This window comes from Equus asinus, chromosome 24 (genome assembly GCF_041296235.1).
Source record: "Equus asinus isolate D_3611 breed Donkey chromosome 24, EquAss-T2T_v2, whole genome shotgun sequence".
Lineage (NCBI taxonomy): Eukaryota > Metazoa > Chordata > Mammalia > Perissodactyla > Equidae > Equus > Equus asinus.
This window is the reverse complement of record NC_091813.1, coordinates 20,609,974-20,682,062: the sequence shown is the minus strand read 5'-3', so window position 1 is coordinate 20,682,062 and position 72,089 is coordinate 20,609,974. Positions and strand designations below refer to the sequence as shown.

The 72,089-nt window shown below is 37.8% G+C and overlaps 1 long non-coding RNA gene across 1 annotated transcript; it reads right to left on the bottom strand.

Annotated features, from left to right (window-relative positions):
• Positions 1 to 37,900: 37,900 nt before the first annotated feature.
• Positions 37,901 to 56,632, bottom strand: LOC123280448 (uncharacterized). The gene is made up of 2 exons (XR_006519356.2): positions 56,417 to 56,632; positions 37,901 to 37,989 (listed from the first exon to the last, which is right to left on the bottom strand). It is a non-coding gene; the product is annotated as an uncharacterized lncRNA (long non-coding RNA).
• Between the last annotated feature and the right edge of the window lie 15,457 nt (positions 56,633 to 72,089).

Sequence of the window (72,089 nt, the reverse complement as noted above, 5' to 3'; positions counted from 1 at the left end):
GTGAGATGCTAGGGCTATTTGTTAGCATAAAGCTCTGGTGTAAAAACCATTATTATCTTTTTTAAAAGAAAGATGGCTTGTTTGAAAATATTGGCTTCTATAAGCATTGAAATTACAATTCCAATTTCAAGGAAGAAATGCATCTTGATTGTAGGTATTTATAATGTGCTAATAATGTTGACATCTAGCTCAAAATGTTGAGGCTTCTCAGAGGTTGGTGAGTAGCCACCAGGCTCAGTGAAGAATCAGTACAGGACCCACTTCCTAGGGAGACAGTTCATTGGATTTGAGTAGGTAGAGTTGCTGATTATAACCAAAGAACTCCAAGACTATTGCTTGCGGGTAATTTCCATGACTGTGCCCACAGAAATCTGGATATGCCAATAAGGTCATATATCTCGGATACTCTCTATGCACGTTACCACAGGTAGCCCATCCGTCTGTGCTCTGACTGGATTGTTCATACTCCAGTGATCATACTCCCCATAATCATCCTCATTATCAGATAATTATTTCCATGGACTGATTGGTCAATTAGTTTAAATGATCAGTATGATAACCCCAACTAGATGTTAGGAGAAACTACTGTGGAGAATTCTTATCATAATGCTGGAGGATATAATCTGGTCACTTCATTTTACTGACCAGGAAACCGAGAGCCCGAGATGAGGAATGACGAGTTCTAGGTCATCCAGCCAGTAAATGGCACAGCTGGGATGATATCTTGGCTTCCTGGTTTCTAGTCTCAGAGGAGTATTCTCCTCACCTGCCACCACTTCCTCTACATTTCAAATAAAATATATCTATTTTACTTATTAAGTAAAATATATGCTATTTTAGTAAACCATATTCATTTATTACAAAACTGCAATTGCGCAAAAGAAAAAGCTGCAACTGCTTAATAGTGAGAGTTAAAGTTTTCTCAGCTTTATTGAGGTATAATTGACAAATAAATTGTAAGATATTTAAAGTGTACATTGTGATGATTTGATATACACATTCATTGTGAAAGGATTCCTTCTGTCTAGTTAATTTCTGCCATTCGCCCGCCCCCGGCAACCATTTTTCTAGTCTCCGTTTCTATGAGTTTGACTTTTTTTTTTTTTAGATTCCACATTGAGGTGATAGCATGCAGTATTTGTCTTTCTCTGTCTGGCTTATTTCACTTAGCTCAATGCCCTCAAGGTCCATCCGTGTTGTCACAAATGTAAGGATTTCCTTCTTTTTTATGGTGAATAATATTCCATTGTGTATATATATATATATATATATATATATATATATATATATATACCACATCTTCTTTATCCATTTATCTGTAGATAGAAACTTAAGCTGTTTCCACATCTTGACTATTGTGAATAATAGTCATGAACATGGGAGTGTAGATATCTCTTTGACATCCTGTTTTCATTTCCTTTGGAAGTGAGATTGCTGGATCATATGATAGTTCTATTTTTAATTTTTTGAGGAACCTCCATACTGTTTTCCATAGTGGCTACATCAATTTATATTCCCACCAACAATGTGCAAAGGTTTCTTTTCTCCACGTCCTCATCTACACTTGCTATTTCTTGTCTTTTTGAGGTAGCCATTCTAAAAGGTGTGAGGTGGTATCTCATTGTGGTTTTGATTTGCATTTCCCTGATGATTAGTGATATTGGGCACCTTTTCTTGTACCTGCTCACCCATTGTGTATCTTCTTCAGAAAAATGTCTATTCTGGTCTTCTGCACATTTTCAAATTGGATTGTTTGGTGTTTTTTGCTATTGAGTTGTGTTAAAGTTTTTAAATAATTGTATCTGTGCCATTTGTTCAGAACAAATTAAGATTATTTTAAAGACTTTATTATTCCAGTGAATGTCTTTCTCTTTGCCTTTCCTCCCAAATGGGGAACAGAAACAGAGAGAAGAGGACTCTACTTAGACTGTGTAATAAAGAGTCTGACTCCATTTTTGATGTTTGACTTCTGACACTTGTCCAGCGCCACCATTCCTCCTTCCCTTCTGCCCCACAATTAGCAAGCTGATAGGAAAACCCACGTGCTTCCTCCTTTTGTACCAGGTGGAAGTTCAAACCAAGTAAGCGCCTGTCCTCAAGAGTACCTTCATTTCAGCTCCACTCCTTAACCACAATAAAACCCCAAGCCAGCCTCCTTTCCCTGCTCTTACATCACTTTTGGACATGTTGGGGAGCTTCCCTGCTCTCCATATAAAGCTTTATCACATGAGTAAATAGCCTTTCATACCCTCTTGGTGCATGTGTGGTATCATTAGTGTGGCCATCCAAACCAAATTCTGGGTCGTGGTCCATTTTGTCTCTGCAGAGTGTCCCAATAGATTGCCTTCAGGCATACAAGCAGCCAACAGCAAAGAGGAGGAAAATGACGGAATTTGAAATTGGGCTTTGAACTGTAATGAATGGATTCCTCAGAATCAAAAAAAATAAAATTTATGAAATCTAATTATTTTATTAAAGAATTAGAAGCAAATAACCTACCAGAGCAGTAACTAGAGAAACAAATTATTTTACACCCTCTCTAAATTGTGGATCCTCAGTTAAAAAGTTATGTTTATATTAGGAAGAAAAGTAATTCCAATTCAGGTGATGTGATGTCTTTTAGCACGTCAAGTTTTGTTCCATCTAAGTAACCCCTCTATGGGAATTAATAAGCAGTGTTACAGAAGTCTCTCATAGAAGATCTACATTTTCAGTAATACCAGAGTCATCATGTGATTTAGGAAAAAGGTCAGTTATTCTTTTGGAATGATCTATCACAACTGTGCAACCTAAAGTATCCACTAATCAAGTTTTCTTAGAATTTCTAGTTTCTATGTATAAACCCATCCTAGTCATCCATTTATCCCTCCTAACATATGTAAAATCCAAGAAGGAGTTTGTTGTCTTATCCTTATCCCTACCTTATCCCCAGAACCTAATACAATGTTTGGAAAATAAAACTTGTTCAGTAAATATTTGTTGAATGAAATTTATCCAACCAGATTTATCGAATGTTTAAATGTCAGATGCTCTTCCAATTACGGATGCTAAATATTTTGGATTCTTTAGATATATAACATTTTTAATAAAAATTAACTGGATGCATTAGTTTATAATAATTTTCCTTTTACTAAGAAAGTTCCAGAAGCACAGAGAGTTGGATAACCAGAAGTCATGACTTATTTCATGACCTCAAATCCCTGGCCAAAATGTTGAAAGGGTGAGGTATAGACAGCTGGCCAAGTCATCCAATCAGAATCATTCTGCAGAGATTTTCCAACAAGAACAAAAGGAAGGTGGCTGTGGCAGCCCAATTCTGCTGCAGACGAAAAAGGATGTAAAGCTGAAGAGCTAGAGACAGCCATGTTCCTCATCCTGTGGAGAAAGCCAGTCTGCAGTGGGACAGGGTGAATTGGCTACAGAGAGAAGAGGAATTTGATAGATTGCATCAGTTGCGCCATTCCTTACCCATCCCTTTACCTTGTGACTTTTCAGTTTTCACTAAAGAGGCCAGAGTTTATTTACCCATCCCTTGAATTTGAGCTTGATTATATGGTCAATAGTCAATAGTCCACAGAATGAAGAAGTTACGGTGTGCTAGTTCCCAAGCCTCATGTGTTTCTGTTTTCGCTTTTGTGCCTCTGCCACTGCTGTAAAAACAGTTATGAGCTAGTAAGCTGTAGAACAAAGTCAAGTGTCCTGGTAGCCTCAGCTGACAGTCAGAAACCCTCAGACACAGGAGTAAGCCCAGACAAGATGAGCAGAGCTGCCTAACCCTCCTGTAGCTGATCCCAGACACAAAACCAATAAATACTTATTGTTATGTATCACTGAGCTGATATAAAACAGAATTATTGCACAGCATTCTGTGGGCATAACCAATATAACTCCCTGTCCATTTGTTTATTGGCCATTGGGATATCCCTTTTCTTTTTTTTTGCTGGGAAAGACTTGCCCTGAGCTCACATCTGTTGCCCATCTTCCTCTCTTTTTTTTCCTCCCCAAAGCCCCAGTACATAGTTGTATATTCTAGTTGTAGGTCCTTCCAGTTCTTCTATATGAGCCACCACCACAGCATGGCTACCAACAGACAAGTGGTGTGGTTCCACACCCAGGAACTGAACCCAGGCCACAAAAGCAGAGTGGGCCAAACTTTAACCACTAGGCAATCAGGTCTGGCTCAGAGATATCCTCTTTTATGAAGTGTCTGTCTATTCAAGCTCTCTGATGTGTTCAAGAAAAGTTATAAACTTATGATTTATTGTGTTTTTGCTATTGCAAGGGTGGGAGATAATCTCTTTCCAGCTCCCTACATTCCTGAGTCAACCACAAGTGTACATCTCCTGACTTTTTATAAACTCCTAAATCCAATATTTAGACAATTTGTGAGTCTGTTTATATTATCTGTGTTTTTTTCTTGGTTGTCAGTCATATATTCTTACTTTGTCATATGTCTAGTAATCGTTTATTACATGGCGGACATGGTGTAAATAAAAGAACTGCCCCAGATGATATTATCTACCACCAGACAGAATTCCCCCATTCCTGTTAGGTAGACAGGGTAAAGTGCTGATGAGCTCAACGCAAATGGAACATTCAGCTGTGTCGAGGTTGAGTTTTAGTTTTAGTAGTTGTCTGTTTATATCTAGCCTTCCCTGTTTCTAAGATGTGACTTTCCTAGAATTTTGATTGTGTAGTAGGGATCCTTCTCCTCAGCCCGGAGACTCTGAGGAAGATCCAGCTCTCTCCTTCAGGGTCACACAACTTGACCCTGTCCTCCCACCTCCAACTACCTTCAAAACTGGTAAATGTCTTGAAAAGGAGTTTGGCTATGTCCTAATTCTAGACACCAGCTGCAATAAGTCTTGCTTCCTAAAAGGCACTGTGAGACTGCAGAAATTTCATTGTATCTTGTAATAGTTTCAGCCTAGCTTCTCACAGTGCTAGAAATTAGCAAATATCCCATGGGAAAAGCTAACTGTGCTTCCTCAGCTGCTCTTGTTTCCAGTTTTTCACACAAGCCCCACATGATTAGTGAAAACTTTGCTGGTTTCTCTTTCTCTCGCAAGTTCTAGGAGTAAAACCATTGGACATCCTCAGCTCAACTCAGAAAATTCTTTGACCTCAGTCCTTGTGGTTTATCCAGTCCTTGTTTTCATAGTTCTCTAATGTCTCTAAAAATATGATTTATAATTTCCCTGGCCTTTTCTACATGCTTCCATGGAAGAATTGGCCTGCCATAAACTACTATATGCCATTCATAAGTAAATATCTCCCGCAACAATCTTTAACAAAGATTTTGAGAAAAGAAAAAATAGCTAAGCTTGAGCCTCTTATTTCACAGAAATAAATTGGGAATATATTCAGATGAAAGTTTAAAAACCATTGATTAATCAAAATATATTTTCCGTTTATAGTTTGGAAATATCTTAAATGTAACAATTTTCCTAAAAGCTTGAAAAATACTGTGAAATACAGGCCCAGATTAAAATATGAGACTTTGATTTGCAACAACATCTTTTGGCCTTAGCTGTAACACCTCCAAGATCTAATTTTTTACCTTCTTTCCTTATTCCTCCACTGACTATTCAGACCAACTAATTTCTTCTATTTTTAATCCCCTCAAGCACTGAAATAAATAAAAAGCAGCCTAATAAATTGACCTCTCCAAGTTAACACTCTTAAAATATCTGCGTTATCTTAAAATATAAGTGTTTCCAGGGATAAACATTGTTATTAATTAAAGCAGTATATCTCTTTTCTGGAAACTGATAATCTATACATCAGCTGAACTTTGATTCTCTTCTTTGATCTTCCCCAAAACAACACTCCACTTATCCAAGGTTACTGATTAAATGAAAATTCTGTTGAGGAGATGGAAGAGGCCATTTACATTGTAGAACATACAGTATTTTATGAGAAAGCTTGTGAGTAGATGTGTCCCTTAGCCTCTTACCTCCATATAAAAAAATACACATAAAAGATATCAAAGACTTTTATACCAAAAATTTTATGATACAGAGAAGATTATGTATGGAATTGATACAAGGATGACACGCATACATCTAAAGTGTGTTTGGAGACAATTCTCCATGGTCCGCTCACACATCTGCACATTTTATGAGAGAAGCTTGGACTACTACCCTTCATTCCAAGCTTTAACTTCAAGGATGTTTGTATAGTGAACAGCCTTGGAAGATAGTAATAATGTCTCCCTTTAGAGCAAAGGTTCTCAATAGAGGGTGATTTTTCCCTCAGGGAACATTCGGCAAAATCCAGAGACATTTTTGATTGTCATGATTGAGCATGCTACTGGCATATAGTGGGCAAAGGCCAAAGAGTTGCTAAATATTCTACAATTCACAGGACAGCCCCCCACAACAAATAATCTGACCCAAAATGTCAATAGTGCTGAGGTTGAGAAACCATGTGCTAGAGTGAAGAGTGAACAAGCTTGCTGCCGGTTATAAAATATTCAGGTTTGCTAAGCTCAGGATTCCTCTCCTGTGATACATCCTACTCTCTGTGCAGGCATCATCTGGTCATTTTGTATCACTTGTGAGAATTGAGGCTCAGGAAAATCATGCAAAAGTGTGGATATTTTTGCTATTGCTTTTCCTGTGAGTAATATACTGTCTCTCATCTCTGACCCAGGAGACACATGTCTCTACTAGCATTTATCAAACTATGGCAGTTAGATTAAAAGTAGGGTAAAATTGCTGACCATTCACATTTCTTGACAAATTGTCCTGTATATTTGTGTGTGTGTGAGGAAGATCAGCCCATGAGCTAACATCTGTTGCCATTCTTCCTCTTTTTGCTTGAGGAAGATTGTCCCTGCGCTAACAACTGTACCAATCTTCCTCTATTTTGTATATGGGACACCACCACAGCATGGCTTAATGAGCGGTGCATAGGTCTGCACCTGGGATCCAAACCCATGAACCCCAGGCCACCAAAGCAGAGCATGCAATCTTAACCACTATGCCAACTGGGCCAGTCCCTGTCCTATATTTTAGATCATAAAAGATAAATGCAAAAGTAAGTGACTTTTGAAAGTGTTTTCAATCTAGATGGCACAAAAAAGAATTAGTTGATTAATTTTCTAAGTACTTTCATAAAACTATATTAAAAGATAAGCAACCCAGTAGATAAACAAACATATGATCATGTAATTTACATTTTTATTTTTGTCTATTTTTTGTAATAATCGTATTCTATTTATTTAGAAAACTGTCCTTATCTTCAGGCTGTACATAGTTTTTATGGCTGAAGTATCATGATGACTTCACTTTATTTTCAAATGATTCAGAAAAAATGTATATATATGTGTGTATGTGGAAAGAGAGCGAGAATGAGAACATGGCAGAATGTTAAAATGTAGTAAATCTAGGTAAAAGATAGGGATGTTCCTTGTACTACTCATTTAAGTTTTCTGTAAGTTTAAACTGTTTCAAAATGAAAAGATGGGGAAAGTAAAAGAAACAGGTGACAAAGATCTGTGCTCAGTAATTTAGGACTGCACATGAAAACTCGGATTTACATTTTTTAAAAGACATGGTAGGCTTATAAACAATAAAAAAGATCTGCCTTATTCATAATTTTAAAAATGCAAATAAAATTATTTCTCTGATTGGCAGAAATTTTTAAGCTTGATCATATTCAATACTGACGAAGTTTGGGGAAAAGTCACTCTTATCCACTCTAGGCGGCAATATGATTGAGAGTAAACATTTTGGAGGAAAGATTTGAACAATTAATAAAAACTTTTTAAACGCACATAGTCTATAATCCAATATTCATATTTCTAAGATTTTACTCTATAGACATACTCTTAATGTTCATCAAGACCAAGTACAAGGATATTCATTGTATGGTTTCTTGTCCTAGAAAAAAGTAACAACAATCTAAGTTCATATCACTAAAGCAATGGTTAAATGTTTGGTGCATCCATTTATCATATGCAGCCACTGAAAAGAATGGTCCAGGAATGTATGTGCTATTGGAAAAAGAACTCCAAGGTTTGTTGGTAAGTGAAAAAAAAAAAAGCCAAACATAATATAATGTATTTTGTAGATTCCCTTTTCTGGGAATAAAATAGATACAGACAGATGTGGATAGATAGACAGAGGAAGACAGATAAGATTGGCATGTGGGATGGTGAAAGGGCAGGTGGCACAGGTAGGCTCTGAACATACAGAGTTTAGAATCAAAAGCAAAAACTTCTGTCGTCATGCACACATGTAAGAATAAGAATAATGGCACTGAACAAAAGGGGGAAAATTGTGAGATGCAATGGTGTCTGTGAACCCCCTGCATCAGATAAACTTGGGGGAAGTCTCAGCATTATATTTCTGCTGCCCTTTCCCTGCCCCCTCACCACTGTCCCTGCCCTCCCTAATCTTCTGGTTCCGAATCTCTGGGTCCCAGAACTCAGAAATCAGCACTTTCAACAAGCTTCCCTGCTACCCTTGGCCTCACGATGTCTGAAAACCAACAGAGTAGCTCTCCGTTTTATGAGCATGCTGAAACCGGCTAGCCGGAATGTCTTGATCATGTTTCCTCCTGGCTGCACCATCCATCCGTTCTTGCCTGAGGTCCACTCTCCCATCTCTCCTGTGTAAAGGAAGAGGTATCCTCCTTCTCTGCCAAGGTGTTCTCAACACCTGCCTGTTCATGATCCCCACCTGCCTTTCTCCTTCCCTAGTCCACACCTTTAGACAACATAAACAACCTCTGGATCATATTTTTGCGGGCCTGATGGTATGGTTGAATCCATCTTTCAGGTTGTTTTAAGCTATGGGCTGCAGTGGCAAGACAAAAATTGAACGTAGGGCAAAATAAGAAAAAAATACTAATGTTTAAACATCAACATTTATATGAACAGCTGGGTCTTTGATGAGTTTCAGTCTATAATGGTCCTTATACAAAATGGAAAAAGAGAAGGAACTAGCAGAGATAAAGATAAAGGCTGCCTTACAAACAGGTAGCCCCTTTCAGTTTAAGAGGAGAAGTGCGGTAAGAACGAAAAGTGTTCTGTGAGGAGAGCTGTGGTTCGGGGTCATTTTACTTTGATTCTTCTGATCGCCCAAGGTTACAACTGCCAGGAAGGTGTCAGAATAATAAAAGACCTGCTTCTAAGGTCTACCCATCTTTGCAGTATTAAGTAATTTCTACTACTACCCAATTTAGATTGACATGCCAATTTACAACCATAAAAGCACAAGGTTCCTTTCTGTTAATTTTGCTTTTCGTTTAGATTTACAGCCATTTGGTTTGGTTTGGTTTGGTTTTCTTGGTAGGCATTTTTAAGGACAACTTTTGGCACTTTTAGTACTAAAATGTTAGTCATTACATTTTTAAAGGTAATGTCCTTCAATAAAGTAATTAAAGGTGTTGTCCGTGAGACCCAAATACTTATTACTCAGTGTCCCTCCCAACTTGAAAATGTTTACTGACCTTTCCAGTCAAATTTTTCTGACTCCTGGGTGTAGCAGAGCAGTGCTTTGCCTGAGCAACTAGTTTGTTTTCATCCTATTGACATGGAATCAATAATTCATCATATTGTGCTTTCTCCCTTGATTTCCTAAAAGCTCAAGGCCAATTTATGGCCCACTTCCAGCGCACATGAAGGAAGCCTCACTCACGCAAACTCTGAACTCACCTCACCCCATGTTTGTTCTTTCTTTGTCTTCGTTTTCTCTTTTGCTCTATTTGCTCACTTGGTTGTATCATGTATTCTTTCACAGAGTGATTAAATAATTTTTGGAACCAAGCAGAATATAAACAAAAAAGTTAGACTCGGGCATTGCAAGAGTTCCCACTGAAACAAGGTTTTGCCTCATTATGCTCACCTCTTCCTTCCTGGTTGACAAAAATCATTCATTTTTTTTTAACAGTGTTTTGTTTTTTTCTTTTGCAGAGAAGATTCACCCACAGGTAACATCCGTTGCCAATCTTCCTCTTTTTTTCCTCCTCCAAAGTCCCAGTGCATGGTTGTAAATCCTAGTTGTAAGTCCTTCTAGTTCTTCTATGTGAGCTGTCACCACAGCATGGCAACTGACAGATGGCTGGTGTGGTTCTGCAACTGGGAGGTGAACCCAGGCCACCAAAGTCGTGAGAGCACTGAACTTTAACCACTAGGCCATCAGGGCTGGCTCCAAAAATCATTCTTAAAAGTAAAAATGTCCCTTAGTGAGTTCTTAGCTACCTGTCAAGGCATCAGCATCATTTGTTCAGTAACAGAAACTTGGAATTACCATTTGTTCCCATTAGTATCCCATGTACACAAAGTGTGTCACTGCCTTCCCAGAGGCTGATCAGAAATCTTTCTTCCATCTGCTGTTTGTTGACTGTTCAGTGCTGTGAAGGATTCCTAGGAAAGCTCTGGAGCCACAAACCTCCTTTCTCTCAATTGCAGCCTCAGTGATTAGGAAGGCACAAAATAAAAAGAAACAAACAAAATCCCACTGCAGAACGGTCCTATGGGGCAGCATTCACTCTTTCCCTACTTTCAGTGTTTAGCGGTTCTTGGCATTACCTGCCTCTTAGTAGCATGTTTCTTTATATTTGTACAGAAAAATCAGGCTTTCTCGCAATTCTGTTTATTTGGCTTTCTGTTCTTGATCAAGCAATACATTTTAAAAAGGTCTGTGTTCTTAGCTTAATATTATTCATTTAAGAGCATTTCAACCTGGATGTGAACTCCAAACATGGGGATATATGTGCACAAATGTTTTCAAGAGTACAAATGAGTGCATCCTTTTAAGGGAGCTCCTTCAGATCAGCGGTTCTCCCAGCAACGTACAACTGTGGGACTGTGACTTTTCCCCAGGCTAGGCAGGAACAAGTGTCTTTGCAGTGACGCAGGAGGCCGGGCAGGAAGTGTCAGCTAAGTGTATTTGGTGACTCATATCCATCTGCTCTCCGGCTCGCTTGCAGTTTGCTCATTAGCATCAGTGCTGGGGGCTAATGGATGCTCAGTAGGAAGTAATTTTTCTTTGTAAATGTCTGGTGAAAAATGGAAATGAAAACCCAATGAGGGCTCTGCTCCTAACAAAGCTTTCCAAGGCTGACAGAGATCGTTTGGGGAGGTCTGGTTACAAGGTTCAGTGATGAATTTCATGTCTTAGGACTGATTACCTTCCTCCTGAAGATAGGCTTTCAATCACAAAAAGATAGTATGAAAAATAAGTAAAGAGAAGTTAAAGAGGTTATATTTATCTCTATTGTCTATCTGTGTGTTTCTTTTTTAAATTATTAGAGGGAAATTGAAAAATACCATGCATTCATTATGTATCCAAGCACCAAGTGTTTTGTTGGTAAATGTTTGACGACTGTCTCTGGGGAAAAAAGAAGAGGCCCTGGTTTCCACTGTTTCCTGATCCCCCTGGTGTAAATACCCTCCCCATGGCCAATTTCAAGCTGCAACATGTCACTCAATATAGAGGGGGAAAAATTTCAAACATTCAATGCTCTTGTGAGCTGGTAAGCACCCAGCTCAACACCACCAGCCCTCTCAACACAAATGGGGCTTATCTTTATGTAGAATGAAAAATCATCATCCTCTTTCACAGAGGCCCCCCCAAAAATCAAAGAGTGATTCTGTTTGGCTAAAGTCCACATATATATGTATTTGTATACTTTTTTCAAGTTCGTACTTTATCTGCTCTCATTCCTGACTCACTCAGATCTCTTGGGGGTCCTCTAGTTGCCTAGGAGGAATATTTGAAAGGCTATAGAAATGGCCAATTCACTGAAGATAAAAACTGGGGTATCCTCTCATATTAGGAAGGTTATTTATTTATTATCACAAGACTCTCCCACCGTGGCACAAAACCATTGATACACTAACCATATGGAGTAGCTTATTGCCCATTATTGCAAGCTTTTTTAGATTTTTGTTTTTGTATCTAAATTTTTAATGCTTTTGGTGCTAATTATTTTTATGGAAGTTATAAGAGGAGATGATAGAATTCTGGGAATATGTAGAGACTATATGTCTTTACCTTTAGAAAGTGATGTGTAAATATTGCTACTTAAATGAATAAAATCTAACACCTGATCAATTTAATGTCACAGTTGTAGATCTATTATGTAGAAAACAAAATGGACTGTAGGTAAAGCACAACCAAACGATTCCACATTAAAACTCCAGAATGCATAGGACTTTAAGATAAAAGAGAAGGAAGAAGCAAGATTGTGAATCAGCCTGGCTGCATGGTCCTCAAGGCCTAGAACAGTGGGTCAGAGCTTGGGCCCTGGAGCCGGACTGCTTGGTCCTAATGGCAGCTCTCCCACCTGCTAGCTGTATGATCTTGGGAAGCTGCTCATTCTTTCTGTGCCACCCTTTCCTCCACTGGTAAGTGATGATCATAATAATAATACCTAACTCACTGGGCTATAAACAGTATTAAATCTGTCAATATTTAATATGCCTACAGTGGATTGCTCTCAAGATGGTGGCGTAAGCAGACTCTGGACTCATCTCCTCCCATGAACACAACCAGATTACAACAATTTTTGGAAAAATTACCCTGGAGAGAAAACTGAAAACTGTATAAAAAGAACCCCCACAGCAAGGGACAGTCCTGACTAAGGCGGAAGAGGCAGAAATTCCTGCTGGAGAGGAAAAAAGCCACCTTTGGGAGCAGTGGAGCTTCTCAGCTGGCCAGACAGGAACCACCCTAAGGTACGCAGCCCTCCCTGGAGGAGTGAGGTCCAGAGCAGGGGCAATACTGCTATAAGCATCCTTTAGACTCAGCCCAACTGAGACGAGGGTCTTACTGTCTGGCTTTGCTGGCTATTAACTTCAGCAAGGATACCCCTAGAAAAGCTATCAGCAGAAAGCCGAAAACACCTGGGTCTTAAAGGGCCCATGCACAAACTCACTCATTGCAGCAACCTAAAATCACCAGAGAGAAGGCTGACAGTCCTCTGGTGAAACAAGACTAACCTGGTGGGCTCTGGGGTCATCTTGGTGAGAGGAGTGACCTCTCTGGAGACTGAGACCTTGGTGGGGGTCATTGTTCTGAGCTGGTCCAGGCGTGCTGACACGGACCCTGGTGGGGGCCATTGAGGTTCATCCTTTGGCCTGTTAGCCCATGGGTCTGCCACACCCACTAGAGAACAGATTTAATCCAGTTCTTCCTGGGCAGACAACCAGCCCTAGCCACTGGCCCTACCTAACAGCAAGCCCTCAGGCTACTTTTCAGCCTGCATTGACTGGGTGCCTTGATCCTCTACAAGCAGGCAAGTGTGTCTGCCTCTGTGGGGCAGGGCCTTTGTGAGGACCAGGTGAACTGTGGGGGGCATTGGTGGAGAGGTGGGGGCCTCTGCAGTGCAGCATCGGGGTATGCTCCAGGGGGTTCAGAAGTGTGCATGGATGGACCAGGACTGTGTTGACTGTGGTCCTGGTGGGGAGAGTGCCCCCCCACCATGAGGCTTATCAGCTGCAGAAGACCTATTCTTCACAAATAGCCCTAAAAAGGATCAGCCCCACCTTCCAAAGCCTGAAACAATTGAGTGCTCCCATGCCTAGGGCCAGCCCCACTCAGCTGCACTCCTAAGAGAACTGACAACAGCCTTGTAGGCCTGAGGCCTATGACAACTGTACACCCCTGAGCCTAGCATCCAGCTACACTGGGTACCAACCCAATTAAGAGGAAAACTACAATAGAAGTGTGCTGATAGACTTTGTAGCCAATGGTGCTGAGGCTCCCCAACCTGGATTTACAAACAGCTGGCCAGGGAAGGAAAGACTAGACTCCCTGGGTACCTGCAATAGGAGCAACCCTGCCACAGCAGAAGGACACAAGTAGCCCACAAAGAGGTCACTCCTGGATCTTCTGGACTGGTGACAAGAGGGAAGCAAACTGCTGGGCCTCATAAGGCATCTCATACATAAGGCCACTTCTCCAAGATCAGGAGAAATAGCTGACTCACCTAATACATAGAAATAAGCACAGAGAAAGAGGCAAAATGAACAGACAAAGGAATATTTTGCAAGCAAGGGAACAGGACAAAACCCCAGAAAAAGGACTAAATGAAACAGAAATAAGTGACCTTCTCAAAAAAGAGTTCAAACAAAATATCATGAGGATGCTCACAGATATGGGGAGAAGAATGGATGAACACAGGGAGCACATCGGCAAGGAACTAGAAGATATAAAAAGAAACCAATCAGAAATGAAGAATACAATACTGGAAATGAGAAATTCACTAGAGGGACTCAATAGCAGAGTAGAGGATGCAGAAGAATGGATCAGCGAGCTAGATGAAAGACTAGAGGAAATCACCCAAGCTGAACAGAAGAAAGAAAAAAGAATTAGACAGAATGAGAACAGTGTAAGGGAACACTGGGACAATATCAAGTGTGCTAACATTCAGATTATAGGGGTGCCAGAAGGAGAAGAGAGAGACAAAGGGGTAGAAAATCTATCTGAAGAAATAATAGATGAAAATTTTCCTAACCTGAGGAAGGAAACAGACATCCAAGTTCAGGAAGCACAGAGAGCACCAAATAAGATAAGCCCAAAGAGGCCCACACCAAGACAGATTATAATTAAAATGTCCAAAACTAAAGATAAAGAGAGAATCCTAAAAGCAGCGAGAGAAGGGCCACAAGTGACCTATAAAGGGAAGCCCATCAGGCTATCAGCGAACTTCTCAGCCGAGACCCTACAGGTGAGAAGAGAATGGCATGACGCATTTAAAGTGCTAAAAGGAAAAAAGCTACAGCCAAGAATACTCTATCCATCAAGGTTGTCATTCAGATTGGAAGGAGAGATAAAGAGCTTCCCAGACAAGCAAAAATTAAAGGAGTTTATCACCAAGAAATCAGTTCTGCAAGAAATGCTGAAGGGACTTATTTGAGTGGGAAAGCAACGACCACAAATAGACATAAAAAAATATATATCAAAAAATCAAAACAACAACAACAGAAACCAGGCAATAAAACCACTTATAAAGGTAAAAATATACTAAAGGTAGTAGATCAACTACCTGTGAAGATAACGTGAAGGTTAAAAGACAAATGTACTAAAATCACCTATCTCAATGATAAGAGGGTAATGGATAGACACACACTAAACAAGAGACTATATATGATTTGAAAAACATAAAATGTGGGAAGAAGGGAGTGAAAAAGTAGAGCTTTTAGAAAGAGGTCAAGCTAAGGAGTCTAGCAACTCGATATAGACTGTTATGTACATAGAATATTAAATAGGATCCTCATGGTAATCACAAATCAGAAACCTATAATAAGCAAGCAAGAAAATAAGATAAAAGAAATCAAACATATTACTAAAGATAGCCATCAAACCACAAACATTGTTAAAATGTCCATACTTCCTAAAGCAATCTATAGATTCAACACAACCCCTATCAAAGTTCCAACAACATTTTTCACAGAAATAGAACAAAGAATCCTAAAATTTATATGGAACAATAAAAGACCCTGAATAGCCAAACAATTCCTGAGAAAAAAGAACAAAGCTGTAGGTATCACACTCCCTGATTTCAAAATATACTACAAAGCCATAGTAACCAAAACAGTGGTACTGGCACAAAAACAGACACAAAGTTCAATGGAACAGAATCGAGAGCCCAGAAATAAGCCCACACATTTATGGACAGCTAGTATTTGACAAAGGAGCCAAGAGCATACAATGGAGAAAGGAGAGTCTCTTCAACAAATGGTGGGACAACTGGACAGCCACATGCAAAAGAATGAAAGTAGACCATTCCCTTACACCATGCACAAAAATCAACTCAAAATGGATTAAAGACTTGAATGTAAGACCCGAAACCATAGAACTTTTAGAAGAAAACATAGGCAGTATGCTTTTCGACATCGGTTTTAGCAGCATATTTTCAAGTACCATGTCTAACCAGGCAAGGGAAACAAAAGAAAAAATGAACAAATGGAACTACATCAAACTAAAAAGCTTCTGCACAGCAAAGGAAACCATCAACAAAATGAAAAGACACCCTAACAATTGGGAGAAGATATTTGCAAACCATATATCAGATAAGGGGTTAGTATATATTATGATGTACATCCAAAAGCTATATACTGTTATAACCCAATGTTACTGCAATTAAAAAATAAATAAATTTATTTTATTTATTTATTTATTTATTATTTTATTTATGAAATTGAAAAAAAATGCCTACAAAGGCATTTTATAAATAATACATAACTTTTTGCTAAATGTTTGCTAAATAAACATGAGAATTTTCAAAGACTAAGGAAATCAAGTGGATAAAAGATCTAATCTAAACTGTTCAAGGGAGCTGACTTACAGAAGAAAGTGTAAGTTAGTCTAATAAATTACATGAGCACTCAATACCACTCCTGCTTCCTCATCATGCAAATTAATGCTAATACAGCACACTGGATTGCAAGTAAAACACTTAACAGTCTTGGTGAAAGAAGCTACCTCTTTCTATTTCAATCTACCTGGAGAAATTTATTAAATGTGAACATTCAAATAGTCCAAAGGGCACCATTCTGATTATCACAAAGACATTCATAGAGCCATGGAACACTTCCATCTCCACAGTGTTTAATGGCAGTGGCAGGGGTAGAGAGAGGGTATGGATCAAGACTCCTAAGGAGTTCTGAGGTATTACTAGTCATACCTGAAATGTCACTGTAAGTATTTCATAGAGCTATGAATCACAGCTCCTGTCAAATATCAGAGTCCTTGAGTTGGATTTAAGTCAAGCATTCTTTCCACTCTATGAACCCTCAGTGATGATAATGAAGTGTGTCAGTGTTAGTCTTGCTCATCAGTGCATCAAAAGAAGAGACAGGCCTATGTCTTCTATGGTGTTTGACCTTTATAATCCTCACCTGCTCTCTTTTGGTTCCTCCTAATCTTCTCTTACTGCCCACCTCCCCATAAGTTTCAAATCTTCCTTTCCTGAACCAAAAAAATGGACCTTGTCTCTACCAACTTTCACAGAAGCCTGTTCACTACAATCACTGATAAGATTTAAAAATATATGTATATTGATAATGTCTGAGTCAGAATTTCTTTCCAGATAACACATTTTAGAAGGACACTTGTGGAAATATAGTCTCATAATGATTCTAACCATGGGCATTTCAGGCATGTGGCAGACTAGCAAAAGGACTAAGGGGAATCATTTTGAGCAAGTAGGTATTTCCAAAGAAAATGTGTTTTCCAATTTCTTCTTGAACTACACTACGTAAGTGGTCACTTTCTCTACCTGAAAGGATTTTCTCCCATATTAAGACTCCCAAAAGTATTCAACATTTCCCCTAGTTCATCTGGTTTCACTGGTCATTTAGATTTTTCACATTTACATACATATTTTACAATACATATTTTTACAATTAAAAATTACAAAAAAATACATATTTTTACAATTCATTTGCTTTTTATTTTGTAATATCTAATAGGGCAAATGAAAATTAGATATCTGACTTTTAAGTCACATTGGATAACAAAACAGAAATTCTGAAAAACAGCTGGGAAATAGATACTTCTTATATTCTTTAGACATACGTATTTTTAAATGAAACAATAATTAAATCATACATGCACCATTTTCATGATCATCTCAAAAAGTCACTTCAGCATAAGATGGTACCACAAAATAGCGAGTAGTCATTATTTGAGTGCTGGATATGTATCCTTTATCTCATATGTGTCATCTCATATGACCTCCCAACAAGCAAAGGAAGTTAAGTTTTCCTGGCTGCAGACATTGATGTTGCCTACGGATTAGCTATTCCCACCTTCTTCCTTACTAGCAAAACTCGAATTTTATTCAGAATGTCAACACATTCAGCAAAAATATAATGTCTTAGATTCCTTTGTAGCTGGGAGTAACTTTGTGTCACAGCTCTAGCCAATGAGGTGGAAATGGAAGTCTATTGGGTTGGTGAGGCTTTTTTCCCTCATAAAAATTCACCTGGCATGCCCCTTTTGAACTCTACCCTTCCCTCCTTCTTGCCTAGAGTATGAATATTATGCTTGGTGTGCACTCGTAAAGACAAAAACTATACACTAAGGATGGTGGAGCAGACAAGTAGAAGCAGCCCAGGATAATGAGAACAGGAGGGAGCAGACATACCAACTCTGAACTGCCGTTTTCCAGACTCTTCAATAAATGAGAAAAGCAAATCCTTTGTTTATTCAAGCCATTGTAGTCAGAGTTCTGTTACATGTAGCCAAATACAATAACTTCTATACCACTTTTTACATATAAGAAAATATAAGCTTGGGAGTTCTGGTCCAGGATGATAACCTAGGAGGCTCCTGAACTCTCCTCCTCCCACAAAGACATTGAATCTATAGCTACACATGGAACAATTTCCTCTGACAGAAATCCAGAAACTAACTGAATGACTCCTATACACTGGGTGAATAAGAAAAAAAACACATCAAAATGAGTATAAAAAGCTGAGACACACTCTTGTCAGAAACCCCATCCCCAATACAACAACATACGATTGGGAGGAAACTGACAACTCCCAGCTTCCGCCTGAGGAGTGAAAAGTTTGGACCCAATATCTAGCACCTCAACTTTTAAGACTTCCACCTGACAGGTCCCCAAAACACCTAACTCTGAAAGCCAATGGGATTTGTATCCATGAGCCCCACAAGACTATAGCAAACAAAGAAACAGTTCTCAATAGTCTCTAAAGGACGTCATGGCTATCCCCCTGGGGCTGAGTACAAAGGGAGCAGAACAAAATGCCCACCTCCCAGTCTTTCCCTGACAAGGGTTTCTCTGCCTACTATATAAGCTGCTGCCTGAAGGTGACGCTTCTAGTTTAGCACACATCTAGGGGCTGATTGCAATCCTCCCCAGAGACTGAAGGGGCTAGCAGAAGCCCCCTCTGCAATCCCTCTGACCTATTCCATGCCTCCAGTATCTCCCTGAAAAGAGCCTGTGCATATGTCTGGTGCTCCAGCTTCTGTGGCTGCCACCCAGAGGATGCACCCCTTGATCATCTGGCTCTGATGGCCAGTGGGGCGTGTGTTGGTGGGTCCTATAGAACTGTAGCAAACAAAAAGAAGAGTTGTTAACTGGCTATCCCCCCAGGGCTCAGTGCAGAGGGAGCACACAGAAATGCGCAGCTCTCAGACTATCTTTCCCCGAAAGAGGCCTCCTTGCATACTTCAAAAGCTGTTGCCTGAGTATCTGGCTTCCCAACAGCCTGCATCTAGGTGCTGACTGAGATCCTCTCCTTTGGGACACAGACATGTCTTGGCACACCCTCAACTACTGGGAGCCACTAAGAACAACAAAGGTGCCTGGACAATCACAAAGGTTTGAGAGACAACCAAGAGCATAGACCAGGCTGAACAATAAGGTATGTCTCCTACATTAGACCATTCTGTCAAGACTGGGAGAAGTGGCGTGACTGTTTTATATAATGCACAGAAACTAACACAGAGAGTCAAGGAAAATGATGAAACATAGGAATATGTTCCAAACAAAAGAACAAGATAAAACAGACCTTAATGAAATGAAGATAAGTGATTTACCCGATAAAGATTCAAAATGATTGTCATAAAGATGGACACCAAGGTCAGGAGAACAATGCATGAAGAAAGTGAGAATTTCAACAAATAGGTAGAAAATATAAGAAAGTACCAAACAGAAAACACAGAGATGAAGATTACAATAACTGAACTGAAAAATTCAATAGAGGGGTTCAACAACAGACTAGAGGAAGTAGAAGAAGAAATCAACAAACTTGAAGACAGGTTGGTGGAATTCATCCAATCAGAGGAACAAAAAAAAACCAATTGAAAATAAAATACAAGTTTGGACATAGTAAGCTGCAAAGCCATAGTCACAGAGCTCCAAGATTTGGACTCAGTTTTCTTTCATGCAGAGCCCATGCTCTTTCCACTCTTCCATACTGCTTTTATAGACAGGGGGACATTCCATGTTAGCTCTGGAAAAGACCTTATGGGGTATCCAACCAAAATCTTCATTTCAACCATGAAGAACCTGAGGCCCAGAATAGTTAAATAATGTGTCCTAAAGTGTGATCAAGAACAAAATAAAACAGTCCAGTGCTCTCATCACTCAGAAATCACAGGGGGAAAGCAAAATGGAAAATTAACTTGAAGCCAAAATCAAATGCCTTTGATTCAGGAAAAAGAAAGTGAGATTAAGAATTCTGAAGAACATAAGAAAAAAAAATAAAAGTTTATTACAACATATTGTGTTGGCAGTGGTGAGGCATGGTGTTGCAAGAAACAGATATTTTGGTATCACAGAGGAAGATGTGAGGATTTCCAGGAAACAGAAAAGCTGCAGCTGAGGAGCATAGCCTTTGAATGACCCAGCAATGGGTCTTATCAGGAAGGCTCTGTGATGACTTTCACTTGTATATTCTTACACCAAGCAAGGCCAAACAAAAATTAGCTTCTAAAATTTAGAAGTCAGCATTTATGATGTATCTTTTGAATATGTCCATAGTTCAAGGCCCCATTCTTGCTTCACAACCATATCACTATACATATCATGTGAAACAAAGCAGGTATGTAAGTAATGTACACAATAATACACACACATATGCTATATAGAGATAAACACAGGAAAAAAATTGAAAACAATACATCAAAATATCAATGGTTATTTCAAAGGTAGGACACAGATTTTTTTAATTAGTCTCATTGCTTTTCTATATTTCCTAAATTTCTACACTGAATATATACTACATTTATAATAGAAGAGTAAAAAAACATTTAAAAATCCATTTGAAGACTATATAGTACTATAGTTACAACACAAACAAACAAATAGAACTTGGGACTTTCAAATATATTTTCACATTAAATATCAATTTAATTCTTACAATCAACTAATACATAAGACGTTCCAATACAACCATTCAACAATCAGTTATATTACATTTGCTTGCCACCAGTTTTGATGGTAGAAGGAATGAAAAATGTATAAGATGTGGTAAAAGATGCTTCTTAAAAAATCAGATCTTGAGCCAGCCCTGATTGCCTAGTGGTTAAAGTTTGGCGCACTCACCACTTTGGCAGCCCGGGTTTAGTTCCTGGTGGCAGAAGGACACCACTTGTCTGTCAGCAGCCAGGTTGTGGCAGCAGCTCACATACAAGAACTAAAAGGACTTACAACTAGAATATACAACTATGCGCTAGGGCTTTGGGGAGGGAAAAAATCAGATCACTATTATTTTGTTTAGTTTTCCAAGACTGTGAGCTAAATTACAACCCTATGCTATATTTGAAAATATAAATGCCACACCAAAATTTAATAAGCCACTTACTCTCGCTAAAATGAAAGCTGACTTAACTCATCAATGTAATTATTAAGCATTAAAATCATTTATTGGTAGTTGTTTGTTTTAGAAAAATGCATTTAAACTTAAAATCTCTAACCTAATGTTGAGGAGGAAGTGATCATGGTATATCTTAAAAAGAATGTTGTCTCAAAATGTTAAAGAAATCTTTTCATGCAAATAGTTTTGAATGTCTATTTTGAAAAATCGTTACTATTGAAAAAAAACTAGGTAAAAAGTGCAAACATTATTTAAACAAAAAATTTACATTCAATTCATAGATTCACATATTCAGAAATATTTTACTTTCAACAAAGTGACATTAAAAAATAGGGAAAAGACAATAAAACAAACTTTTTAAAACTTTTTAAATATTGATACAAGGAAAAGTACGCCCTATAGACATTTGTCGTTTTGGATTGCCCAGATCTCCTCGTATTTGAGGAAATCCCAAACTGACTAAAGAGGCCAAAGGAAGTAAGATATTTCCTTTCTCAACCCCTGGGCTTGACAAGTCAGACACTGAAACCAGGCACTTTGCTGCAAGTGACTCACAGCCTGGACAGCCTGCATTATTTGTAGTGCCTGGTGCTTGAATTGAAAGTTCTGTACCATGACAGAGAGTTTCCCTGGGGAGCAGGTTCCAGAGGTGGCTGCAATAATTGGCCATTGGTGATGGCACCAGTATTGGTGTCATAGACAGGCTGCGCCTATGGTCACAGCTTGGCTGGTTTTGTGTGCATTTGTTCCTGCCCATTTTCTAAGTCTAGTTCTTCAGGGTTGCCATCGATGTTGTGAACTACTCAACAAATATTATTTTCCTTTTAAGAAAATGCTCGTGCATTTTAACTGGCCTGATCAAGACTGAACCCTTGACCATGAGATATATATGACCATATAACCCAAATTGTATCAGGTTAGGCAAAATCTTTGGATGGAGTGGAAGAGGTTCTAAGCAAAAAATATGTATGTTGATTGGGGCAGCCAACGGAGTTGACTTTGGTGAATATTTGTAATTTTGGAAGTCCAGCAAGCAACAACCTTTTTATCTGGTGTCAGTTCTAAAACAAGTGGGGATCAAGGCCTCAGCTCCCAAAAAATGAAGCCGAACAATCTTCCTTCGGATTCCAGACAACTAGCACATAAAGCTCAGCCAATCAGATAGCACTTGGAATATGGAGGTCATGACCTGAAGCCTCATAAAAAGTCATAGATTACTTATTATGAGTTTGGCAGAGTTGAAAGTACATCCACAGGGCAGAAAGAATCCAGGAATAGCAGAGTTGAGTCATGGCAGCTGCTCTTCAATGCAACAGCACAAGGGCGGTGGTCTGAGCATTGCTATGGAAGAATCTTGAGTGTTACTGGCCTCCTTTGGTGCCTGCCTGGTGCTCCAGCGTCCCATTGCTTTCACGAGCAACCAAATTTACTCCCAACAAAATTCCTTTTCCATCTTATTTAGACAGCTATTTCTATTACTCACAGCCAAATAACCTGATTGTTAAAGAGCCAAAGACCCAAAACTCTAAAATTTAGAAAGTGTATTTTTCATAAATGTTAAGTTTGTGAGTATTAGAGGCAACATATAATATTGTGGAATTATAGTTTTGCAGTCAGACAATCCAGGGTTGGGATCTCTTCTCTTACCTTTGCTAGATGCATGACCTTAAATGTGTTTCTTAACTTTGCTGTACCTCACTTCCTTAATCTGTAAAATGACAATAATACTGCTTGTCTTAGATCAGACACCACGTGTCATATAGATACGGTGAGGCCCTGATGTAGCAAATGCTTCCTTACTCCTCTCCCCTAAGCACACTGACCTTCTTTGTTTTTTTCTTAACTTTCATCAGATGCTTATCCTTTACTTTTTGTCAGATCACTTACCCATTTAGTGGTTTTTCCCTCCTTCACACTCCTTCACCTGGGGTCCTCTTCCCTCTCTTCATCCCCTGTTTAACTCTTACTCTCAGCTCTCAGCTCAGTGTTCACTTTTTAGTAAGATTTCTATGATTTTTCCCAGACCAAATCAAATCTATCTATTTATATATTGACTTACAGCATTAAATTGCTCTTATGCATAGAGCTTAATTATTCTTTCATTTAACAAGCATCTAATATATGCCAAACATTATTCTGGAGGTGTAGTGGTAAACAAAATAATTAAGATAGCTGCTTCTACATATCACACATTCTGAAGGGTGATAGGCCATAAATATGTAAACAAATTTCACCCAGGAATAAATGGTATAAAAAATTTAAAAGTAAATGAGATTAAGAGTGAGCAGATCTTTAGTTGGAATAGCCAGCAAGTGCTTATCTTAGAAGTGACATTTGAGCTGAGACAAGAATAATAGAGAAAGAATGGGAAGTTCTAAAGGAACAGCATTTCAGGGAAGGGGACTAAAACATACAAAGAGTCTGAGGCAGGAACGAGCCTGGCAAGTTCAAGGATCTCAAAGAAACCTAGTGTGACTGGAATGTAGTGGACAAGGAGAGTAGTTTGAGAGAAAGTCAGAGAAAGAGAAAGTAGAACAACACTGTCCAACAGAAATATAATGTGAGCTGAAACTTTTGGCTACATTTGTAATTTTAAATGTCCTAGTAGTCACATTTTTAAAAAGTAAAAAGCAGGTGAAATTAATATAATACATTTCCACTATAATTCCAAAATATTACCCTTCCAGTCCGCAACCACTATTGGAAAAATTATTAATAACATATTTCACATTCTTATTTCCTTACTAAGATTTTAAATCTCTTGCAGATTTTATATATCCAACGTATCTCATTTTGGACTAGCCTTATTCCAAGCGCTCAATAGCCACATGTGGCTAGTAGCTACCATATTGGACAGCACACAGTAGTAGATCAGTTGACCGTCTAAGTCATTGTAAGGTTTGGAATTTAGTCTAAAGAGAGTGATAACCCATTGGATGGTTTTCAATGAGAAGATAATATAATGTGAATTATCTACTGGTAATTTATGGAGTCTTTTTTTCTAACATTCAAACGTAGTAAAAAATATGCTAGAATATTTTGGTATGATATGTGAACCTAACATTTTTGCCCCAGAATATAATCAATGATACTATGTCACTTATTCACAACAATAGAGTATATATAAAAAGCAACCAATTCTCACCATCCCCACCACTTCGTCCTGGTTCAATCCACCATCACCTTGTGTCTCAATCAGAGACATTCCGTCCTGTTCTTCTCTTGCCCATCTGCAGTCTGTTCTCAACTCAGCAGCCAGAATGATCTTACTAAAACCTAAATCATACAACAAAGTCCTCAATGGCTCCCCACCTGCCTCCCTATATGTCTCACTGAGGCCTGACCTGCCTTGGCTTCCCGTTACATCTGGGACTTCACCTCATACTGGTTGCCACTTCGCTCACTCTTCCTCAGCCTCTCTGGCCTTCTTGACATTCTGAGAACATACCAGGCATCCTCCTGCCTCAGGACCTGTTCTTCTTGCCCTGTCCTCTTCCTCTCATTTCCCCTAGAAATATGACTTTTGCCCTCACCTCCTTCTGTTCTTTGCTCAAATGTCACATTTTCAGTGGAGCCTTACCTACCACCTTAATTAAAATTGCACCCATATATCCCACCATCCTCCATATCATGACCTCCTGCTTTGTTTTTCCCCTTAGTACCTATCATCATCTGACATCTTCTAATTTTTACCATTTGTTTATTTGTTTATGGACTCTTTCCTCTCATAGGAACATAAGCTCAGTGAGGCCAGGGGTTTTTGTAGTCTTTTCATCTCTATATCCTCAGTGCCTGCAAAATTGCCTGGCACATAGATGCACTCAATAAATATTTGTTTAATAAATTATGGTTTGGTCAATGTCCATCATCCCCACTATATTCTAAGCCTCCATGAGGAAAGGACTGGTGCTCTTTTCGCTCACAATTGTATCTCCAGGGACTAGTGTCCAATAAATCTATATTCATTTTGTAGAAATTCAATGAATATGTATTAAACAAATAAATATACTCATTCCCCTATATTAGATAGTATTACAAATAAAAGAATAGTTCTTTCCTGATAGTTGGACAAGATGACAATGTAAGAGCAATAGTTTGTAAACAGGAATTAAATGGGCTATAATTTATCTCACCTCAAAGATGGTGGTGGTTTGTTTATGGGGGCTGTTTATTACTTTGGCTAGAAAGGAATAAAAGAATCTAAAAAATATTAACCTGAGGTTCCTTTATTTTTCTCCAATTATGACAGCATATTTCAAGTGCATGAAAATGAACCTCATATGGTAGATCATGATCGTTCACTTCTGATGGAAAGAATTTAAGAAACAGGAAGATGTGAACACCTCAAGCAAAAATGCTCAAGTAGCTATCAACCATTCCTCTCCAGATAAGTGAATGTATTTTTCTTTGTAAAACTGAGGATATCAGTATAGTTTCTTTTCTATTTTCACCTAATTCTGTCGTATTTCTTACTGTTTAATTTGCTAAAATACAGTTAAAACAATTTTACAAAGGGGATTCAAATTGTATATGATTCACAGCATTTTGTCACATAATGAATTTTTCAGGAGAACTGAAAACAATCAAAGATTTGATAATGTGCCCATGTACATTGGGTAATTTTTTCCAAGTGTGAGGAGGAATTTGCACTTTTCCACTCACACTGTACTTTGCTTTCAGTTAAAAATATGCATCAGCAAGAAGAGAGGCTGAGGTTAATGGTGCAAACATCACTCAATCAACTGGCCCACAGAGGAACTGAGTCTGTAAACGTGACTTCATTCACACGGCGCTTTCAGCAACCACAGTTAATTAAAGATCTAAACTGCTATACCACTCACACACTTCTAACCTACAAGTCAATCTATTCTCGTTTCGGCATCATTGAACCACTTTGCTTTAGGGATGAGCTTAATCAACAAGTCAATACCATAAAACAGCCATAAAAAATTATGTCATATAGTTTTCCTTACTGTTTTACTCTTCAGATCGAGTACTCTAAGAAAATAATTGCCTTTGCAAATTGACAATTTCATGAATGATAGGAACATCAAAATTAACGCAAACTGTAACACGATCTGATTGGCTTGAAGAAGCAGCGTAGTGTGATAGTCAGAAAGACAAACTGGCATCCAGACCCTTGAGAATTCAACTCCTGCCTCTGCCTCTTACTGTGTATGACCCTTGGGAAACTTGGCTTCTCTTAGCCATAATTTCCTTATCTAACAAAATGGAGTAATAATATTACTACAAGAATTAAATGGCCTAATGGATGTTAAATGCCTGACATACAGTAACCAGTCAATGCATTTTATTATTATAGACATATTCCTCGGTAGTTGTTTCAAGGACAGATTAAATAAATCAAGAATGGAGGAAAGGAAGTTAGCAAGGGGGTTATTGCAATAATCCTGGTCTCAAAAACAGATTTGAGAGGCACTGAGGAGGCAGAATCGATAGTTGGCTGCATGTGGTGGCAGGGAGTGGTGGAAGTGGTGTAATGCAGAGAAGGGGTGACTAAGTCAGGAGAGTCTCGAGTGGCTTTCATGACGAGGATATTCTACAAAGTTCTGCAAGAGGGAGAGGTAAGAAAGCCAGCAAAAGTTACAGGAAGTACTGTCTTTATGCGAAAATCCAGTGTTCCCAGACTCTGGGCTCTGAATCCCTGGGAACTAGATTTATTGTAAGAGATATGTAAATCTACATGAACTCCCAAGCTATCCTTGTAAATAAAATAAATACTATTCCCTTCATATATTTTACCACTATTTTTTAATTCATGTCAATGTTGTAGTGCTTAATAAATTACAATTTCTTGCACCGATGTTTCTAAAGTGTAACTTTTTGTTATTATTTATACTTTTTAATTGTCAAATATCATCCCACATTTTGGTAAATGGGCCAGAATATAACTCTCTCTTCATTTTCTTTAAGAAGAATCTTTGTCCTTGACAATAATGATAATTATGCCTATCCAGTTCTTGGTAACCACCTTCCAATTTCAAAAATTTTCTGATTACTTGAGATTTAATAAATGCAACCAAAATGGGGAGAAATTGAGAAAGAAGCCATGGAATATTCTGCTGTATTCAAACAATGTCATACTTGTTTGGTAATTGTTTTTATTTGTATCAGTTATTTCAGTTATAGTGACTGGCTCCATAAATATTTGTACATAGCTGGGCATAATTTTGCAGAGCTTATTTGCCTATTAAAAGCTCTACTCAAGCCAAAGAACATCCAACAAATGTTTAAGTGGCAATTCCTTCAGGTGATTATAGTAGAATATATATTTCCCTGTGAAAGGACTTAGCTTGATAGGTTAAAAGGAAACTAACATTAATCCAGAAGCAGAGGGAAATGCTAAACAGACAGATGAATTGCAAACACTGCCTGCCTGCTGTTTTGATACACCAAGGACACTAGTCATAGGATCTGCATTTTCAGTTAGGTTGTACACAGCAAAGAAAAGTTAGTATTATCCAAGTCAGTAAGGATATGGGGAAATAATTGCTACCAGCTCGTCTTTCACCACCAACCCTTTTCACAGCCTACTTAATAGCTCTCCAAAAAAGAATTTGAGTAAGAAAAAAATATTCAACAATTATTTGAATAGGATGACAAGTTTACTTATTTTATTTTATTTTTCCCTGGAAGCCCAAAACAAGAGTATTTCTAACCTCATTAAGTCAGTTACAGTGTGCATTCCGCTACCCTACCCACTCCATCACTACCACCACCCATCGCCACTAACACCCTACACACACACACACACACACACACACACACACACTTTTTTGTTTAGAAATATTTTGGTGGCGTTTAATATATAGAAGAAATTTTTACCACATGGTACGCATTGTTAGCTCTATAGCTGTGCTTTTCAAAACCAAACAACAGTTGTGGACTTTTGTTCTTGGTGAAAATAGCAGAGGTGAATTTGAGAAAAGATCTGACTACTCCACCAAAGGTGTAAGAGGTCCCAAAGTTAGCAGAAAACTGAGTTAGAGGACTAAGAGTCAGGAGGCCAGGCTTAAAACCAGCTCAGTTACAACTGCTGTCTAACCTGAGGCCAGTCGCTCTGGTAATCCAGGCCTCTGATTACTGGCGCAAAACGGGAGGCTAACACTAGATGATACCTATGGTCTCTTGAAGCTGTTGAATTCATTGCTTATCCGAGCTGCCTGTCCATTCATTGAAGGTTTCATACATTTTATATTCTCCCAACAAGAGACAGCCTGGCTCAGCACCATTCTGGTCCTAAGAAACTCACCTAAGGAATATAAATTTAGATCCTTTCTGCATTTGCCTAATAAGGAATCTAATTCAAATACTTACTTTGCCAAAAAGCTATGTGTGAAAAATACATATGAAAATGTGAGTAGAATGAGGCTATATGTATAGGCCGGATCAAAACTTCTAATGATTCAATAAAACCTGAAGTACCTGAAATGCTTACTAAAGCAATAACTACTAAAATGTGTTGCACAAAATGTTAAACGTGTTCCTGTTAAAAACAAAACAGGAGGGGTGGTTATTGTGGCCAAATTAGTTTGGGACTAAATGTATTAAATGGGTTAAGCAGATATTTTTTTTTTGCTGCAGAACCTCTGAGGATATAATATGAAGCTTTTCCCAAACTCACTGACCATGGAACCCTTCTTTCCCAGAGCATCTCATGCAATCACTGCTAAGAAAGCATATCCTGCCCTTTAGGATATCTGTCAAAATAAATTAGGGAAAAAATATGTTAACAAAACTTGTCAATCTGTTTTCTGATGTTCACTAATAATCGACATATCATCTTTAAGAGACATATCCAAATTTAATGTCTACTTGAGATTTTATTCAGCCAGGAATAAAATCATTTGTTTCAAATTGACATTTGTCAAATGTCTAAAGGGTTCTCAGAATCCCTGCTATGATATTCCAATACAAATATGTTATGTGTACCTTTCGAAAGTGGGCTTTGATATTTATGGACTGCAGAGCCAAATAGAAATGGGAGAAAAATGATTTTTAAAGTGATCTATGTTTGTCTTCCATGGAATTTTTTCCATCTTTTTAAAAAGAAGTTCCTTGGCCAATTCTGGCGTCTCTCAGGAAACTACAAGCCAGGGTAAACCAGGAGCCTGCTATAACACTTCATTCTTATGCATCATTTAAAAGGCATGTACGCTTCGTGTGATTCCAATAACATTAGGCATACTGAGAACGGGGGTTATGTTAGGACCCCATAAATAATGCTTCGCCCTGTCATTTAGGCTTGACGAACAAAGAAACCTTGTGGAAGGGAGAAGTTATATTTTAGAATAAGGTGTCCCACTTTGTGAATAAGTTGAAGAGGACTTCAAGCCTACAACCACAAAGATGAGTAAGAGTCTATAAAACAACACGCTTACTTTAAAAAGTTGAGATTGATTTTTTTGCAGACATGATGGTTGAGAGGGCTGTCCATGATCCATAAGTATATAAAGTACTAATATAAAAAAGTGCCCTCTCTCTCTAAGAACCAAACTAAAGTAAAAGGTTCAAAGTTAATATGATAAAGAGATTTTATTAGGGTATTCTGGGGAGAGTAAATGTATCATTTTAAGCCTAAACAATACTCACCTGTGTCTGGTAGGGCTCTGAGGTGTACCTGCTAGGGAGTATGACAGAGGAGACTGAAACCCCTCCTGGGCAAAACTTAGGGAAAAAAGGACTTGAGGCACACATGTTTCGTTCAAGGATGATATGCCAGAATCAAAAGGAAGATATAACTATGAGAACAGTATCACGTCAGTCAGTCAGATTCCCCTCACCTCAGAGCTTGAAGATTCATGGTTGAGAATGAGAACATGGAAGCATCCACTAAATAACAAGTGAAGACAAGAACAGCTGGGACAGATACAGAGCACACAAGGCAACTGCACCATTGGGGCTGATCTTACCCTCACAGAAGGAGATATCGGTGGCTGATGCTCTGATAGATTCTTCAACACACTCAGCAATAGGCACTGGCAGCCTGGGCACAGACACTATTACTTCTAGAATCATCTCCATAGGGTGACATGGGTAGCAAAGCTGCTGTTTTTGACAACAGAGGTCAGTAGACGTACTATATGGAGTAAGGGTAAGAGAGAAAGAAGATAGAAGACAGGATGCCACCAGGAAGTCAAAAGGCTAAATTTGCTGATCACAGATGACATGCATCTTAAGAATGCTACAACTATTTAGTAGACATGGAAGGGTGGTCTAGAGTTCTCACACAGTGAATAGCAGCAAGGCCAGAGAAATACCAGTTTGCAACAATCATAATATTCTATTTTTATCCCCATGCTGGTGTGGCCTGAGAATAAAGAATTGCTAAAGAAAGGATTGCATAATATTGAAACTGCTTGTATTGGAATAGAGTCCTGGCTGTCTGTGGTAGTCTTTGTAAAGAATGGAAAATCTCATTTAATTGAATTGGCTTAAGTTTGGTCTATTGTGAGAGGTTGTGAATTCAATAACCTGTTAAGGTCATCTCCCTATCACCACAAATGTCCTAATGAATACTGCATTTCTTTTCACCTATCACCACAAATGTCCTAATCAATACTGCATTTTTTCCCACCATATTCCCAAAGATCAGAGTACTTTGGCCCAGTCCTAGTTAAGTTTTATTATTCCCAAGCTATACATTCTAGAGTGTAAAAAAAAAAAAAATGCATTTAAAATAGCCATAATGATCATCTACTTGAGTATTTTTAAAATTAAATAATTTTTATAAAGATAGCTCATATTTTCATAGCATGCTAGGTATTTTCAAAGTCCTTCCATCTGATCGTGTTAACCTATAAGAAGAGGTAAGATATTTGGCAAATGAGGAAACGAACTTGTTGAACTGGCCAAGGACAAGCAACTACTGAGCAACAAAGCTGAGTCTAGCACAGACGTCTCTGGACTGCTCATCCCAGCCAGCTCACTGAACCATACCAGAGCGTCAACTCTCCAGCACCTTCTCCCAGTCTTTGAGTCACTTCCAAAAGCTCAAATGTTCTCTGTATCAACTCCACCAAAAAATCTAAAATTATGGGCTTCTTGAAGCTACATTACCAAGAAGCACCAGGCAGTTAAATCTTCCTAAGTGTGTAAATTCTTTTAAAGTAAAAGATCCTTTTTGACTTTGAGTTTTCAAATTTTGCTTTATTAGTGTCTTTAATGAAATGAATGCCAACATTGGTTTATTTGTTTCTCTTCTGAATGTTCTTACAAAACACTCAGTGGAGTGTCCTTCTCAAGCTGTAATGCTGTTCTTTCCATGAATTGCACAACCCCACAACCCAGCCAGAAGACAGACAAGGTATCTCCCATAGAGGTCCAGTTACCCTGTGATTTTTGTCCCTCCAGCACAAGGAATGAACACATTCTAACAAAAACTAATTCACTACAGGATATAAAGAGACAACAGGGAAAAAGAAAAGACTTTCACAATAATCTGAAAAGTTTCTTTCTTCCTTGAGGAGGCAAATATTAAAGTTACTCTTTGTTGTTCATCAGTCATACAGACACACATACCTGCGCATACACAAATGTAACCAATCTACTTCTTCATAAAAATAATCTCATTAGCCTCAGTCAAGGGAATCTCCATATGACTTGTTTTTGAAGATCAACTCAACTAACTAAATCTAATATAATTCTACTTAAAGTCAAAAGTTACAAGAATGATGAAGATGCCCACCATGCCACGATATCTGGAAATTCCCCGATTTGGTGTTACATTTCATTGGTGTAAGAGTTTATATATTCCCAACACAAAAGAAACTACACAGATGTCATTATTTATAATTATCTTCTCCTTAAAAATGAAATGTGCTATAATGCTTCCTTTTCTGATATTCTTCAGCAGATGAATAAAATGATTCATATGAAACTCATATTAGCTTTGCATTATCACAATTTTTTCTCCTTTTTTGTTTCCTCCCTTCCCTTGTGGCTATACTTTAATATAACTTTATTAAATTCAAGAGGTAGCTTTAGAAATAAGACCTTATACATCTAAGGAACCTCATTTTGAATTCATCCAAAGAATGCAAGAAATGGCATTCTGAAAGCTTTGCAGCGGATGCTATAAGCCACATACAAGTTTTTGGCCATCTCCATGATTACACTTGATAGAGTTGTCTGAACCAAAATGCCCAGGATAATGAAAATCTCTTTTGACCTATAATGTTTAAAAAGACATTTTATAAGGGAAAGTAGACCCCTATTACATATAGTATATGTACTATATATATATATGAAAAATATATATACATCTCTCTATATATTTGCATGCATATGTATATTTAGCAGCGTCTTTTTGGAGGGCCTTCTCTTTGTTATTTCCTGATCATAAAAAAAATACAATTTTATTTTGAACATAGTAAAACCTCCATTATAGAGTATGTGTGAAAATATCTTGAAAGGTTTTAGATAACACAGAACATAGCAGACATTCATTAATATCATTTATCCTCAAAGCTAAAAAAGCTAGTTTTCTTATTCATTCAAAATCTCTTTGCCTTAGTTCCTGAGCTACTTAGGGTTTTAAAGGCCTAAAATTTTCATCCTGGGTTTTTACCTAGCAGCTTTCAAGGTTTTCATGGCACCCAAGACCGTAGAAAGAAATTCTACAAGTAGAATCCCTTAGAATTGACTTCACAGGCACATGGCAATTATACAGCAGAATTTCCGCCTTGGGATGAGGGGAAATATATATTAAAAACATAGCCCAGCTCTAGAGAGCAACCATCAAAACAGATCCACAAGCAGAAAGGGGGACAATTAAATATCTCTTTTGCTCCCTCTGCTGGTTGGTTTCATAAAATAAAGAACGGGTTCTTTGATCTCTCTCCAGAAATGCTGATGCATTTTAATTTTCCCAGACAGTCAGAATTTGGGTGTTAAGACTTGTCTATTTGGTTTCCTATGATTGAGCTGTTGAGTCTTTGCTTGTCTAAATTACAAATGAGTGTGAAATATTAGATAGAGAGAGAGAGAGACCATGAAAATGGAAGTTCCATTAGATTAACAATCCAGAGGTTATTGAGCATGACAAAAATGAATATGACATCCTCATTTTAAAATAACATGATCTCAAAGAGGGCAAAAACATTTGTATATAAAATTACTTAAGAATAATTCAGTATATAATTAAGGACTAAACTGTGTCGTATTGACTACATGTTGTAGACTTCAGAAAGTGGAAAATTTTCATAAATAAGGGACAGAAGTTGGACTGAGACTCAAAAATGACTAATACAGAACACAAGCTAGAATGCAATAGGAGTGGTTATTGAAGGAGTAAGACACAGTATCACCAAGAATCCAATCTCTTGACTTCACTCCAACACAACCTTCTTCCTATACATATAATTGTAAATAATAGCAATAGCAACAACAGCATTCTCATACCTGACATAAAGAAAATATCTATATTCCAAATTAAAACATGTACATCCTCTCTCCAAAAGTGTATACGCACAATCACTCAGTTACCATGGCTATCTCTGAGAGATAGTCCTCCTCTATCTAGTTTAGTCAAGCCACTTTTGACACCCTGCTACCTATGAATCAAATAATAAAGTTAATAACTAATAATACACTCTCTATAAAATACTAGAGAATGACTAGAAGGGAGATACACTTGAGGCTACTACAGGGTCCTTCTTCAATGAGATTAATCTTTCCTTTCATTTAAGAAGCTCTGAGACTACGATCTGATTCAGGTTAGGGAGGTGTGGGAGAGATCATGAATTTCCAATATGGCGAGTCACTCAGGCCACTGCCAAATCCAGAGCGATTTTAAGCAGGATCTTGGTGGGATATTATCAATTTCAATTCTAGAATCCCCATAATCAATTAGCCACTTCCAAAGTACTGTGCATGGCAAACTTTATTATTACCACTCTCATCCTGCTGATTATTATGGAAATCACACCACGGTTCTTGGCTAATTAATTGCTGCTACTTGCCCTCAGTCAATATAGGATTCCAATGTATGTGCTGGCATCATCCCCACCTAGAGATGTCAGCTACTACAGTCTTTTTCAAGAATGATAAACCCACTCACCAATGAATTTCTTAATGCCTAGTGAAGGAAATGTTTTCTATATCACCTTGAGAAACAAAGTTGAGAGATACCAAATCTCCCTAAACTCTTCGGATTTATCTTTCTGCAAGACACCAATTTATTTCTGGCATTTTAACTTCACTTGGCACATTCCATTGATAAGGCCAGATTTGAGACAATCAGTCAAATAATCAATGAGAACCATTTCCAGGTGATCGAGCTAATACATTGAATCTATTTATTTCTACATTTATTAATGCATTTTTTCATTCATTCAACAGATATTTATTCAATTTTCACTAGGTGTCTGACAGTATTCTAGGCACTGGAAATACAGCATTCGATAAAGCAAACAAAACTCCCTGGCTTCCTGGGGTCTATATTCAATGGGGGAGGGGAGAAGACAAAAAACAAACAAATATTTTTAAATATATAGTACAATGGAAGAAGACTCTACAAAGAAACAAAGCATATTAAGGGAGATTGGGAGCACTGGAGTGTGTAATTTTAAGTAGGGGGATCAGATTAGGGTACTCTGAGGAAATGACATTGAGTAAAGACTTGAAGGAGGTGAAGAGGTGAGAAACACAAATGTCTGAGAGAAGAGCATGCCAGGCAAAGGCCACAGCAAGTGCAAAGGCTCTGAGGCTAGTTTAAGAACAGAGAGGAGGCCAGTCGTTCCAGAACAGTGACCAAGTGGGAGAGCAATTGTTAGCATTATACTTTATTTATTTATTTGTTTATTTTATTTATTTATTTTTTTTTTTTGAGGAAGATTAGCCCTGAGCTAACATCCAACATCCGTGCCCATCTTCCTCTAATTTATATGTGGGACGCCTACCAGAGCATGGCTTTCTGAGTGATGCCATGTCCACACCCGGGATCCAAACCGGTGAACCCCGGGCTGCCAAAGTGGAACGTGTGAACTTAACTGCTGTGCCACCGGGCTGGCCCAGTATTATACTTTAGATAAACTTCATAGTTGTGGAAATAAAGGTGAATATAAGTCCCATTTTCCTCACTCTCCCAACTTATTTACAGGTTTGTTAGTAAAATGTGCTAAAATTTATCATTTTATATTAGCAAACAAGTTCATGGCAACCAGTTTATCACTGGTTCTCTAAAGTATATGGGTTATGTTAACAGAAATAATTCAAAGCAGCTCCTTCTATCTTAGTCAACTCATAGCAAGTCTACCAATTATCTGTTCTGACTCGCCACAAGCTACAGGGGGATTATCATTGTGAGCTGAGTGTGTGTTACGAAGTGGGAATATAATGCTAAGGTTCAAGCAACCTGATCAAGGGCAATTTAGATTTCTTTTCCAATAAAGCAATAATCTTCAGAAAGCTTATGAAAAAGCCTAGCAACATCTTCCAATTTGTCAATAAACACATAGTTTTTTTAGTTTGGCTTTTCTATTTTTAATTGGCAGGCTCTAAAAACATCCATGTCATAGCTTTTGAATGAGGAAATTAATTATTGATTTGCCTGTAGGCAAATAACTTAATTAAAGCTGTCTATACCAATTGTCTGGTTAGTTTAAGAAAATGAATGTAGAAACTTGTTTCTCGTTTAAAAATTTTCTAATTCACCTCAGTTATCAAAACAGATTACATTTGTGGAAACAATAAGTAGGTAACAGTATGGAATTAGCATACAGTAATAATTGATGGCACCAATAATTCCCTTTTTACAGAGGAAAGCCTCATTGAAAAACCCAGAGCTGCAACCTCATGTTAACGGATGATGTGACAAAGAAATCACTTTTTCAATAAAGTTTTTCTCAAGGTAAACTGCAGATTTAGGACCAATCATTTATACAGAGAGGTTAAATAAATCAAGAGAGAAATGGTGGAACTTTTAATACGCCATTTCAGTAGAAATGTTAATTTTCACTTCATGGTTTGAATCTAGTATACGTTTGCTATGTACTTGTCCCTATCGTCATATTAAATCATTTACAAGTGTAATCTGATGCCATTATTGTAACCATCCTATTGGGCAGATATTATTATCCCCATTTTACAGATGAGGAAACTGAGGCTTCCTTAGATCATACATGCAGGAAGTGGCAGAACCGTCTGATCCTACTTGCCACACCCCAAGCTGCCCTGTCGCTCTGCCTCCTGGCAACAGGAGCTTCCCTGGGGGGCCCTCATCACCTTTCCACAATGTTTCCTACACTTTTTCTTCAGGTTACTATTGATTGAAGAAATCACATCCACAAGAGAAATCTACTCTGTCACGTTGCAAGCACCAAACTGGTCTATGCTGTATCAAGGAATTTAACAAAAAGAGAAGCAAACCAACAGTCACACTCAAGATTAAAACAGTGAAATTTCCTTCACAGACATGTTTGTTGTCAACAGAACAGGAAACACACGCAGATTCACACAGGTACGTGGGAAGCAATCTTTTGCTTCAATACTGAAAAAAATATTTACGTATATATGTTCGTATACAAAATGTTATGAAATGTAATATGAATGGTTTGGCTACAACAAACCACCCAAGAGATTCTGGACAAATTTCTTGTGTTTATAGTTCACTGTATTGTTCATTCTATTGCAACTAGTGCTATTCCTGAAAAGACTGTTTCTCAGTCTTCAAGTATTAATATTATTATCAATATTATTATTAAAATTTAGACATGATTTAGATATATTGTTTAAGTGACTACTGGATAATTAAATAACTTCCAAATAATATTCATACTGGTTAATTATTTTTAAAAGGCCCACCTTAATTAGCAAGTCATTAACATGTAATATGAATGCATTAAATAATTTCAAACTTCCCTAAGTCTTAGAAGTGTAATTTCACATAGTCCTACAATTTTCTTACGAGCCAAGGAAAACTGTTCTGGTAACTTCATCTCATTCTAGGGAAATTTTATCACTGAAAATTACACTTCTATAAAAGACAAACCACACAAAGAGTGTTCTATTCCTTTTATACATGGAAACCAGTTTCTCTCCAGAAAAAAAACCAAATGGAAAACCACCTTTTAGGTGAAAAATAACACATTAAAAAATCAATTTGCTCAAAAATTTTAATCTTTATGTTGTGTTTTTCCGTTCTCTCTTTATGAAATCTTAAACCAGACCGCAGAATAGGAGTTGCCTTTTGGTTTAGTTATCCTGTTTAGAACCTTCAAATTTCCCTCTTGGAAGAATAAGAGGCCCAAAATTAAGGGCAAAACATTATAAGTTTCCTCACAGAAGCTTGTCAGTGTCCCTCGGCTCTGTCTGTAAGGGAATCAGGATAAAAATAGACTAAACTGATGAATAAGGAAAAGGCACCTGGGGACCACCAGCTGCGCATGAGCCAGGATTATACCTGTGCTAAAAAGCAAGCTCACTATTGTGCTCACAACAATGCCTCACATGTATTGAGCAGTGCATGTGTTTCTTCATTTAAGCTTCCTAACAAGCCTGAAAATTAGGCAGAGAAAGTATTTTCATCCCTATTTCCCCGTGAGAAAACTGAGGTTCAGGGTAATTCAAGTGACTTGCCTGCTGTTACTGGCAGTACGAAGGCTCGAAGGCAGGTGTCTAAGTCCTGGTAGACTTCATGCCACTGCACTGGACATTTTCTATAAGGGAATAAATAAAACATAATCAGTTATGTCAAATAATCCTTTCTCTGTCAGAGTAATAGTATTGTACACCACACAGGCACAGGCCTATGTGACAGTAATGGTTAAACTAGCCCTAAAATTATAGAACTTCTAGAAGAAGGGGCCTATGAGGGAGGAACAGTGAGGACTTATGTGAAATTCTGAAAATTTGCTATTAGGTGCATACTCAAAACACAATTGCGATGTCTTCCTGATGAACTGATGTTTTTATGATTATAAAATGCTCCATTTCATCTCTGATCTCTCTTTATCTTCATCTATTTGCTCTGAAATATGTGTTGTCTGCTGGTAATACAGTCATACTAGGTTTCTAACATTTATGTTAACATATCTTGTTTTTTCCATCCTTTTACTTTCAGTTTAGTTATGTCCTTATATTTAAGGTGTGTCTCTTGTAAATAGTGTGTGTTTGGATCTTATTTTGATATACAGTCATGTGCCATACAACAGGGTTTCAGTCAATGACAGACCACATAAACAATAGTGGTCCCATAAAATTAGTACCATATAGCCTAGATATGTAGTGGGCTATACAATCTAGGTTTGTGTAAGTATACTCTATTATGTTCACACAATAACAAAATCACCTAACAACTCATTTCTCAGAATGTATCTCCATCGTGAAGCAATACAGGACTGTACTAGCTCTTTAATCTAACTTTCTCTGCCTTTTAACTTGGCCATTTAGTCTATTTACATTTAATGTAATTACTAATATAATTAGGTTTAAGTCTACCATCTTTCTATCTGTTTTATATTTGACCTATCAGGTTTTTTCTGATTAAATTTTTAGCTATATCTCTTTGTATTATTCTTTAGGTGGTTTCTGTCGTGATCATAATATGCATCCTTAACTGATCACAGGACACACTGAATTAACATTATATCAATTCGTAAATAATGTAGCAACCTTAAAACAATATGATTCCATTGCTTCATTCTTTCTTTTTGATATTGTCATACATTTTGCTTCTATATAACTCATAATACTTACAATACTTTGTAATTATATTTGCCTTAGTCAGTAATTTTTTAAATAACTATTTTATTTATTTTTGATTTTATATTTATAGGCATATTTATTCATTTATTTATTTATTTTAATTTTTTATTGCAGTAACGTTGGATTATAACATTGTATAACTTTTAGATGTACATCAAATATATTTCAAATTCTGTGCAGATTACACCATGTTCACCACCCCAAGACTAATTACAAGCCATCACCTCACATGTGCCTAATCCCTCTTTTCACCCTCCTCCCTCCTGCCTTCCCCTCTGGTAACCACCAATCCAATCTCTGTCTCTATGTGTTTGTTTGTTGTAGTTTTTATCTTCTACTTATGAGTGAGATCATATGGGATTTGACCTTCTCCCTCTGACTTATTTCACTTAGCGTAATACCCTCAAGTTCCATCCATGTTGTCACAAATGGCCAGATTTCATCATTTCTTATGGCTGAGTAGTATTCCATTGTGTATATATACCACATCTTCTTTATCCACTCGTCCTAGGTTGCTTCCAAGTCTTGGCTGTTGTGAATAATGCTGCAATGAACATAGGGGTGCATGTATCTTTATGAATTAGTGTTTTCAATCTCTTTGGATAAATACCCAGCAGAAGAATAGCTAGATCATATGGTAGATCTATTCTTAATTTTCTGAGGATACTCCGTACTGTTTTCTGTAGTGGCTGCACAAGTTTACTCTCCCACCAACAGTGTATGAGGTTTCCCTTCTTTCCACATCCTCTCCAACACTTGTTGTTTCCTGTTTTGTTAATTATAGCATTCTGACCAGAGTGAGATGATATCTCATTGTAGTTTTGATTTGCACTTCCCTGATAGTTAATGAAGTTGAACATGTTTTCATGTGTCTGTTGGCCATCCGTATATCTTCTTTAGAGAAATCTCTGTTCAGATCTTTTGCCCATTTTTTAATTGGATCATTGGTTTTTTTGTTATTGAGATGTATGAGTTCTTTGTATATGTTGGATATTAACCCCAAATATCTTCTCCCAATTGTTAGGTTGTCTTTTCATTTTGTTGATGGTTTCCTTTGCTGTTCAGAAGATTTTTAGTTTGACATAGTCCCATTTGTTTATTTTTTCTTTTGTTTCCCTTGCCTGGTCTGACATGGTATTTGAAAATATGCTGCTAAGACTGATGTCAAAGAGTGTGCTGCTTATGTTTTCTTCCAGAAGTTTCATGGTTTCAGGTCTTATAAAGAACTATTTTAAATAGTCTTTTTTTATTTAGCATATATTTATCTTTTCCAGTATACTTTATTCATTCTTACAGATCTGACTTCCACCTGGGGCCATTTTTTTCTCAGCCTAAAGAACTTCTGTAGTATTACTTACAATACAGACTGCTGGTGATAGGTTCTTTCAGTTTTTGTATGTCTGAAAAAAAGTCTCAAGTTAACCCAGATTTTTGAAGAATATTTTTTCTGAGTATATAATTTTAAGTTAATAGTGGGGTTTTTTCTTTTTTACCACTTTAAAGATGTCATGCCATGGTGTTTTGGCTTCCACTGTCTTTTATTACAAGTCATCTTCATTCTTATCATTGTTCACCTGAATGTGTTGTGTCTTTCCTCTGCCTACTTTTTGCTTTTTCTCTTTATCTTTGGTTTTCAGCAGGGTCACTATGATGTGTCTCTGTGTGGATTCTATGTATTTATCCTGCTTATGGTTCACTGAGCTTATTGAATCTGTGAAGTAATGCTTTTAAAAAATTTTTGGCCATTATTTCTGAAATATGTGTCCCACTTGTCTCTCTCTCTCTCTCCTCTTGTTCTGGAACTCTAATTTCATATATGACACCCTATTTGATCTTATGCCACAGGTCTGATCCTCTCTTCTGCTGTTTTTTAAATTCTTTTTTCTTTCTGCACTTCAGTTTGAATAATTTATACTGGTATGTTTTTTAGTTCATTAATTCTTTATTCTGCTCTGCCCAGTCTTCTTTTAAGCCCATTGAATATTTTTTCATTACACATATTGTAGCTTTCAGTAAAAAAATTTGCATTTGGTTCTATTTTTAACGTTTTCTTTTCTCTGTTGACATCCTTCATCTCTTCATCCATTTTGTCCACCTTTTCCTCTAAATTTTTAAGCATATTTAAAGTAGTTGTTTTAAAGTTTTTTTCTACTACTTCCAACATCTCTGAGTATGCTTGTGTTTTCAATTTTTATTATAAACCACATTTTCCTGCTTCTTTGCACATCTCTTAGTTTTTATTGTACATCAGTTATTGTGTATGAAACAATAGTTGAGACTGAAATAGGTGATATTTTCCATAGAAACAGCTCCCGTTTTCTTTGCCAGACGTCTGGAGCAAGGAGCTGATATCCTCAATCTAACAAGGAGTTTAACAGAGTTGGGGCTGGTTTTCTACTTCAGCTGGTTCTAGTTCACTTCTAGTTTCAAGTGTCTTAAGGGTAGAATCAAGCGTGGCTTTCCACAGGGGTTTTGGATCTAAGCACCTCATGACATCTCTTTTTTCCATCCTAGCTCCTAGGTTCCCATACAGCTATTTATTCAGCAAAAGTCCTATAGAGGAGTATTGGAAGGTGGGATGGATGAGCTGTGTGTTTTCATCCAGATTCCAATCTGCCATGACATCACACTCAGAGTCACTAAATGTTCAATTAGATTCATCACTCTTTGATGACTTTAAAGAAAATACATTTCTTTTTAGTTTACTCAGTTTAATTTTCTCCTCATTGGTATGTCAAATGCCGTGACTTATCATGACCTCCTACATTCTAACTGGAAGGAAAACCACTAGTAAGAAATGTTAAGGACATTCAGCCAGGCCTGAGTCAATTGCAGAGGATTTACAACTTATACTGAAATTGTTACATAGATAGGAGTACACACTTTTCCTTTTAAGTAGATTGATCGAACAAAGAGAAACCTAGGCTACACATGAGGAATATCTTACATGATGTTACCAAAAGAGGTCATAACTATTCTATTCTTAAAATTATGCAAAGAGAATAATCACTTTTGGTCTTGAATCTTCCAGATATTTCATTGTTTTGAAACAGGGATGGAAATGATGGTCACTTAAGGTCTTCTTCAGTCCCATGGTTCTAGAATTAATGAATCTATTTTCATTAAAAGCCCTGCTACATAGTATATGAGTGGGAAGAAAGAGGTATCAAGAGAAGCAGAATAGAAAAGTGAAAGATGAGGAGAATTACTAATTGCTTTTAAACAACAGAGGAGGAAAGAAATAGGATGTTAATAGTCACCATAATACACAATCCTTATGAACAGTTACCACCACAGGGAACTGTGTATGTTTTGCAAACATTATATTTACATGGTAAGAAATGAAGGTTTAAAGAAATAAAATAATGTGCCCAAAGTTACACAGATAGAAAGTGACTGAGTTAGACTTTGAAGCCTGTCTGATGCCAAAGTATGTGTTTTTACAACTGTATAATACTGCCTTCCCAAATCTTTGTTGAATCCTAATAGATATCCTTAGCACTAGCAGTTGCAATCAATGGTGCAGATTTAGAAGGCGATGTTACATGTGATATCATTTCAGTAAAAGCAAAGATCCCAAGTGATGTCTAGCACATCTATTTATACTAGCTTTATAACATTAGATTACATTTTTGTATTTTGAAAAAATTATCCTCCTATTTAAGGCTTAGTAACAGTTGGTTTCATTATTTTTTTATTAATATCTAAAATTTTAAAAGGAAATGTTGATAGGTTGGTGTCAAGATGGTGGTATAGACAGACTCTGAACTCACCTCCTCTCATGAACACAACAAGTTTACAACTACTCTTAAAACAATTGCCCATGAAAGAGAACTCAAAACTGGATAAAAAGAACCCCTGCAACAAAGGATGGTCTTGACTGGTTAGAAGAAGCAGAAATTCCTTTCTGGAGAGAAAAAAAGCCAGCTTCACAAGCCATGGCACTGCACAGCTGTCCAAGAGCAAGCCTTAGGTATGCAGCCTTCCCTGGAGGAGTGGGGGGCCTGAGCAGGAGAGCGTTATTGCTATAAACATCTTTCAACTCAGCACAATTGAGATGAGTGTCATAATATCTGGCTTTGCTGACTACTAACAACAATGAGGAATACTCCTAGAAAAGCTATCCAACCTAAGGGGAAAAATCTGACTCTTAAAGGGCCCATACACAAATTCACCTGTTTCAGAAAGCAACCTAAAATCATCAGAAAGAAGTATACAAAGTCTTTTGGTGAAAAGAAACTGGCCTGATAGGTTCTAGGTGTATCTCAGTGATAGATGAGACCTCTCCAGGGCCTGAGACATTGCTGGAAGTCATTATTGTGCCCTAGTATAGGCATGCTGAAACAGAGGCTGGCAGACACCACTGGAGTTCTTCCCCCTGGCCAGTTAGCCCAGGGTCTGCGCCCCCCCCCCACTAGAATGCCAGTTTAATCCAACTCAGCCAGGGCAGGCAGCATGCCCTAGAGACTGGCCCACCCAAAAGCAAGCCCTCAGACAAGTTGTGGGCCTGCAGAGGCTGGGTGCCTGTATCCTCTACAGCCAGGTGAGTGAGTCTGCCTCTGCAGGGTAGGGCATGTGAGAAGAGCAGGTGGAGTGCGTGGTGCATTGATGGAGTATGGGCCCTCTGCAGTGGCATGATTGGGTCTGCCTCAGGGGATCAGGGCTCATGAATGGAGCAGGACAGTGTTGATGGTGTGTGTGGCCTGTGGGCAGCCAGGCTTGCAGAAGACTTGTGCTTCTCAAATAGTCACATAGGGGATTGGCCCCACCTTCCAAAGCCTGAAACACTTGGGTGCTCCTGTGCCTAGGGCTCCCTCCACTCAGCTGCAATCCTGAGAGAGCTGACAGGAACCTTACAAGCTGGAGGCCTACAGAAATTGTAAGCCCATGATCCTAGCAACCAACCACACTGGGGCCTACTCACTTAACAGAAAAAAATGCAAGAGGAATGTGTTATTAGACCTTGCAGGCAACTGTGCTGGGGCTCCCCATGCCCAATAAAGTACTGAAGGTTCTACGGCAGCAACATGCAGCTGAGCATTGCAACCAGCCAGGGGGTTGGCCTAGACTCCCTGGGCACCTGCAGGAAAAGTAGCCCTGCCACAACAGAATGAAACACATAGCCCACACTTGGGAGACTCCTAAAGCATTTGGAACTGGTGGTGAGAGGGAAGAACACCACTGGGCCTCATAAGGCATCTCTTTCATAAGACCAACTCTCCAAGATCAGGAGACATAGCTGACTTACCTAATACATAGATATAAGCACAGAGAAAGAGGCAAAATGAGGAGGCAAAGGAATACATTCAAGTGAAGGAACAGGACAAAACCCCAGAAAAAGAACTAAATGAAAAAGAAATAAACAATCTACCTGACAAAGAGTTCAAACAAAAAGTCATAAGGATGCTCACAGATCTTGGGAGAGGAATGGATGAATTCAGTGAGAACTTCAACAAAGAGCTGGAAAATATAAAAAAGAAACAATCGTAAAAGAAGACTACAACACTGGAAATGAAAAATTCACTAGAGGGACTCAATAGCATAGTAGATGATACAGAAGAACAGATCAGTGAGCTGGATGAAAGATTAGAGGAAATCACCCAAGCTGAACAGATAAAAGAAAAAAGAACAGTCTAAGGGACCTCTGGGACAACAAGTGCATTAACATTCACATTATAGGTTTCCCAGAAGGAGAAGAAAGAGACAAAGGGGCAAAGAATCTATTTGAAGGAATAATAGCTGAAAACTTTCCTAACCTAAGGAAGGAAACAGACATCCAGGTACAGGAAGCACAGAGAACACCAAACAAGATAAACCCAAAGAGGCTCAAACCAAGACACATTATAAATAAAATGTCAAGAAGTAAAGATAAAGAGAGAATCCTAAAAGCCATAAAGGGCAACAAGTTACATACAAAGGAAATCCCATAAGGCTATCAGCTGACTTCTCAGCAGAAACCTTATAAGCTAGAAGGGAGTGGCATGATATATTTAAAGTGCACAAAGGAAAGAACCTACAGCCAAGGATACCCTACTGCCAAGTTTACCATTTGGGATGGAAGGAGAGACAAAGAGTTTCTTAGACAAGCAAAAAGTAAAGGAGTTTATCACCAAGAAACCAGTTTTACAAGAAATGCTAAAGAGACTTATTTAATTGGGAAAGAGAAGACCACAAGTAGGAATAAGAAAATTATCAAAAAGAAAAAGAAAAAAGGCAATACAATCACTGATAAAGGCAAAAACAGTAAAGGTAGCAGGTCAACCACCTATGAAGAAAATATGAAGGTCAAAAACAAAAGTACTAAAATTACCTATTTCAATGGTAAGAGGGTGACAGATACACACACACACACATACAAGGAGGTTAGATATGATATCAAAAACATAAAATGTGGGAGGAGAGGTGTAAAAGACTAGAGCTTTTAGAAAGAGGTCAAACTAAAGAAACCATCACCTAAATATAGATTGCTATATACACAGGTTATTATACAAGAACGTCATGGTAATCACAAACCAGAAACCTATAATAAATATACAAAAAATCAAGAGAAAGGAATGCAAACATAATACTAAAGAAAGCCATCAAACCACAAGGAAGATAGCAAGAGAAGAAGCAAGAAACAGAAAAGAACTACTAATGCACCCAGAACAAGGTAACAAAATGGCAATAAGTACACACTTATCAACAGCTATGTTAAACGTCAATGGACTAAACGCTCCAAACAAAAGACACAGGGTGGCTGCTTGGATAAAAAAACAAGACCCCTATATATGAAGCATACAAGAGACATACTTCTGACCTAAAGACAGTCATTCGCAAACTGAAAGTGAAGGGATGGAAAAAGATACTCCATGCAAATGGCAAAGAAAAGAAAGCTGGGGTAGCAATACTTATATCAGACAAAATAGTCTTTAAAACAAAAACTCTAACAAGAGACAAAGAAGGGCACTACATAATGATAAAGGGAACAATCCAACAAGAGTTTGTTGCTCCAACTAGAAGCACCTAAATATATAAAGCAATTACTAACAGACATAAAAGGAGAAATAGACAGTAACACAATAATAGGGGACTTTAACACTCCACTTACACCAATGGATAGATCATCCAAACAGAAGATCAACAAGGAAACATTGGCCTTAAATGACACATTAGACCAGATAGACTTAGTAGATATATAAGAACATTCCATCCAAAAACCACAGAATACACATTCTTTTCAAATGCATATGGAACATTCTCCATGATTTATCACATATTAGGACACAAAACAAGTCTCAATAAATTAAGAAGATTGAAGCAATTCCAAGTTTCTTTTCTGACCACAATGGTATGAAATTAGAAATCAACTACAGGAACAAAATCAGGAAGGTCACAAAAATGTGGAGATTAGACAAAATGCTACTGATGAACAATTAGATCAATGAGGAAATCAAAGGAAAAATAAAAAAATACCTGGAGACAAATGAAAATGAAAATACAACATGCCAAAATCCATGGGATACAGCAAAAGCAGTTCTAACAGGGAAGTTTATAGCAATAAAGGCCTACCTCAACAAACAAGAAACCTCTCAAATAAACAATCTACGAATGCACCTAAAGGAACTGGAAAAAGAAGAACAACCAAAGCCCCAAATCAGCAGAAGGAAGGAAATAATAAAAATCAGAGCAGAAATAAACAAAATAGAGACTAAAAAAAAATAGACAAAATCAATGAAACCAAGAGCTGGTTCTTTGAAAAGATAAACAAAATTGACAAACCTTTAGCTACACTCACCAGGAAAAAGAGAGAAGGCTCAAATAAGTAAAATCAGAAATGAAAGAGGAGAAATTACAATGGACACCTCAGAAATACAAAAGATTATAAGAGAATACCACAAAAAGCTATACACTACCTAATTGGATAATCTAGAAGAAATGGATAAATTCTTAGAATCATACAACCTTCCAAAACTGAATCAAGAAGAAATAGAGAGGGGCCGGCCCGGGGGCGCAGCGGTTAAGTGCGCATGTTCTGCTTCAGCTGCCCGGGGTTCGCTGGTTTGGATCCTGGGTGTAGACATGGCACCACTTGGCACGCCATGCTGTGGTAGGCATCCCACATATAAAGTAGAGGAAGATGGGCACAGATGTTAGCCCAGAGCCAGTCTTCCTCAGTATAAAGAGGAGGTTTGGCAGCAGTTAGCTCAGGGCTAATCTTCCTCAAAAAAAAAAAAGAAGAAGAAGAAATAGAGAATTTGGAGAGACCAGTCACCAGTGAGGAGATCAAAACAGCAATCAAAAACCTCCCAAAAAATAAAAGTCCAGGACCAGATGGTTTCCCCGGTGAATTTTACCAAACATTCAAAGAATACTTAATACCTATCCTTCTTAAACTATTCCAAAAAATTAAAGAGGAGGAGAAGCTTCCTAACTTATTCTATGAAGCCAGCATTATCCTGATACCAAAACCAGACAAGGACGACACAAAAAATGAAAATCACAGGCCAATATCACTGATAAACATCGATGCAAAAATCCTCAACAAAATACTAGCAAATTGAAAACAACAATAAGTTAAAAAGATCATCCACCACAATCAAGTAGAATTTATTCCAGGGATGCAGGGATGGTTCAACATCTGCAAATCAATCAATGTGATACACCACATTAACAAAATGAAGAATAAAAATCACATGGTCATCTCAATAGATGCAGAGAAAGAATTTGACAAGATACAGATCCATTTATGATAAAAATTCTGAATAAAATGGGTGTAGAATGAAAGTACCTCAACATAATAAAGGCCACATACGACAAACTCACAGCTAATATCATCCTCAATGGAGAAATACTGAAAGCTATCCTTCTGGGAACAGGAACCAGACAAGGATGCCCACTTTCACCACCCTTATTTAACATAGTATTGGAAGTCTCAGCCAGAGCAATCAGGCAAGAAAAAGAAATAAAAGGGATCCAAATTGGAATGGAAGAAGTGAAACTGTTACTATTTGCAGATGACATGATTTTATATATAGAAAACCCTAAAGAATCCACCAAAACACTTTTAGAAATAATAAATGAATACAGTGAAGTTGCATGATACAAAATCAACATACAAAAATCAGTTGTGTTTCTATACTCTAAAATGAAGTAGCATAAAGAGAAATTAAGAATACAATTCCATTTAAAATTGCAACAAAAAGAATAAAATACGTAGGGGGCTGGCCCAGTGGTGCAGCAGTTCAGTTCACACATTCCGCTTCAGCAGCCCAGGCTTTGCCAGTTTGGATCCCAGGTGCAAACCTATGCACCACTTGTCAAGCAATGCTGTGGCAGGCGTCCTACACATAAAGTAGAGGAAGATGGGCATGGATGTTCACTCAGGGCCCATCTTCCTCAGGAAAAAAGAGAAGGATTGGCAGCAGATGTTAGCTCAGGGCTTATCTTCCTCCAAAAAAAAAAAAAGACAAGAAAGAAACAATAAAATACCTAGGAATAAATTTAACCAAACAGATGAAATATCTGTACACTGAAAACTATAAAACATTGTTGAATGAAACTGAAGAAGAGGGTCTGACCCCATGGCCAAGTGGTTAAGTTGACATGCTCCACTTCAGAGGCCTGGGCTTTCACTGGTTCAGATCCTGGGTGCAGACATGGCACTGCTCATCAGGCCATGCTGAGGCGGCATCCCACATAGCATGACCAGAAGGACCTACAACTAGCATATAGAACTAGATACTGGGGGCTTTGGGGAGGAGAAGAAGAAGAAAAAAAGAGATTGGCATAGATGTTAGCTCAGGTGTCAATCTTTAAAAAAAACGACAGAAAGAAATTGAAGAAGACACAAAGAAATGGAAAGATATTCCACATTCCTGGATTGGAAGAATTAACGTAGTTAAAATGTCCATACTTTCTAAAGCAATCTACAGATCCAATACAATCTCAATAAAATCTCAACAACATTTTTCGCAGAAATGCACAAAGAATCCTAAAATTTCTATGGAACAAGAAAAGACCCAGAATAGCCAAATGAATCCTGAGAAAAAAGAACAAAGCTAGAGGTATCACGCTACCTGATTTCAAAATACACTACAAACCTATGGTAACGAAAACAGCATGGTACTGGCACAAAAACAGACACACAGATCAATGGAACAGAATCAAGAGCCCAGAAGTAAACCCATACATCTCTGGACAGCTAATTTTCAAGAAGGGAGCCAAGAGCATACAGTGGAGAAAGGAAAGTCTCTTCAATAAATGGTGTTGGGAAAATTGGACAGCCACTTGCAAAAGAATGAAAGTAGACCATTATCTTACACCATACACAAAAATTAACTCAAAATGGACTGAAGACTTGAATGTAAGACCTGAAACCATGAAACTTCAAGAAGAAAACATAAGCAGTACACACTTCGACATCAGTCTTAGCAGCATATTTTCAAGTACCATGTCTGACCTGGCAAGGGAAACAATAGAAAAAATGAACAAATGCGACCACATCAGACTAAAAATCTTCTGCACAGCAAAGGAAACCATTAACAAAATGAAAAGATAACCTAACAATTGGGAGAAGATATTTGCAGACCATACATCTGATAAGGGGTTAATATCCAAAATATACAAAGAACTCACACATTCAACGACAATAAAGCTAATAACCCAATTAACAAATGGGCGTAAGATCTGAAGAGACATTTCTCCAAAGAAGATATACAGATGGCCAACAGGGACATGAAAAGATGTTCGATATTATCAGCTATCAGGGAATTGCAAATCAAAACTACAGTGAGATATTACCTCACTCTGGTCAAAATGGCTGTAATTAACAAGACAGGAAACAACAAGTGTTAGAGAGGATGTAGAGAGAAGGGGACCCTCATACACTGCTGGTGGGAGTGCAAACTGCTGCAGCCACTATGGAAAACAGTATAGAGATTCCTAAAAAAATTACGAATAGAACTACCATACAATCCAGGTATTCCCCTGCTGGGTCTTTATCCAAAGAACGTGAAAACACAAATGCATACAGATACATACACCCCTATGTTCATTGCAGCATTATACACAATAGCCAAGACTTGGAAGCAACCTAGGTGCCCATCAAGGGATGAATGGATAAAGAAGACGTGGTATATATACACAATGGAATACTACTCAGCCATAAGAAATGATGAAATCCAGCCATTGTGACATGCTGGATGGACCTTGAGGGTATTATGCTAAGTGAAATAAATCAGAGGGAGAAACTCAAACACCGTATGATCTCACACATAGTAGATAATAAAAACAACAACAAACAATCACATAGAGACAGAGATTGGATTGGTGGTCACCAGGCGGGAAGCGGGGAGGGAGGAGGGTGAAAAGAGTGATTAGGCACACATGTGAGGTGATGGATTGTAATTAGTCTTTGGTGGTGAACATGATGTAATCTACACAGGAATCAAAATATAATGATGTACACCTGAAATTTATATAATGTTATAAACCAATGTTACTGCAATAAAAAAATAAAATATAAATAAATAAATAAATAAAAATTAAAGGAAATGTTGTTCCCAATGATTCAGAACTTTATGATGAATACATAATCTAGATTATATGCATTTTACATAATGGAGGAGAAATAAAGACAACAGAAAAAATATATTTCACAGTCTAAACCAGGGGGATAAACCCCTTAAGAAATCAACCTTCACTGTTAATAGCACCAAGGATCAGTTTAAGCCAATGACAGGCAACTCTCTCTCAGAGTTCTAAGAGAGTAGAACTCAGAAGTTCTAAGAGAACTTCTTTTTTTCTCTCCTTATCTTTCACTGTCATCCATCATGCACAATAATTCTTCTGCAGCTCACCTTCCTTGCAATTCTCCCTCTCTTTCACTTTGTGCATGGTTACAGTATTTCTTCAGTCTGATGCCGTTCCTTCTTATCTATTCATTTCAAGTTGATTATTCTTTGCCTGATTTTATAGTTTCCTAAGCCTCCTCCAGGCCATACTTACTCATTGTTTAGACTTTCAGTCTTTGAGATGTCCATCAATCCCTAACTGTGTTTAGCAAGAGCAGATTTTAGACCAAAAGTGACTTAGTAACCATACACACTTTGAAACCTATGCATGCAATCAGATGAACTGGGGAGAGAAAAAAACAGATGTGTAGAAATCTAGGAGGAGGTGTAACCCTTGGGAAAATAAAATTTTCGTGTGCCAATCTATTACTCATAGCAACTTCTCCACACAACCTGTAAATTATTGTCAAAGGATTTTACTTTATTTTCCTTAGAGATAACACTTTCTAAATTGTTCAGACGTGATTTAGGCTACTCATAATTTTTATCTGAACTCATTAAATGAAAAACTAATGAGCCAAATCCTCATTATTATTTCTTTCCATCATCATCATCGTAAGAGCTGATAGTTTCCTGGATAAGAGAGTGGAGAATAGGAATAAACTAGCAGGCAGTATTAGCCTGACAACAGTGTAGGATAAAACAAAGTCACTTGACTATAAATACCGATACTTAAATACAATTTCCTTAAATCAGTCAATAGCACCATTTTTTCTTCAGAAAAAGACGAACCTTCCCAAAACTAACTATATAGACATCACCAACTATCTATAGCAGAGTTAGTGGAACAAGATAGCCAAGATAAGCAGTAGTACTTACATAAATGACTGGTTAACATCTGAGTAAGGAAAAATAAAAGGTGTTTGTACTCTCTTTTAATATGTTAGTTATAAGCAAGTGCATAGATAGGAAAACACATTACTCTGAGCCCCAAAGCAGCATTTATCACAACTCAGATGCCTCTTGGGGGTTGGGGGTCCGGGTGGTTACAAGGTGAGAATGGCTCTTGTATTAGATCTGGTAAGTGTGCTGTTAATTTCAGAGTGCAATCCAGGATCTATAATTGCTTCTGAAGAGAACAAGTAGTAACAGAGCACATTAACTGTCAACAAACATCTGCTAAAAGACATAATTAACATCATAAGTTTCATGCAACTCAAAATAGACCTATGGTCAGCCATGCAGCAGCACAGTAAATGTTTTGCTGGGACATCGGACCGTCTTAGGCTAGTCTGAAAGTTTCCCTAGTTAAACTCTCCTGATTTATAATCTAAATTGTCTGCTTCACAGAAGTGTGATGTGTCAAAGTTCACATTAATAGGATGTTTTTAAAAACTGAGGTCATTGGAAAATTTGCAATCACATACCAGGTGTCATGTATCCAAAAATAAGCTAGTAACAGAAAGGGAGAAACAACTGAACAGTCTAAACAGCCATCACAGAACCCATCTTCTAAAGCCCTAAAGTAATCTTTTAGAGGAAAACACTCAGCATCTATTTGCTATTATTTTAAACACTTTTTCAAAAGAGTTTTAGAACAGAGCTTCACAGCCCATATTTAAAAGTGGACAGTTACACTCAAAACAGAAAGAAAAGTCAGGTGACAATCGACAGTCAGTAAGAAATAGAAGACAGAAAGGAAAACCATAGAGAACATAAGAATACAAGCATAGGATTGGAGTCTACTTAGTTCAAGTGGCGAACCAAATTATTTCATTAATCCTGACTTTTGTGTTCTTGTTGCAGTTGTAACACATTGGATTACATTCACATAAACATGTAGCTAATACCAATAAGATTCTTCCAAGAAAGTAAACTCAGAAAGAAGAAAACTAGAGAAAGCAGGGACTGTAGATGCCTGAGGATCTCAGGAGAAGGAGGAGAAATGAGGCATTTTTCTATACAAGAGAACAATAGCTTGCGTTCGGAGGCTGGAGTTATTGAAGGCAATCATCCATTTCACTTTTTATATGTAGGACACTCCTTGTGTTTAGTATTCAGGCTGTTTCTAATAATGCCCTAAAGATCCATTTCTTCTCAGAAAGCGCTTAGGTCTGTGTCACAGTCAGCTGAGAATCCCAGACACTAAGGCCCATGCCAGTCTTCCACAAGACTCTTTCGTATGTGCCTGTACATATATGTAAATGGAAGTCTACAGGAAATATACCTATGAACGTTACAGATTAGAAACTGCAGTGTGTTGACATGATGGTTGCAGCATAATGTTAATTTACATATACTGCTTGAGTTTTCTGTTCAATTACATCTGTTCTTCATTTAGCATAAGGAGAAGATTAAAAGTTAGTATATACTCAACATCATTAATGATTAGAGAAGTGCAAATCGAAACCACAATGAGATACTCTCCAGGATGACTATAATTTTAAGAAAAATAGAAAATAACAAGTGTTGTGGAGAAACTAGAACCATCATACATTGCTGGCAGGAATGTAAAATGGTGTGGCCACTAGGGAATTTGACAGTTCCTCAAAAAGTTAAAGGTAGAGTTACCATATGACCCAACAATTCTACTCCTAGGAATACACCCAAGACAACTGAAAACATATGTTCACACAAAAACTTGTACATGAATGTTCACAGCAACATTATTCATAATAGCAAAAAGTAGAAACAACTCAAACGTCCATCAACTGATGAATGCATAAACAAAATGTGGTACATACAACAGAATATTATTCAGACATAAAGATAATGAAGTACTGATACCTGCTACAACATGGATAAACATCGAAAATATTATGCTAAGTGAAGGAAGCGAGACAACAAAAGGCTACATATCATATGATTCCATTTATATGAAATGTCTAGATTAGGCAAATCCAGAGACAGAAAGTAAATTCATGGTTGCCGGGGCATGGGGAGGAAAGAATTACGTATAGAGTTTATTTTTCCGGTGATAAAAATATTCTAGAATTAGTGGTGATATTTGCACATTATTGATAATATACTAAAATCCATGGTAGTATACACTTTTTAAATGGTTAAAATAGTGAATTTTATGTTACGTGAATTTTATCTCAATAAAAGGGAAGAAGAAATCAGTACATGCACATTTTGTTTCCATGCTATCATTTTCTAAGTCTGCTGTGTTTAAATGCTCCCACAGATAATTAAATACATTCAAAAAGCGAATAAATGTTCGACTCTGATCTGACCAGCAAGATTTCTTCTGAATACTTCATAATGTTTCAATTTCCAAATGAATAATTTTACTTTACTCAAGCTTATAAAATATTTAAAGGAATGTAAGACTTCAAGGTAGAACAATTTACCCCCATAACAATCTGCCATGCACTGAGCTTACTTTTGGCAGACAGCAAATTTTTTCTCTAATAGCCCAAGCAGTCTTAGAAACAGAGGGACAAAAAGGTAAAAATCACAGCCTAATTTTATGTAGGCCTAATATAGTTGGTCAATATTTATTGTCCCTTTATGCAATGTATTTTAAAGGAGAGCAACTCAGAGCAGGTGAGGGTTTTCTAAGCAGGACACTCCAGTTTCCCTTCTTTAGACAGTCACTTTGTTTCCTTTAAATCTTAAACTGTCCTCAATTTTTTTTTAAAAAAAAGGATTCTATCATTAGATTTTCAAACCTTACTAAGACAAAGAATTAAACATTAAAACACGCTATCTTGGGGTTAATGGATATAGTAGCTTGCTAAGAATTTAACTTTTAGTAAAACAACAATGGTGATTACAGAATGATTCATTAACAAAGGTCAAAACATTACCCTAGTTTCTGCTTTTGAAAGTCATAGATGGATAGAGCTATTCATTTTGTCAAATGCATAGAAATCCAGTGTTACAATTTTATTTGCAAGCCCATAGCATTTCTTCAGTTTCACTAGGATCATCAAGCTAAGTCACAAGGTAAGATATCCTAATTCTTGGACATAACATAATCCACTGGTAAACTTGGGGTACACTGTGCCCCAATCATCTAAGTAATGTTTATGTTTGTCGTATCCTTTCAAATCAAAGTTGCTCTTCAACTCAAGCGACAACAGAGTGACGAGGGAGTCAGACTCTTCGTCTGCTCTTCTGAAGGGCCTGGGCAGGAGAAGCAGGTGATGACGGAGAGACACAAGTGTTTACAAGGCAGAAATCTACTGGGGCTGCCCCATCACTGTGCTTCTGACTTCTTTTTTTTTTTTAAAGATTGGCACCTGAGCTAACATCTGTTGCTAATCTCTTTTCTTCTTCTTCTTCTCCCCAAAGCCCCCTAGTACATAGTTGTATATTCTAGTTGCAGGTCCTTCTAGTTGTGTCATGTGGGATGCCACCTCAGCATGGCCTGATGAGCCATGCTAGGTCCATGCTGGCAAAACCCTGGGGCCGCTGAAGTAGAGCACGTGAACTTAACTGCTTGGCCAGGGGCCAGCTCCCTGTGTTTCTGACTTTTAAAAGGACTAACCTCTTCCTGTTCCTGACCCTCCCCTTCACTCCTCCTTCTACCCTGATGCAGTTATAGCAGTAATGGAGGAGACTTTCTCTGTACTGACAGAGCCTGAGAAAGAGGAGTGAGGAGGAGCAGAGTGGAGAAGCAAAGAGGGAAGAAAGAGAAGGGAGGGCCAGTGCTGAGTGCAGTGGGTTCAGGCACCACTTCTCAGTCAGGGTTGCTCCTCTAACTCCATTGCTGTAAATGTCAGTAGGATGCAATTCTTGGTTTGATCCACCCAGCATTCCATCCTCACCTTGGGCATCAGCAAACAGTACCTCCCCCTATCCCGCTTCAGGGTAAACTGATCCTCCCTCATGCAGTGTGGTTCTGCTGGGGTTGTCAATCACAGTAAATCAACCTCCTCACCCTCACAAAATAAAAATAAAATTTTCTCTTTCCCTCACATACAACACATACGTGGAGGTGGGCACATGAGCTGAGATCAGCTCATCAGATGCTTTTTGGAGATTTTATCTCTAAAGAGGACACCCACAGGGGCAGAGAGCAGCACCCAGAGGGTTGGGCCTCAAGTTTCTGAGGCTGGGGTCTCTGCAGCTTCCCAAGTTTTGTCTCTCCTAAGGCCTGATTTTTCAAATCTTCCTTTAATTCTCTAAGCAATCTACTATATCCCCAGGATGTCTTTTCCTTGCTTGACTTAGTCAAAGTCGGTTTACTTTGCTTATGAAAAAGAACCTTAACTGGTGTGTCGGGGCTCAAGTTCAGAGCATTTTGAGGCAAATGTAACTTGTAGAAATGGCCTTGGACTTGGTTGGGGGTGGTAGTAAAAAACACTCCTAGTTTTGGCTTGATCCTGATTCGTTACGTAACACTGAGCAATCAGAACACCTCTCTGAGGCCCATGTTTCACAACTACAAAATAAGGAGTTGAGCTTAGAGATGTTTCTTTCCAGCTCAAAAACTCAACAGTTTTATGAATGAAAGGGAATTGAGTGGGAGGATAGGAGTACAGCATTCAGCATAGACTTGCTTTGCCAATACAACTTCCAAGGACTGGGAGCAACTTTTTAGAAAGAATTGGAGGGCACTTTAGCACTGAAGCCCTCTACCACTGGGAGGACTCACCTGTCAGCGGATCTGCTGAAAGCCGCTGCCAAGGAGAGCTTTTGCCAACAAGACCAGCTGCCACAGTCTAAGGCCACATCCGCGCTGACTGAAGTTGCTGCCAATCAGGGGCTGCTGCCTTGAGCACGTGCTGAGGTCTTTCCAACAGCTACCATTTCTAGAAAGGTGTCAGTCTGTGGTGACCTTATGGCGCTGAGGTATCCAGCCTTGCCACCTTAGTATGAAGCATTCAAAATCTGAGGGAGAGAAGAGAATGCCAGCTTTTGCATATATTACTCAAGAAGAATGAACAGAAGTTTCCTACCAGTAAACTTGTGGGTTTTATTCCCAGAAGACGTGTGCAAGGGAAAGCAGATGGATCTGTGAAATCTCTCTAGGCCCTAGGATCCCAGTATGCTGTGCCCAGGTGTCTCTTCTCGGGGGGCTAATAACGGGGCACCACAGGACAGCTGTGCCATGGTAACACAAGAGAAAAATCAGGGATGGTAGAACCTGTCACACTTCTTTAAAAAAAGCCTGAAGAAATGAAAGTATGAGTTTTCTCAGAAACAATGAGCCAACAAGCTCCAACCAATAGTCTCGAGGAGCTCAACTTCTAGACAATGTGTAACAGAATGGAAATAAATGGAAAGATGGTTCCGGGTACCATCTAATGTTCTGCTGACCTTGTGGTTGGAGAAACTCTGCAGAATGAAAATATATTTTTGAAACTAAGACTTCCAAGCTAACTGGGACCTCTAGAAAGTAGGAAACCAAGGAAAGGATGCAGCAAATTTTGGAAACTTCTCCTATGCATTCCTCTCTTCCATTGTCAAATTACATCAAAGCCTCAACTAGGTACCACCAATGAACAGAAGGCTCCTTTACAAACCAAAGACATAACAATGCTTGTTCTCAAAGTAAATTGTGATGTTACATGTGGGACCAGGGGAACAGCCCTACTTGAAGTTTGTCAATGACTGTGGAGTCAGGTTGAGAAGATCTAAACTGCACATCGACCCATAAGAAGAAGTTAAACAGCAAACAAAGAAGAAATGGACACTCTTTTTGTTGTTAGTGCCCTCAAGTCGATTCCGACTCCTAGCAGCCTTGCATACTGCAGAGTAGAACCCTGCCCAGTCTTTCTGTGCCATCCTCTCACCTTTCAGCACTCTATCAGACAGTGCTCTGCTGCTAGTCACAGGGTTTTCAAGGCCAATTTTTTCAGAAGTGGGTGGCCAGGTCCTTCTTCCTCGTCTGTCTTAGTCTGGAAGCTCCGCTGAAACCTGTCCACCATGGGGGGAGCCCGCTGGTATTTGAAATACTGGTGGCATGGCTTTCAGCATCACAGCAACTGCAGCTGCAGCAGTATGACAACTGACAGACAGGTAGTGTGGTTCCCTGACCGGGAGACAAGCCCAGGCGGCAGTGATGAGAGCACCAAATCTTAACCACTAGATTACCATGGCTGGCTGGACACATCTTTGTCACTTCTTTATTCCCAGCTACTTAAAATGGGTAAGAAGTAATAAAAGAGACAGATAATTGTTAAGTATAACCTACACATCAACACTAAGAGATTTCCAAACACTGGAGGGAAAGCTTCCAGATGTCACTCATCCTGGATGTAATAATATACCACCTAAATTCAAGTTACGGGAGTTCTTTCATACTTCAGGCAGCACAGGAAAGAAGATATTTTGCTGTAAGCAATAACCAGAGTGCATTCTCACTGATGCATAGTAAACCCCCTACACCAAATGGACCTGAGTAGTAGCTCATAAAACAGCTAAAGCATCATTTCAAAAACTGTGTTCTATGTAAACTAGTTCGTTGAGATATTAAGAGGTACTTCACAAACAGCCCTTCCATGGTCAAATAATTTGAAGACATTCACTTCATGGAGATGTTCGAAGCATATTAGCATTTTAAAGACTCTGGGAAGCCCTGCATTCAAGTAGCTTATTTATCCTTATATAAGCTAGTGTTTCTAAAAATTGTTTGACCATGAGACCATTTTTTTCATATAAAAATTATTAAAATCTTTTGCAATAGCTTTCCAAAGAATGTAATTTAGGAAACATACACCTACAGAAACTAATGAAGTTTATCTAAAGACTAAACTTTTAACAACTGTACAAATTTTTCAGTTTGTACATGATACTAAATACAAGGAAATTACAAGTCCAGTCTGAACTTTATTGAATTAGTTTGGAATGTGGCACCACTTGAGAAACAAAATTCTAATTCTGTTTCAGTCGCTCATTGACCCTGGTGTTGGACAACTTAACCTCAATGAATCTCAGTCTTTAAGGCTAAGAAAATCATTAAGTAAGATATGCGTGTAAACCATTTAGCACTATATCCAGCACATAGTAAGTACTCAAAAACAATGCCTATTACGATAAGAAAATCAGTGGCCAACAAAGAACTAGGACCATGAATACAGAAGAAGACCTAGATAGAAGTAGGACAGAATTTCTCTTTTCACTGCTGCCCTAACAAAGAAGGATTAGTGTTTAACAATAGGTCTGTAGGTAGGCATGTCTGTATATTACCATATGTGTTCATTAATTTGTGTAACACTCCATACAGCAAATTTTTTGAAGTTACGATGTGTTCCTTAAACAGGACCAATTTTCTCTTGACCTAAAGTCTTCATACTCGAGCAACAACATGGATGGACCTTGAGGACATTATGCTAATGGGATAAGTCAGACAGAGAAAGACAAATACTGTATGACATCACTTATATGTGGAATCTAAAAAAGCAAATTCGTAAAAAGAGGGAGTAACCAATGGTGACCAGGGCATAGGGTGTAGGACAGATGTTGCTTAAGGGTACAAACTTACACCTAGTAGTAAATGAGTCCTCAAGATGAAGTGTACAACATAGTGAATGTAGAGAGCAAAACTGTATTATAATCATCAAACTTGCTAAGAGACTAGAACTTAATTATTCCAATCACTAAAAAGAAATGATAACTATGTAACGTGATAGAGGTGCTAATTATCGCTACAATGGCAATCACATTACAATGTGTAAATGGTATCAAATTTTAAAAATAGTCTTCACACTCACTTCCCTTTGTGTGGAATGTCTTCTCCCAGGTGGCATATGGTTTACTTCCTCAGTTCCTTCAGAACCCTTGTCTGTGAGACACCTCACTCCTGAGGTCTCCCCTGAACACCTTATACAAAATGGCAACAGTTCCCACCTAACCTTCGACAACAACCATTTCTGCTATTTTTCTCCACAAGCACCTAACACCATCTGACATACTACTTATTAACTTGCTATTTGTTTATTGTCTGTTTCCCCTACAAGAGCATAAGGTCTATGAGGCCTTGTCTGTTTTGTTCATTCCTACGTCTTCATCTCCTTGAATGGTTCCTGACTCATATTGGGTATTCATAAATATTTGAGTAAGCAGTTTGAAGATAAGTATCTTCTTTTCCCCTCCTCTCATTGGGAGAGGGATTCTTATTATTTTTATATTATTCTTATGTTGTCTTTTCTCTAAAAATGTTTTAAAGTGTCAAGATAAAATTTAAAACTTTACCTTAAAATTCAAACTTACAACATTAACATAACTATTTATCCCTTTGTTGTTAGTGCCATAGAGTTGGCTCCAACTCCAAGTGCCCAGTGTACAGCAGAGCGGAGCCCTGCCCAGTCTTTTTGCGCCATCCTCGCAGCTTCCAGCGCTATGTCAGACAGTGCTCCGCTGCTATTCATAGGGTTTTCACGGCCAGTTTTTTCAGAAGTGAGTGGCCAGGTCCCTCTTCCTAGTCTGTCTTAGTCCGGAAGTTCCACTGAAACCTGTCCTGCTGACCCTGCTGGTGTTTTTGAAATACTGGTGGCAGAGCTTCCAGCATCACAGTAACATGCAGCCGCCACAGCCTGACAACTGACAGATGGGCTGTGTGGTTCTCTGACCAGGAACCGAAACCAGGTTGCGGTGGTAAGAACACCAAATCTAAACCACTAGACCACCAGGGCCAGCTATTCATCCCTTATAAATCACAAATGTATCTTTATGCTCTTTCTTCAAACATTGCATAAAACATACACCATTAATTAACTCAAAAACAGTTCCCTGGATTACATACACTTATCCTCACAAATTCCCCTAAATTCCTAAATTTTAAACACAATAGTAATATAGGGCTTTGCCTTTAAAATCATTAAGCTCTTCTTTATCCCATATAAACCCCTAAGCATGCAAGCTAAGCAAGCAAATGTCTGGAAACAAGCTGCCTGATGCCCATGCTTTATTATACATTCCCCTCATCTAGGGAAAGGTTCAACCCTCCCTCAAGTGAACACCCCATCCGGCCTTCCTCCAGCCCTTCTATCCAGCTGTTCATGGGCTGAATCTCCCTTGGAATTTCTCTTTTATAATCTCATGTCCATTGCTCACAAAACCCCACAGGGCCCCAGATCTCCCACTCACCTCTCCGAGACCACAGCACCACAGGCACTAAACACAGGCAGTAACCTAGATTTCCATGGCTCCTTGCAAACACAATGGCAACCTTTTTCACTCTGCTTGTTTTGGAATGTATAGTTTCAAGATGGTATAGTTTATCTGTATTTACCTTGGCACACAAGGCAATTCTATTTCAAATTCCTACAACATAAGCAGAATTTCTTCTAAAAAGGCCATGCTGTGCAAGTGTGTGTGTGTGTAACAAAGCAATTCTTAAAATAGCTTCAGTCTTCTTGATGTTTATATACCCACATATCTTCCAGTCCTACAGAGCACCCTCTGTGATCCATATACCCATGTGATCAATGGTTTCAACAGCTGCTTTTATTAACAGAACATTTTTGTTTTCACATTAATCAAGGGTGGATTTTAATGTTTAATTGCAGCAATGAAAACATATCCAGTGGCATTCAGAGAAATGCAAGTGCTAGATCAGTTTCTGCTCTTAATTTCTTTAATAATTATTTATTGAGCACACATTATGTATATGTAGGACACAGAAAAATACCCATTGCTGGTATGTGAAAATTTATATGTTCATCCATATAACTCTGCTATTAAGGAATGTTGTTATTCTTTATGACACAATAGTATTCCCACTTTAGAAATGGATGCAGAATAGAGGCTTGCCTATATGTAGCCCTCACGATATTAAAAGATATTAGAAATGCCCCTCTGCTGTGTTTGAAAGGTAAATATTTATGTGTAACACAGGAAATTCAAGCAGAATGATTATAACTGGTATGAATCCTTAGTTACTCATTCAATAGCCAATCCCTGCTCCTAGATCAGGGAGTCTAGAAATGATAGAAACTCATCTTTCCAGGCTTTTTTGCAGCTCAAGGTGGCCATGAGACATAATTCTGGAAAATACTATGTAAAAGTAAAAATTTGAATTGCCTTTGGGAAATATTGTAGCTTTAAAAGAAGGGACTTACACATGCAGTGATCCCATTTGCCCCCTTTCCTCTCTTTCTGCTCTAGACAGCATCACATTAGGATTCATGCCAGGAGCTACAGCAGCCCTCTCTGACCAAAAATGAGCCAAAGGAGAAGGCCAACATCCTGAGCAAAGACTGAAAGTGCCTAAGCTCTTGCCAACATCACTGAGCCAGTGAACCACTCCCCTACTTCCGACCTCTCAGCTTCTTATTTGTCAAATTTAACATCTTAAGGGTTTAAGACATCCTTATTTTTCTGTTACCTGCAGTCAAAGGCAGTCTTTCTGATTTATTGGCCATCCATTTTCAGCTTGGCTCTCAAACAGAAATCACTTTTCCCACCAAAGAGAATGAACTGTAAATCCAACCTTTACATAGTGAACCAGAGAAAATAAACAACAAAAAATATACTGACTTAGATATATTGGTCAAAAATTGTTCAGAAAGCTACCAGTTCAAGTAAATAAACAAAAACAATTCAGGAGGTTAAGTAGTCAGCATTTCTACAGAGTATACAGGAGTGAAGCCATGTGTCCATACAAACCAAATGATAAAGACTATAATCTGATCACATTGATAATAAAAAAAAAAAAAAGCCTTCAGAATAAAGACCTGAAACTGAAAAGGGACAATCCCAAGGTGGATTTCCACAAAACTCCCAGGAAAAGACCAAAGAACTGGGACGGCACAAAGAAAATGAGAGTCCTGACGATCAGAACGGTCTCCCTCGGGACCCCTCCAGCTAAGGGTTACCTCGAGTCCCTAATAAGACCATTGGTCCATACAGAAGTATTTATAGGAAAAAATAGTTTTATGTTTAAGTTCATTTGTAGCAAAATGATTATAGTTATTGTTGTTTTAAAACAGGCATATTAATCTGAAGTTCAAAACCCACTGGTTATTGTTTCACACGGCATGGATTGGATTCTACCTAACAAAGATTGCCCAAATTTTGCTGAATGTAGCAAATATCCCCCCTTTACCCAAATTAATATACCAATGTCAGATATATTTTATATTATCAATATATTTAAAATATATAAATAAGGCTATTTCTCTAACATACGTCACTCAGAATAGCTCTACTTGGACGGTCCAGGTCTCATGATAAGTAGTCAGGCACTTCATGAAATGTCTATGAAGTGAAGTGTGAGCTACTGCTCTCAGCCTGTAAAACTACGGTTCCAGTCCCTAACCACTGGATTCAGAAGACACGGACGAAACATTTTGGGAACATTCCGCGTGATGGAGAGAGAACTGCTAATATCCAGCCTGTATTGTGTCTACCTCCTCGGTGGACTGAAGCCTTAATAAAGACAGATTCTCAGACATTGTAAAATGAAACTAGCTAGCTTTTCTGTGGTATCAGCCTTGTGTGCCAGTGTCCCTGACGTCCTCTCACTCTCCTTCCCACTGCATCACAGAGCTTTAGTTTTCACATGGCCAAGTCCAATACATGGAATTCACACTGGAGAATATTAGAGAGACCCAGAAAGGGCCTGACTTCTTCTAAGATGTATTACTGACATTTTTCTAACTGAATAGAGACTATTCAATATCCTTCCCTGGGCATAATGGGCTAATTTATAACACATACCAGCCTGGTCCAGTGATAGAGAAGAAAGAGTAATGACAAACTTTTGTTCTTTCAGAGGTCAAAGCCTTTTTCCATGCCAAATGCAAAATATCTCTTAAGTTCAAGGCATTTTGCATGATGTTCTTATTTATATACGCTCAATTTCAATATATAATTTAGAAAGCTGAAAATAAGGCTAGGGCCTTTTGCTCTGACTCTTTTGTGTTCAAAGTAATTCATATAATTGAAGTCATATTTGCCATGGCTTGGTGAATTTTCTATCGATGGCAGCATGTTACTTTTCCCTTCTCTAGGATCTCCTGGACTACAATTAATGTATTAAGCAAATAAAATATCAATATTTTCACTAGAAAATATGCTTAACTCTGAGTTCTAAATAAGTAAATGTGAAAGTGTTAGATAGAATGACAAACCATTGTACATGAATACCAAGCTAATCAATAATAAATAGCATGTATCATAAACCGAATATATGCCAGGCACTTGCCAGGCCACTTCACACAAGGGAAACTTGTACTTTATATAGGGCCTCTCTCTCCGAGCATTTATACTAATATTCACTGCATTTGTATTTCCATGTGATAACTGGAAAGCAAGTATTATTTCACTTTAAATTACATATAGAAGAATTGTGACAAAGTTCATGTTTTGTTTATGCAAAAATTAAAGTAACAGCTTAATGTTTCAAGGAAGTCAGGAAGAAGAATGAAGTCCAGTGTCTTTATATGCTGCTAATTTTTCCTTATAAGATATTTTCTCTGAAATTAAAATATATTATATTTGCCGAGCATCAGCATTCTCAAGTGCTTTTTTTGTCCATTATGTCCCTGGAACCTCACAATCACTCTATGATGTGGGTACTTGCATGCTTTTCATGAGAGACAGTAATATTTTGGCTCATCCTCCAAAAGTAAACATAACTCCATTTTTAAGATAAAACATTTACTAAAAGATGTTAAAGTAGCTGATCCTAGTTCACACAGCCTCAATTCTGGCGTTCCAGTAGGTACCATACTCTTTCTTCCACAGCACACAAAAAAAACCTGGCTCTTTCCTTTTCTACAAAAATTTAAATATAGATTGCTCCCATATCTTAAAATCACCAGGGAATTTTCACTAGACATTAATATTCCTCTACTTCTCTCTCTCTTTATATGTTAAAAGCCAGCATACTGGAACTCATTCTAAAATTTTCCTTCAAGGCAGTCACCTTGAGAATCCTTAGCCCTATTACAAGCATACCTCACTAATCAAAATACATTTAAGACACTTTGATAATTACTTTGAAAACCAGGTTACAAGTCACAAAAGACTATCATTTTCCTTAATAGTTACATCTCATTTTCTTTAAATTAGTAACAGTTTCATCATTCTCTTTCTTTACCAGATGAAACTCTGATTTCTTTGGACTTTTCCAAAATACAATATTTTCAGTCGAGGTATGAAAATTTTTCATTGCTAGATATAATTTTTAAAGTTTGCCATGGTCTTGTGGGACAATTCCACAGAGAAATTCCAAGAATGATTTGTCCAAAGGCAGCATTTCTGAAACGAGTATGGAGCCTGCCAAAGTGATGTCTTTGATGCGACTGACTTTCTCGTACTGTGGGAGTTTTGAAATTTTATTCAAAAATAACTTTTTGAAGCTTATAGTCACACATCACGTGCCATCTGAGTTTGTATACACAAAGTGCCCAAGGGGGATTTTACATAGAGGTTGTCCCTAAAGGAGAGGTTGTCTTCATAGCTGCCAAAATTAAGTGCTCTAGAGGCGGTGATTTTCTGAACTAGCAATGGTTCAATTGCCAAATAACTTCTGTTTCTTACAATTTAGCAAATTTCGATTCAATCTACCAATTTTCCCATTACGCCACTTTTAAGAGAAGGGATCATTTTAACCCCAGTAGAGCATTTCAATAAATTGCCCACTATAGAAATGCTAAGGATGTGTTGTAACACCTCTTTCCTTCCGCAGAAATAATACCTTCCTGACATTTTGACAAGTTAATGAAGCATCTCTTTCCCATCTGAAAAAGTCAGTTGGCATCCCTTCGTCAAGCAAGTGTGCTTCCAAGTGTTTCTTCATTTGACCCTCGAAACACCTTTTAACACTTTTCTTATGAGTGATGTAAACTGGTATGTAAGCCAGTTGGTACATTCCCAGACCCTTTAAAAATAATTCCATCATATTGGCTAATCCTTGGGGGTCTCTCCAGAACTAAGTGCACTTGTAAAACTATTCATAAAAAGGGTCTCCTATTTCTGTCTCTACTTCCTTTAACACCCTGGTTATATTTTACTTGGATCAAGAAACACATCAAATCTCAAAGCTTAGAATATTGGTCCATTTTTCAACTCCTTCAAGAAGCCTGTTCTCGGCACCCTCATCCTTCTTACTAATAAATTTGATTAAGGCAAATTCCCGTTTGTGAAACCAGAAACCACATTTTTCTGCTATATTCTCAATGCTTGCACTTGGCTATAATCTCCGTTAATTAGACACTTGGATCTTTGAAAGTCTTCACCTCTTTTTCCTAGTATGTATGTATTCTTCAAAAGTCTATCAGCAGTCAGTTGAAATATTTAGTCTTGCTTGAAATTAATTTTCCACTTTTATTGTTCCAATTATTTGGCAGGTTTTATGGTTTATAATAATTCCCTAGAACTCTTTGAACCTGTTATGCTTTTTATGTTTGTGCTTGATATGTTTCCTTAGCAACACAACAATTCTGCCAACTCTATTCCATGAGATTTAGGGAGTGAACATGTCTGAGATAAAAATATGAAGATGACTGTCACAGATTTTGATGTTTCGATGATCCCCAATATAGTTTTTAAATGATGGTTGCAATCATAAGATATATCTTTTATTTCAATTCTTTTTCAACCAATGTGCTTCCTGTATTTTTCTGATTCATTGCTACTTTCTTTACTAAAACAACTATTTAAGCCTCAGCTAATTAATAAGGTCATGAAAATATTACAAGAGGAATATTTTATCAAGTTCAGAAAAACCAGCAGTTTCTACAAATCCCACTACTTTAGTCAACAAGTTTTTTAAATGCATGAATTAATCACCCATACTAAAGCCCCATAATCTTATCATTTCACTGCAGACATACTACACATTCATTCATTCATTCAACAAATATTAATATAGCAGTATTGTATATAAATTTTTTAAATTATAGAGTACGCATTATTGAAAATTTTTCATGATTTCTTGTAGGTCTTTAGACTATGCTAGTATTTGTGGTTCCTACAGAATGGGGTCCCCACCAAAAATAGAGTCTTTCTTTTTTCTTTTTTCTGAGGAAGATTCAGCCTGAGCTAACATCTGTGCCAATCTTCCTCTATATTGTAGGTGGGTCACCGCCACAGCATAAACGCTGACAAGTGGGGTAAGTCCACACCAAGGAACCGAACTCAGGCTGCCAAAGTGAGTGTACTAAACTTAACTTCTAGGCCACAGGGCCGGCCCCATAAATGGGGTCATTTTTAATAGTTCTCTAAGACAAAAGCAGTTAATCAACAAATGGCATTCCCTTCCTTACAACCTCCTTCCTGATTCAGAAGATGTCTATCACATTGAGACCATAATTAGAGTACGTTAAAAAAAATATATTATTGTAAGCCCTCATGTGGTGGAAAGATAATGGGCTGAGTGGCAAATTGACTTGAGTTCAAATCTTGACTGTGCTCCTTATTGTGTGACCTTGGGCAAGTGTGTAATCTCATTGAGTTCCAGTTTCCTTATGTGAAATTTGGAATATTATGCTGATTAAGAACATATATCAAGTGCTTGGTATGCAATTGGTATTTTTTGAGTAAATATTTTCATTAATACTCTTTAATGTATTAATGTTGGAAATTAGAGTTTTTATTCACAAAAATGGTACATATATTAATGGTTTCAATATTAGTAAATTCTTCTCATCCATGGGATTCAGACTCTTGAAAATTGCCATAGTAAAAGAATTACTGTTGAGGAGCTTAAAAGCTTGCAACAAAAAAGTACTCAGTTCTATCAGTTTTTGCTCTGTTTTGAAGCTGAGTTGTTAGCTGCATAAACATTTAGGACTGTTATGTCCTTTTGGTAAATCAACCCCATTATCAATATGTAATATCTCTCTTTCCTTGAGAGGTAGCATTTCTTGCTCTAAAGTCTACTTTGTCTGATACTAAAAGAAAGTCTCCTGGTTTCTTTTGATTGGTGTTTGCATGACATATCTTCTCCCATCCTTTTACTTTAACTCATCTGTGACCCTATATTTAAAGTGGACCTCTTGTAAACAGGATACAGTTGGGTCTTGCTTTTTAGTCAGTCTAACAATCTACTTTTTCCATGTGATATAATTACATATACATTTATATATTAACATATAAATATCAATATGATTTGGTTAAAAATCTACCATCTTTCTAATAGTTTTCAACGTCCCATCTGTTCTTTGCACCTTGTTCCTCTTTTCCTGACTAATTTTGGATTAAATATTTTTTATATTCTATTTTATCTTTACTATTGGCTTAATAGCTGTACTTCTTTATTTTATCTTCTTTAGTGGTTGCTGCAGGTTTACAACATGCCTCTTTAGCCTATCCCATGCTAGCCTCAAGCAATTCATCATCACACACACTGTAAACGAGCTCATGACAGTACCCTTGCATCTCTCCCTCCCATCTTTGATGCTATTATTGTCATGCATTTTACTTCTACATGTTTTCAAACTTCACATTTCTCCCCCACCCCCCAAATATTTTTTTGCTATTTAAACACTTTAGGAATCCATGTGAGTTTTGTTTTATGAAATACTTAGACAAAGTGAAGGCAGAATCTTTTCCTTATAAAAGCTTGTTTTTAACCTCAAGAATCTAAACATTATTTATGAACACAGGCTCCTGAAGAAACATGTTTTTCACTTCAGGAAGTATTGTGATAGAAGGAATAAGGAATCCCAAAAATGTGCAAGTCCTAATCTTCCAGAACCTGTGAATGTGTTAGGTTACATGGCAAAGAGGAATTAAGGTTGTTAATTAAGTGATTTTGAGATGGAAAGATATCCTGTACTATCCAAGTGTGCCCAATGTAATCATAAGGATCCTGACAAGTGGAAAGGGAAGGCAGAAGAGAACCAGAGAGATGGCAGCATGAGAAGAACTTGGCCCAACATTGCTGGCTTTGAAGACTGAGGAATGGGAACACAAAGCAAAGAATGCAGGTGGCTTCTGAAGACTAGACAAGGCAAGGAAAGATTCTTCCCTAGAGCGTCCAGAAAGGAGTCCAGCCCTACCGACACCCTGATTTTAGCCCAGCGAGCCCCATATCAAGCTCTGCTCTCCAGAACTGTAAAGGAATCAATTCACATTGTTTTCAGCTGTAGTAATTTGCTACAGAGGCAAAACGAATCAATATAGATTGTGGTACCTAGTAGGATGCTGCTATATCTAACATCTAAAAATATGGAAGTGGTTTTGGAATTGGGCATTTGGCAGGAGCTGGAAGAATTTTGAGGTCCACAATACAAAAAGCCTAGTGTGCTTTTGGTAGAAATATGGATGTTAATGACTATCCTAGTGAAGATTCAGAAGGAAGTGAGGATCATGTTATGGGAAAATGGAGGAAAAGAATCCTTGTTATATAGTGGCAGAAAATTTAACAGAATTGTGTGTGCTGTTATGTGGAAAGCAGAACTTGTAAGTGATGAATTTGGATACATAGCTGTGGAGCTATCCAAGCCAAGTGTTGAAGGTGCCATCTGGTTTCTTCTTGCCACTTATAGTAAAATGTTAGAGGAAAGAGATAAGTTGAGGGAAGAACTATTAAACAAAATGGAACCAGGACTTGATGATTTGGGAAATCCTCAGCCCATCCAGATTGCAAAAAATACCAAAATTAAGAGACTCACTTAATAGAAAACCATGCCCTAGAGAAAAAACTGAAGATGTGGCTAAACAACTTTTTACTAATACCTCAGAAAAATCAAAAGGTCAGAGTAGTCGGTCACACAAAGAAAAGATTACGCAACTGACTCATAGATCCCATTAGCCATCTCAGCTTAAGGCAAAAATAGAAATAGGATTATCTCAGAAAGACCTGTAGAGGAGCCTCTTGTCTAATGGAGTAAATCCCCATGACATAGACAGGAGAGTCACAAAGTTCTTAAGAATAATATACCAACAGAAACACTACTAGCTAGGACTGAAAGATATATAAAAAGGACAAAATAAAAGAATGCTGTCATATATCTAAAATTCTACAGGCAACAAGTATGCTAATAAAGCTGCAAACACATGCTTCCTTTCATTGACAAGGAAGGATGACTCATAGGGCAGAGCTAGGAGTCCAAAGGGCAGAGCTAAGAGGCCAGACAGCAGAGTTTCAAGTTACAGAGGATTATTTCCAGGACTTGAAGCTAAATGGAGTTTGCCTAACTGTGTTTCAAAATTACTTAGGACCAGTGACTTTTTTTGCTTTTCTTCCATCTTCTCCTCTTTTGAAGCAGGATGTCTATTAACTATTGTATTATTAGGATATTCCAAGGGAAAATGATATCAATTGGGAATTTCCCTCCGTGTCATAGCATAACCAAAAGTATGCTATTCTAATTATGCTATTAAATGAAATAAACACGGGTACTCTTAATCTTTCCAACTGTAAAGTGGAGTTAATAATACTTTAACAAGATAATACGTAAAAGTGTCTAGCAGAATGTGTCTCACGTGGCAAATGCTCAATAGACTGTTATTTGAAAAAATGCTAAATGAGGAAAGCATTAATTTACTATATTTTAAAGTTTACATTATTATTACTTTAAAATACACCAAAAATAAAAGGACTATAAAAATCCTTTAATTTTTCTTGGAAATGTTAACTTTATCTAAATTCTTGCTCAAGAATGGGGGAAAAAGATATTCTCTTATAAAACCAAGTGACACCTGGTTTTGGAGTAAAGGGCATGATAAATATGCATGTCATATTATTTGTTCTCTATTCTAATTAAGTAAGACTTAGGAGCTATGCAAACTGCAAAGAAAAAAGCACAATATTTTGAATTCAGTAGACAGATACCCAAGAGAACTAACTGCTTAATTCGTATTTTTGTTCTGTTTTTGTTGGTGGTGGTTTTTTTTTTTTTTTTTTTTTGGTGAGGAAGAATGGCCCTGAGCTAACATCTGTGCCAATATTCCTCTATTTTGTATGCGGGACGCTGCCACAGATGACTTGATGAGCAGTGTGTAGATCCATGCCTGGGATCTGAACCTGCAAACCCCAGGCTGCCGAAGCACAGCACACAAACTTAACTGGCCCCTTATTTTTGTTTTTGTTATTTTTTGCTCTGGATTTCTTTTTAACAGCTGTATTGAGGTATCATTTACACATGATAAAACTCACTTGTTTAAGTATGCACTTCAATTGTTTCTAGTATATCTACAGAATTATGCAACCAACACCACAATCTTATTTTAGAACATTTTCATCATCCCAAAAGGAAACCTCTTACCCATTAGCAGTAATTCTTCATTTCTCCACTCTCCAAGCCTTAGGTAACCAATAATCTACTTTCTGTGTCTATGAATTTGCCTATTTTAGACATTTCATATTAATGGAATTATGCAATATGTAGTCCTTTGTGATCAGATTCTTTCCTTAATTCTTATATAATCAGCTTAAAGTAATTTCTTAAAATAGAACTTGACACCAAAACTACATGAATTTAGAGATAAAATTATAATATTTTATACATTTCTCCAAATAAGATATACAAATGGTCAGTATGCACTTGAAAAAAATGCTTAAAATAATTAGTCATCAGGGAAATACAAATCAAAACCACAGTGAAATGCCACTTTACACCCACTAGAATAGCTATAATAAAAAAGACAGAGAATAACAAGTGTTGGCAAGAACGTAGAGAAATTGGAACCATTATACATTGCTAATGGGAATGTAAAATAGTGTAGCCACTTTGGAAAACAGTCTAGAAATTCCTCCAAATCTTAAACGTATACATGACCCAGGAATTCCACTTTTAGGCATATACCCAAGAGAAATGAAAGTGTGCATAAAAACTTGTACATGAATATTCACAGCAGCATTATTCACAATGGCTGAAAAGTCAACTCACATGCAAAAACAACACAAACAGAGCCAGCCCTGATGGCCTAGTGGTTAAAGTTTGGCGCTCTCACTGCTTCAGCGGCCCAGGTTCGCTTCCTGGTCATGGCACCACACCACCCATCTGTCAGTTGCCATGCTGTGGTGGCAGCTCACATAGAAAAACTAGAAGGACTAGGCTATGCAACCATGCACTGAGGCTTTGGGGAGGAAAAAAAAAAGAGGAAGATTGGCAATAGATGTTAGCTCAGGGTGGATATTTCCCTGCAAAAAAACAAAAACAAAAAAACAAAAAACAACTCAAATGCCTATCAACTGATAAATGGATAAATAAAATGTAGTATTTCCATGCAATGGAATATTATTTGGCGATAAAAAGAAATGACATACTAATACATGTGACAATATGGATGAACCTTGGAAACATTATGCTAAGGGAAAGAAGCCAGGCACAAAGGACCACATACTGTATGATCCCATTTATATGAGATACTCAGAATACGCAAGTCCATGGAGACAGAAAATAGATTAGTGGTTGGTTAGGGCA